Source organism: Mercenaria mercenaria, chromosome 7, assembly GCF_021730395.1.
Source record: "Mercenaria mercenaria strain notata chromosome 7, MADL_Memer_1, whole genome shotgun sequence".
Lineage (NCBI taxonomy): Eukaryota > Metazoa > Mollusca > Bivalvia > Venerida > Veneridae > Mercenaria > Mercenaria mercenaria.
Window position 1 is genome coordinate 4,615,886 of NC_069367.1, and position 60,948 is coordinate 4,676,833.

General features: G+C 35.9%; 3 protein-coding genes across 3 annotated transcripts; 2 read left to right on the forward strand and 1 right to left on the reverse strand.

Annotated features, from left to right (window-relative positions):
* Positions 1–5,720: 5,720 nt before the first annotated feature.
* LOC123555106 (SPRY domain-containing protein 7-like) lies at positions 5,721–16,037 on the reverse strand. The gene is made up of 5 exons (XM_045345690.2): positions 15,828–16,037; positions 13,367–13,483; positions 12,291–12,451; positions 11,289–11,391; positions 5,721–6,417 (listed from the first exon to the last, which is right to left on the reverse strand). Exons 1-5 carry the CDS (start codon positions 15,931–15,933, stop codon positions 6,320–6,322), a joined length of 585 nt encoding a protein of 194 aa, XP_045201625.2. The 5' UTR covers positions 15,934–16,037; the 3' UTR covers positions 5,721–6,319.
* A 59-nt stretch (positions 16,038–16,096) lies between these two features.
* LOC123555105 (serine/threonine-protein kinase Nek1-like) lies at positions 16,097–28,873 on the forward strand. Its single transcript, XM_045345689.2, has 7 exons — positions 16,097–16,139; positions 21,945–22,056; positions 23,082–23,229; positions 24,915–25,040; positions 26,022–26,175; positions 26,749–26,886; positions 28,204–28,873. Exons 2-7 carry the CDS (start codon positions 21,946–21,948, stop codon positions 28,871–28,873), a joined length of 1,347 nt encoding a protein of 448 aa, XP_045201624.2. The 5' UTR covers positions 16,097–16,139; position 21,945.
* A 1,746-nt stretch (positions 28,874–30,619) lies between these two features.
* Positions 30,620–44,830, forward strand: LOC128558402 (uncharacterized). Its single transcript, XM_053547401.1, has 3 exons — positions 30,620–30,780; positions 40,650–40,770; positions 44,466–44,830. Exons 1-3 carry the CDS (start codon positions 30,778–30,780, stop codon positions 44,774–44,776), a joined length of 435 nt encoding a protein of 144 aa, XP_053403376.1. The 5' UTR covers positions 30,620–30,777; the 3' UTR covers positions 44,777–44,830.
* Positions 44,831–60,948: the final 16,118 nt, after the last annotated feature.

The window sequence follows — 60,948 nt, forward strand, 5'->3', positions numbered from 1 at the left end:
GTCCAAATTTGAAGGCTGTAGCTTGAGGAATGTGAAAGTAGGTCAGTAGGTCAAAATCAAGGTCAAATTCCAATTCAGAACACAAAACTATGCATGTGGTCCAAATTTGAAGCCTGTACCTTCAAAAATGTGAAAGTAGGTCACTAGGTCAAAGTCAAGGTCAAAGTTTTTTTCAGTGCACAAAACTATGCAAGTGGTCCAAATTTGAAGGCTGTAGCTACAGAAATGTGAAAGTAGGTCACTAGGTCAAAATCAAGGTCAACTCATGTCAAGGTTCATCTTGCCACTCAAAACCATACATGTGGTCCAAATTTGAATGTTGTAGGTTATTGACAAGAAGATTTTAAAATCTTTTCCCTATATAAGTCTATATGAACCATGTGACCCCCCAGGGCGGGGCCATATTTGACCCTAGGGGGATAATTTGAACAAACTTGGTAGAGAACCACTAGATGATGCTACATTACAAATGCCAAAGCCCTAGGCTTTGTGGTTTGGACAAGAAGATTTTCAACGTTTTTCCCTATGTAAGTCTATGTAAACCATGTGACCCCCGGGGCGGAGCCATATTTGACCCTAGGGGGATAATTTGAACAATCTTAGTAGAAGACCACTAGATGATGTCATATACAAAATATCAAAGCCCTAGGCCCTGTGGTTTTGAACAAGAGGTTTTTCAAAGTTTTTCCCTATATAAGTCTATATAAACCATGTGACCCCCGGGGCGGGGCCATATTAGACCCCAAGGAAATATTTTGAATCATCTTGGTTGAGGACCACTAGATGATGCTTCATACCAAATATCAAAGCCCTAGGCTCTGTGGTTTTGGACAAGAAGATTTTCAAAGTTTTTCCCTATATAAATCTATGTAAATTATAGAAATAAACAAAGGGCCATAACTTACTAAAAAATTGTTGAACCAGTCTGATTTTCAGGGGGACACAACTAGGGTACCAATACATCATTCTGACAAAGTTTGGTCAAAATCCCCCAGGTAGTTTCTGAGGAGATGCGATAACGAGTAATTGTTAATGGACGGAAGGACGGACGGACTGACGGACGGACGGACGGAAGGACGACGGACCACGGACGCAGAGTGATTTGAATAGCCCACCATCTGATGATGGTGGGCTAACAAATGCCTGAATATGAACTGTGTCATACAAAAAAATGTATCCTACCATAGCTTGTTTCTACAGTAAATGACAACAACAATAGTTTTGCGACTTAAACGTTTTTAAACTTTTTTAATACTTCCTTTAGTTACTTAAAGATTATGAACTTTTTATTTGATCTGATTTGGGTTTTATGGCACACCAACACAGGTACAGGTTATACGATGCCACACAGGACTGAAAAGTTTGGTTTTTCGTCTCAGTTACATCAAAATAAATATATGAGGTATGGAATCAAAACTTTTATACCTACTGGAATAACAGTAATACAGCAAAACCAAGACCCTATCAAATTCCCCCTTACAATCATGCTAGGGTAAGGCAGAGGTTCTAATTCTTTTCATACATAAGTTGTCGTGCCAGAACCACAAGGGATGAAGATTATGAACTGGAAAATTCAAATATGTGCAGAAAAAAGCTATTAAAAGTATGATAAAACACTTCTTTCCTTGACTATGTCTAATAATTGAGCCGTGCCATGAGAAAACCAACATATTGGGTTTGCGACCAGCATGGATCCAGACCAGCCTGCACATCTGCGCAGTCTGGTCAGGATCCATGCTGTTTGCTTTCAAAGTCTATTGCATTTAAAGAAACCTTTAGCGAACAGCATGGATCCTGACCAGACTGCGCGGATGCGCAGACTGGCCTGGATCCATGCTGGTCGTAAACCCACTATGTTGCTTTTCTCATGGCACGGCTCATATATTTTCTTTTATGTATTGCACTGGATAACATTGACACAACAGTTTACTGAAAGTGAATATGAAACTTCAATAAAACTCATAAAGAAGAGCCCATATATAAACAACCTTAAAATAATCTTATTATGACCCATTTAGCCAAGACTGATGCACTAACTAACAGGTTTTCAGTCTCAAAAGTTTACAGTTTATTAAGGTAGCAGTCTATATATCAGACCTTACATGTTTATGGTACTGTAATGTAAAACATACATTTCAATTAACCCTTACCCTGCTATATTTCTATAATGGACTGGTCCATCTTCCAATATGGGCAGTACCATTTATCATTTTAAGGGGTGTTTACTAAATATTTACTGACTGAATAGCGAACAGTGCAGACCATGATCAGACTGCACGGATGTGCAGGCTGATCTTGGTCTGCACTGGTCGCAAAGGCAGAATCACTTGCCGCCAGCAAGCTAAGGGTTAATGGAGTGCAATTTTGCTGTAAATGTGTATACTCGATGATGTCTGTAACAGTAAAAAAAATTTCTAACTTTCCTACTCAAGCTTAAATAATTAGCATTATATAAATACAGTGAAATATTGCTTACTTGAGCACAATGCCTCAAACAATCGAGCTCACTCGAGCAATTCATGTGAATCTTGACCACAGAGTTATTATATAACTTGATCTAATGATCTAGTTTCAGACACAAGCTGATCTAGTTTACTACTTAATACACAAACATCGACAAAGTTTCATGAAGATCTGGTAGAAAATGTTGTGTCTGGGGTGTACACAAGGTTCTTGTATAATTTGACACAGCGACTTAGTTTTTGACCCCAGATAATTGGAAGTCAAAAGAGAACTATACTATATTAAAATAAATATTCCAATCATGTTTTAGACTGAAGATGACCAAGTTAAAGCATATCCTAGATTTTAAACAAACAAAACATTCTGACCATGTTTCATGCTGACCAGATATAAATTTCGTAGTTTCTGACCACAGATAGCCAGTGGTTTTAGTTTATACAGACAGTCTGGCCACGAGTTACGATAAGGTAAAAAATGGGTCGAAACTCTTTACAATGTTCTTTCATACTAGCTGACCTTGTGACTTAGTTTTTGACCACAAATAACCCAGTTTAAGATGTGACTTAGATTTAACTGAGACAAACATGTGTACCAAGTTTTATAAAAATCATGATAACAATATGACCTCTAGAATACAAATAAGGTTTTTCTATGATATGACCAAATGCTTTAAGACTTGTTTTTAACTTGGATAACCTAGTTTGGAACTTGACCTACATTTCCAAAAAATCAAACTCTCTGGTAATATTTTAGGAATAGCAGGCAGAAAAAGTAATGTCTTAGACTGTTAACAAGATTTCCTACAATTTGACCCGGTTATGTTGTTTATAGCTTCAGATGACTCTATTTTAAACTTGACCTAGATTTTATAAAGACAAACATTCTGACAAAGTATCATGAAGTTGGAGTAGAAAATGTTGTCCCTAGAAAGATAACACAAGCTTTTACTATTATTTGACCTATTGACCTAGTTTCTGACCCAAGGTTACCTAGTATTGAACCGGTGACTCCAGACTTTACAAACATTCTGACCATGTTATATTAAGACTGAGAGAAAATTATGACTTCTACAGTATCAACTGTCAAATTGTTGACAACCATCACGACAGACGATGACAGAGACAGGGCAATGACAAAAGCTTACCCTGAGCTCTTTGAGCTCAAGTGTGCTAAAATACAATGACATTCTTTTCATAAAATGACCATATTTAAAGATCTGTACAGTAATATTTAAAACATTCATCACAACATCAGTTTTACATACATTGAATAGCATGTACAAAAAAAATCACATATAAATATGTGTACAAATAAAATTCAAATCAAAATCAGGCAAAGCTAGCATTCTTTCAGCAACCAGTAAGTTTCTCATTCAACAGTTAAACAAACAAGCACGCACTTCCAGAAATCTTTTGTTTCTATTACTGAATTAAAATCACCTTCAGTGTATGTGTCTCAAATCATTTCTTCTTGAGTAATACAAAGATGTACTGTGAAATCATTAATATTCGTGGAGGACTAATTTTCGTGGATTTCGTGGTTGAGTCAATCCACGAAATTTAATCCCAACGAACTAGTAAAATTCCCATTCATTTTATGTTTAAAAGTTAAAATCCTCGAATTCACATCTCCATGAAATTGCCGTTTTGACCAGAACCACGAAATTTTATGCCCACGAAATTAAATGATTTTACAGTATGTAACCAATTACTAATTAGAACAGAACTTAATCTTACAAAAACATTTGTGAAAAAATTGATTTCAAAATTCAGTTTTAGTTTTACACATCAAACTCAAAAAAAACAAAAAAAGAGTAATTTTTAACAAGTTTAATGTTTTGTACTGGAGGTAATTAATCAGTATTCATCTAAAAGACAAAAGTAATTAAGCAATATTAACAAAAGCCCTCTTGAAAGCTTGGCAGTTCTTTATTCTGATTTATTTAATTTGTCATCAATAAAAAATCGCACATTCCAGCTGGTATGAATAAATGATTTCTCCCTGCTTTGTAAAACTCTAATGAACTCAAATTGAAATAAACCATAATATTCCCTAATTAACGCACCTGGGGTATTGCAATTTGAAAAAGGGGCGTTTATTCCATCCCTATTTTTCTTTTAAATTTTCATTGTAAATATAAATCATAAAGTCAACTTATTATAATGAAAGAGTTTCAATAACTATATATACTATATATACCACAGTGCTGGTATTTACTAATGACCCAAATTAAATCTAACCTTTACCCCGTTAAATTTCTAATATAGACTGGACCATCATTCAATTTGGGCAATACCATTCATTATTCGGAGGAGTGTTCACTGAAACTTTACTGACTGAATAGCGAACAATGCAGATCAAGATCAGCCTGCACAGGCTGATCTTAGTCTGCACTGTTCGCAAAGGCAGAATCACTTGCCACCAAAAAGCTAAAGCTTAATTATTACTTCCTTATTTTTCAGGGAAGGGGATAAATTTGAGAAAATATGTTATTTGAAATTGGCGTTAATTAGAGAAAATATGATATCTGAAAGTTATGGTCAATCTATTTTAAAATTTTATGTGTTTACAACATTTTTTATATTGGTAGTAAAGTATTTTCTAAACACACCAAAAAATCACCAGATTAAGTTTCAGAACATTTTTTAACATTAAATTTCGAAGGCTGAATGGAAAACAGTCACTAACAAGTTACCATGGTTACCACAGGTATGCGTTAAACCTTCAAATCACCAGATTATGGTTAAGAACCATTTTTCACATTAAATTATGAAGGTTGAAAGGAAAACAGTCATAAGTTAATGATGTTAAAGAACAAGTTACCACAGGTATGCGTTAAACCTTCAAATCATAAAGATGATCGAAGCATAAAATATATATTCTCCAATTTAAGCATTAACTTATGAAATTATATGCACACATTACCAGTATGTAACTAAATGAAATTTTTAAAAAATGTAAGTAAAAATCTGGAAAAAAATACACACATGTATAATATATGTTGAGCATTTCTTGCAGCAAACAAAGAAACACTGTTCATAAATGAACATTGTCTACAAGGCTTCAGGGCTCCAAAAAAACAATCACAATTTCCTGTACCCTGTTTCTTTAAAGTAAGTAACACATCCATTTCCTTTATTACAGTTTCATCCTTTTAAATACTAAAAACAATATGAGCCACACCATGAGAAAATCAACATAGTGGCTTTGCAACCAGCATGGCCCCAGACCAGCCTGCGCATCCGCGCAGTCTGACCAGACCTTTTCAGTTCACTCCCCAACCCTCCACAACACCTAATTTTCAACTCACCCCAACCTCTCCCCACCAACACTTTGGTTTTTTAAGCATATCCTAATTTTCAGTACATGTTGATTTGTTTTTAAAGCATCCTAATTTTCAGTTCAACCCACCCATCACCTTACCAACACCTATTTTTTAATTTTCTTAAAGTTTTTTTTTTTTTTTTACAATTTGTGTTTATATTCTTTTCATTTTGAATGTGTTGGAAAACACTGATGATACTATTTTCAAACACTAATCGTGAGTGTATATGCTCACAAAATATTTAAATCAGAAAATTTGTCGTGGGACGGACAAAATTGGTGTACATGTATGCTGACTGGATCTCAACCTTCCTAAAAATTACCCATTATCATATGTTAGAAAATGTCACTGAATTTTGGACACTTTTGAGTTGCAGTTCATTTCAATATGACTGTTTTACTGTCTATTGCTCTAAATCTTCCATTCACCTCCTTTCGAATGCGCTGATAATTACTGGCAATTCAATATAAGTCCATTATTTAAGTTAATAGTACGTTACAGATTAAAATTGTCTATTTATATATATATGCACTATAATAATGACTGTTCTATCATAATGCTGTCATACCCATCTGGAGGGTCGTTGTAGAAATTTGTAAACTGAACATCTAACGTTGCCCCTTCGTCAACTGAAAGTAGATCAAATGCACAGGTATGAAATAAGGCTCTGAGCCATGAAATGTTGAAGGGATATTTCCTGGTCCAATTATGCCAAACTATTTAAATATTGATCCATGCAGAAAGAAGTTATAGTCTGGACATGGGACACAACTTAAAACATTTGAACCTTTAGAGTTACCATGATCTTTGAGTTATGGGTCTAATTGTCTTATTATGGTGTGTGAATGTGCACCCATCAATGCATAAAATGCTACAGACAGGCCAAAGATGGGAAATCTTTGACCTCAATATTTGACATTAACCTCTGAGCTACAGAACTGGACCTTGCAAGGACACATTGTCCTGTTATGGTGAAAGTTTCTGCCTAGTCACCAAAATATCCATTCATGTAAAGCCCATAAAAAACCTTGCCTCAAAGCTTTGATTTCTACTTATTTGACCTTGACCATTAAGCTCGGACTCTGAGGCTTGCACAGGACATATTCATCTTGTTATGAGGAATGTTTTCCATCAACCCATAAAATGTTTAAGACTGCACAAAGAAACATGACCTAAAATCTTCTTACCTATCATCCCTAAAACTGGTTTTCATCAATAAATAAATGAATACTGGAAACTGCCAAACTTACCACAGAACACAGGGTAAACTGTTCCCTTTATACCAAGTACAGGAGTATTCACACTTACCATAGAACACAGGGTAAAATGTTCCCTTTATACCTAATACAGGAGTGTTCACACTTACCATAGAACACAGGGTAAAATGTTCCCTTTATACCAAGTACAGGAGTATTCACACCTACCATAGAACACAGGGTAAAATGTTCCCTTTATACCAAGTACAGGAGTATTCACACTTACCATAGAACACAGGGTAAAATGTTCCCTTTATACCAAGTACAGGAGTATTCACACTTACCATAGAACACAGGGTAAAATGTTCCCTTTATACCTAATACAGGAGTGTTCACACTTACCATAGAACACAGGGTAAACTGTTCCCTTTATACCAAGTACAGGAGTATTCACACTTACCATAGAACACAGGGTAAAATGTTCCCTTTATACCTAATACAGGAGTATTCACACTTACCATAGAACACAGGTAAACTGTTCCCTTTATACCAAGTACAGGAGTATTCACTCTACCATAGAAACACAGGGTAAAATGTTCCCTTTATACCAATACAGGAGTGTTCACACTTACCATAGAACACAGGGTAAACTGTTCCCTTTATACCAAGTACAGGAGTATTCACACTTACCATAGAACACAGGGTAAAATGTTCCCTTTATACCTAATACAGGAGTATTCACACTTACCATAGAACACAGGGTAAACTGTTCCCTTTATACCTAATACAGGAGTATTCACACTTACCATAGAACACAGGGTAAACTGTTCCCTTTATACCTAATACAGGAGTATTCATACTTACCATAGAACACAGGGTAAAATGTTCCCTTTATACCAAGTACAGGAGTGTTCACACTTACCATAGAACACAGGGTAAACTGTTCCCTTTATACCTTATACAGGAGTCTTCATACTTACCATAGAACACAGGGTAAACTGTTCCCTTTATACCTAATACAGGAGTATTCATACTTACCACAGAACACAGGGTAAACTGTTCCCTTTATACCTAATACAGGAGTATTCACACTTACCATAGAACACAGGGTAAACTGTTCCCTTTATACCAAGTACAGGAGTATTCACACTTACCACAGAACACAGGGTAAACTGATCCCTTTATACCTAGTACAGGAGTATTCATACTTACCATAGAACACAGGGTAAACTGTTCCCTTTATACCAAGTACAGGGGTATTCACACTTACCATGGAACATAGGGTAAACTGTTCCCTTTATACCTAATACAGGAGTATTCACACTTACAATAGAACACAGGGTAAACTGTTCCCTTTATACCTAATACAGGACTATTCAGACTTACCATAGAACACAGGGTAAACTGTTCCCTTTATACCTAATACAGGACTATTCAGACTTACCATAGAACACAGGGTAAATTGTTCCCTTTATACCTAATACAGGACTATTCAGACTTACCATAGAACACAGGGTAAATTGTTCCCTTTATACCTAATACAGGACTATTCATACAGGGTAAACTGTTCCCTTTATACCTAATACAGGAGTATTCATACTTACCATAGAACATAGGGTAAACTGTTCCCTTTATACCTAATACAGGACTATTCAGACTTACCATAGAACACAGGGTAAATTGTTCCCTTTATACCTAATACAGGACTATTCATACAGGGTAAACTGTTCCCTTTATACCTAATACAGGAGTATTCACACTTACCATAGAACACAGGGTAAACTGTTCCCTTTATACCTAATACAGGAGTATCCATACTTACCATAGAACACAGGGTAAACTGTTCCCTTTATACCTAATACAGGAGTATTCACAATTACCATAGAACACAGGGTAAATTGTTCCCTTTATACCTAATACAGGACTATTCATACAGGGTAAACTGTTCCCTTTATACCTAATACCGGAGTATCCATACTTACCATAGAACATAGGGTAAACTGTTCCCTTTATACCTAAAACAGGACTATTCATACTTACCATAGAACACAGGGTAAAATGTTCCCTTTATACCTAATACAGGAGTATTCATACTTACCATAGAATGCAGGGTAAACTGTTCCCTTTATACCAAGTACAGGAGTATTCATACTTACCATAGAATGCAGGGTAAACTGTTCCATTTATACCAAGTACAGGAGTATTCATACTTACCATAGAACACAGGGTAAACTGTTCCCTTTATACCAAGTACAGGAGTATTCATACTTACCATAGAACACAGGGTAAACTGTTCCATTTATACCAAGTACAGGAGTATTCATACTTACCATAGAACACAGGGTAAACTGTTCCCTTTATACCAAGTACAGGAGTATTCATACTTACCATAGAACACAGGGTAAACTGTTCCCTTTATACCAAGTACAGGAGTATTCATACTTACCATAGAACACAGGGTAAACTGTTCCCTTTATACCTAATACAGGAGTATTCATACTTACCATCGAATGCAGGGTAAACTGTTCCCTTTATACCTAGTACAGGAGTATTCATACTTACCATGGAACACAGGGTAAACTGTTCCCTTTATACCAAGTACAGGACTATTCAGACTTACCATGGAACACAGGGTAAACTGTTCCCTTTATACCTAATACAGGACTATTCAGACTTACCATGGAACACAGGGTAAACTGTTCCCTTTATACCTAATACAGGAGTATTCATACTTACCATAGAACATAGGGTAAACTGTTCCCTTTATACTTAATACAGGACTATTCAGACTTACCATCGAACACAGGGTAAATTGTTCCCTTTATACCTAATACAGGACTATTCATACTTACCATGGAACACAGGGTAAACTGTTCCCTTTATACCTAATACAGGACTATTCATACTTACCATGGAACACAGGGTAAACTGTTCCCTTTATACCTAATACAGGACTATTCATACTTAACATGGAACACAGGGTAAACTGTTCCCTTTACACCTAATACAGGAGTATTCATACTTAACATGGAACACAGGGTAAACTGTTCCCTTTATACCTAATACAGGACTATTCATACTTAACATGGAACACAGGGTAAACTGTTCCCTTTATACCTAATACAGGACTATTCATACTTACCATGGAACACAGGGTAAACTGTTCCCTTTATACCAAGTACAGGACTATTCATACTTAACATGGAACACAGGGTAAACTGTTCCCTTTATACCAAGTACAGGACTATTCATACTTAACATGGAACACAGGGTAAACTGTTCCCTTTATACCTAATACAGGACTATTCATACTTAACATGGAACACAGGGTAAACTGTTCCCTTTATACCAAGTACAGGACTATTCATACTTACCATGGAACACAGGGTAAACTGTTCCCTTTATACCTAATACAGGACTATTCATACTTAACATGGAACACAGGGTAAACTGTTCCCTTTTATACCAAGTACAGGACTATTCATACTTACCATGGAACACAGGGTAAACTGTTCCCTTTTATACCTAATACAGGACTATTCATACTTAACATGGAACACAGGGTAAACTGTTCCCTTTATCCCTAATACAGGACTATTCATACTTACCATGGAACACAGGGTAAACTGTTCCCTTTATACCTAATACAGGACTATTCATACTTAACATGGAACACAGGGTAAACTGTTCCCTTTATACCTAATACAGGACTATTCATACTTACCATGGAACACAGGGTAAACTGTTCCCTTTATACCTAATACAGGACTATTCATACTTACCATGGAACACAGGGTAAACTGTTCCATTTATACCAAGTACAGGACTATTCATACTTACCATGGAACACAGGGTAAACTGTTCCCTTTATACCTAATACAGGACTATTCAGACTTACCATGGAACACAGGGTAAACTGTTCCCTTTATACCAAGTACAGGACTATTCAGACTTACCATAGAACACAGGGTAAATTGTTCCCTTTATACCTAATACAGGAGTATTCATACTTACCATAGAACACAGGGTAAACTGTTCCCTTTAAACCTAATACAGGAGTATTCATACTTACCATAGAACACAGGGTAAATTGTTCCCTTTAAACCTAATACAGGAGTATTCACACTTACCATAGAACACAGGGTAAACTGTTCCCTTTATACTTAATACAGGAGTATTCACACTTACCATAGAACACAGGGTAAACTGTTCCCTTTATACTTAATACAGGAGTATTCACACTTACCATAGAACACAGGGTAAACTGTTCCCTTTATACTTAATACAGGAGTACTCACACTTACCATAGAACACAGGGTAAACTGTTCCCTTTATACCAAGTACAGGAGTATTCATAGGCTTATCATTGAGTCGGAAGTTAAGTTCTACATGGTCGTATGTCAACCCCTGCAAAGAAATGATTAAATTTACAACAAAAAGAGAAATATCATTACATTTATTAGCACTTCTTTTGCTCTAGCATTTAAATCTATCAACTGTTTAAAAGTATTCTATCTTTGCAGCTAGAAATTTTAATAAGCATTTTATAAGAACATGTGTCTCATCTTTTTAATACTGTGTGTTATGATGTTGCCATCTGGCATATTTTTAATTAAAGCATAGCCTCACAGCAAAAATGCAAATGATTCATAAGAAATAGAAACCAAAACTTCAGAAAATAACCGTACAAAGCCATTTCATCTATGATAGATAACTGTAATCAGAATATGTATTTATTTTTTCTAAATCCTTCAACTACTGACTTTCTTATTTGTCTTGGGGTAGCATCATTTTTCAGCTGTAAATTTCAGTTATGGAAAGAATGGTAGTAGATATAACCGGTGTTCCTGGATTCTGTACCAGTACTCACCTATTCCCTGCAAGTAACTGCCAACTTCTCCAAATGAGGCATGCCATGAGAAAACCAACATAGTGACTTTGCGACCAGCATGGATCCAGACCAGCCTGCGCGGATGGATTCATGCTGGTCACAAATGCACTACACTGGTTTTCTCATGGCGCGGCTCAAATGAATCTGAGGTTAAGGATGAAAGCTTTAAGACACAATGTCTGTTATCAAATCTTCAGAGAGAAATGTAGGTCTTGCCAAGGAATCAAACCCATGAAACGGGGTCTGCAGAACTGTGCTCTCCCTAATGAGCTAAGTACACTGGTTTCATAATGACCCTCTGACTAAAGCCCTCATGCTATTAAGTCACCAGGTTTGTCATTATCACCAGAAGGCACACTCAAGACATGTATTAACCTCTAATTACATGCATAACTACTTTTGTGATAAAACTTACCACGACATCGCCCTCTTGTAGAGTCTCCGGGAGTTTTCCTTTCTCCTCATTATTGTGAAACAACCTCCCATCATGCCTCAGTACCCATGATTCCTCTGTGTCACCTAGAGGAACTCTGTTGATGCTACATTTTCTAGTTGCTAAACCAACACCCCATACACCTGCACAGAGAAAACGATATAAATATTCAATATTCTCCTCAGAATTTTAATTTTTGCTTTTAAAGATACTGACAATTATAGACTTTATCATTATGTTTAAATAAATATGATAATTTTCCTTCCAAAGAAACAGATGTAGTGTAAAATTGCAAACTGCAAAATGTAAACCTTTATTTATGACTGTACACCCATTGGATTGTTTGTCAGTTTTACAATCTACGCACGGGAAAATATTCTCATTCAATATGTTCTCAAGATCATTGTCATCATCATCAGCATCATCATCAATATCAACATCACCACAATCATCATCACTAATATCATACATGTAATCAACATCACCATACTAAGAATCATCATAACATTAATCATCGTCACCATCATCATACTTGTAATCATCATCATCCTTATCACCATAACCATAATCATCACCATCCAACCATAATCATCATCATCAACATTATAACCATAATCATCATATTAATTATCTTTACCATTACCATAACAATTGCCATAGAAGCCAGGGACTTTTTCAGATTTTGGAGACACTACTAGTGCCAGTAAAATTGGGGAAAATATGTCCTTAATAAAAGACTTTTGTTAACAAATGGCAGACTGTTTTTTATCACTTTTAGGGCAAGGGGGGTGGGGGTGCCTTTTGGAGTGGTAAATAGGCTCCATACCAAAATGGAAGTTTGTTAAAAATGTCACACTGTTGTTGCAGAACACATGTATATGTCACCAGAAATCTCTGCAAACAAAGCTGCTGAAATGTACGTAGTGCCCCCAAAGGCACAGGGTTGTTTCATGCTACATTTTCCTGACCTGTTCAGGCTGTTGCATCAGCATTTTTCTGCCCTTGTTAAATCATCATCATATTTATGATATAATCAAAACTGCATAGATTTATGTTACCTGAAGATTGAACTTTAATCTCAAAGTATGCCTTATCTTGATTTATTGGAGCATTTGAAAAAGCAGCACCAGTACCACATATTCTACGACCATTTTTCACTATTACAACCTCTGAACCTGAAACGGTATAGATGTCAATATCAAATATTGCTAGGACTGTATCAACAGAAAAAAAACAAACAATCATAATATGTAAGTGTTTCAAAGACTTTCCATAGCTTCTCTATATATAAGTTTGTCCACAATCTCTCCATCAGTGTTCCCACTGACATTTAAAGTTGGGGGTGAAAACTGAGTTTTTCTTACACTTTTGTACCCCCTCACTAAGAGATATATAACAGCTGTCTCCAAAACTGGGGGTGCAAAGTACCATTCTGGGGGTGAGAAACACACATTTTGGGGATCTTCCTGGAATCCCTGGATAAAGATTGGTTTCCGTCATTGTTAGTGGCGAATATATGCCAATATGTAATGCCGGGATCTAGCGCAATTGGTTCCCATCATCGTACATAGTGAGCGTTAAATGCTGGGACACTAAGGGTGTAACGATATATCGAAATTCATTGTATCACGATACATTAGTCTGGCGATATGCGTATTGTATCATTGGCTTGTTTCTCAATACAGAAACGATACAATGAAAAGCAGAAACAATGAATGATATCTTTCATACAATCAGTGTTAAATATGGTAACTAAACAAATGTATCATTTATTACTGTTTCTTAAACTTTAAAGGAAAATTTCAAGTAGTTGCCAAGTGTATGAACATTGAATTTTTTTTCATTTTGTCACATGAATGATTACTTATGGTATTCAATGTGTATGGTGACATGTACCATATCACTGCATTTGTATCAGGATACGTATTGTATCGTAAGACTAGCGTATCGTTACACATTGTCTGTAACGTAATAAAACAGCTATATTTAGTGTAATCACCATCTTGACTAGTTGCTTACATCATTGCTGTATGTCAACTATAAAGGATGCAATGATTTTTAAGATAAGTGGAACTAATCTTACTAAAACATAAAAAATTGGAGATTTTTTTCGCCACTAGACTAGGGAAAAGTGATCTTTTAGGGAAAAATTTTGAAGTGTCTAGCCGTCCAGTAACCGGACGCCTAGCCTGCGTTCTAGCCGTCCGGTTACCGGACGACTAGCAAATCCTCGGAAGATTTTCTAGCCATCCGGTAATAGATTTCCGAATGAATAAATGATGATTTTATATAGTTTTAATGTTATTTACTTAAGATATCGATAGTTATCTGCAAACAAAATTTTGAGTGAATACATATTGAAGATTTACAATAAATCACTGCATTAATTAGCCGATAAAACGGAACTTTGCCGAAATCAATAATGGCGAGATCGCCGTGACGTCACTCATTAAAAACTGTTCATCTGATGGCTTTTATTTTCAGAATATTTAAATTTTAACAACTTTTCACTGGATTTTGAAAATTAAAACAGTTTTGAAAATTTAATAGATTCTACTAAAAATTTTCATATTCAGTATTCAAATATTTTTTTAATGAACAACTGTTTCAAATGACATTTAATTTCAATAGCAGCAGTGTGATGTTCAAAACCTTTAGTAAAACAGTAGTTAAGCGTTTATAATTAATTCATTTTATTTTGAAATAATGTCAAAATTAATGCTATTAAAAATTAATTAATGAATTGCTTGTTTTATAAGCTTTCCATTCTTCAAAACAAATATGTTTTTTGTTTTAAGAATTAAAGTTTAGGCTTTTAGAAAAACATCACTTTTACAAAATAACATGGACGTTAGGCGATCAATGTTTTATCATTTCTAAAAATAGAATATCAACGGATTTGTATACAAACACGATCTCATTCGTTATATTGACTAAAAAATCAGACAAGTATTGATATCTTAATTAAGTAAATAACATTTAAAACTGCATAAAATCATTACTTATTCATTAAGAAATCAATTACCGGACTGCTAGAAAATCCAGAGGATTTGCTAGTTGTCTGGTAACCGGACGGCTAGAACGCAGGCTAGGCATCCGGTTACTGGACGGCTTGACACTTCTGATAAATTTTCCGAGTGGAAGACACCCACTATCAGCGTCACTTTAAAGTAAAAAAAAAACAAACCTGATTACACAAAACTTCTGAAAATTGGAGGTTCGTAGACTGTACCCCTAATACTAGGCCCTATACAATCCCCTAATACGCCTGTCTAGAGGCATGGATCCATACCTCTAGAATCAGTGTCTAGCTACGGATCCCCCTAGAAACTGAACCTAAATGATAAAGTGGCAGTTTTGGATGGTAAAACTTAAAACACTTTTTTGACAACTAAGAATAAATACATTTTCATTTTGTATGACCAGTGAACAGCATCCACTAGATAAGCGAATGTTGGTTGTGTCATAAATACTTCACAGCAAAACCAACGAAAATCAGCAAATTTGCCATTTCCCTACCCATGTTTGTTGTGTCCAGTTGTACTGATGGAATCTCTTGTAATCGAATGTGACCGGGATTTGTGTCACCGAAACATCTCCGCAAACAGCAAAATACATCTGCCATTGTAAAATGCCGATTAACAAGAATTTATACAAGAAATATTTTGTCAGATTTTTCGATATCCATAAGTCGCTGTTTAACAGACGCTCATTAATCTTACCTAAATATTTCAATGAGCGTCTCAGTAACAATGATGTTGAAAATTTTATCCGGAAGTTGTCAGAAATGAGTACTCTCCAGTGATGAGATTTGGCGCGTGAATTTGACAGGTTCCCATACTTCAATATTTTATTTCAGGGCAAGGGGACTTACTGAGTACTTTGGCAAAGGGGAATCAAATGCGTCATGCGAAGTTAGCTTTACGGGAAAAATTCATGATTTGAAATTATATCTCGTGAGCCTTCTAAGGGGTCTGCCTAAGGGAAAATCTGTTCATCCCCCTCCCCTACGTCGTAAATTCAAAACGGTTCCCCTTAAGTAAATTATCCGTAAGTTCAAAGTGATTTGAATGTGTAAGCAGAGGTAGTCCAAATAATTGTATGCGAGAGTTGAATATCGTTATATTTTTTTGACTTGTCAATATCTGCTCCTCTAGGTAGACAACGTAAAATAAATGTAAAATCGGTCTACCTAAGGTCTCATAATTATTTAGACTACAAGCAGAGGATGCCGTTAGTCAAAATAATTCGACATTCAGATTGTTTTATATTTGTGAGGGGCAATCGAAACGTCAAAAACTGAATGACCAAAATAATGGAAGTTAAATCACAGTACACAGTCCTGTAAAGTTATTGTTTTTATATGGCGTGTAAACACACAGTAAACGTTGATCGTGTACAGTACATACAAAGGTTTAAATCACCAGAAGATTCGTAATTTTGGATATTATTCGATAATTTTAACATAGATTAATGAGGAATTGAATCCCCTTTAGATACATGTAAGTTATATTTTAATTTATGGCCAATTCGTGAAATAATCGACATATAAACCTATAGCATGTAAAGTGCCGGCAGCGTAGTCCAAATAATTGTACTCGAGAGTTGAATATCGTTATATTATTTTGACTTGTCGATATCCGCCTCCGAGTACAAACCAGAAAAGGTAAAGAATGTGGTAGCACTGTCCTCTTCTTTCTGTAAGTAACACCCAATGGAATCCGTTGGGCGGGAATTATGTTATAATAATGCAACGGATAAAAAAAAAAAATACATACATAGAAAGCCTGTAATTTTTCCTTTTCAATGATGTATATATTACCGAGATTTTTTGAGAAAAATTCAAACTATGGCAGTTAAAAAATTGCCAAGGTTTAACACGAGTGTACTACATATTGGAAAATGGCCGATCACCGGTAAACACATTACTACACGAAGCGTTTTCATTGGTCACGCCTCCGACCGCCATTACATGAAGACGATTGAAACGTTAGAGGTTTAAATTTTTTACAACAGAAATTCTTGATAAATATGTCCTGTTCTTATGTTTTTTATTTACTATTTATGATTTAAAACAACAGGTAAACAGTTAGGGCTAAAGAAAAATCGTGACTACTGATAAATCGTAATTTCAATTGACCACAGTTTCCACCACAGTTTTGATTGTTTCTGGTTGAGACCTCTAGGTAGACAACGTAAAATATCAAAATGTAAAATCGGTCTGCCCGAGGTCTCATTATTTAGACTACCGGCAGCGATGAAAATTTCATTGGAAGTTGCTTAAACTATTTTGGTCATTCGAGTGTTTGACGTGAGTGGGGATATTGCCCATATGAAAAAAATATCTCGATATTTGCTAGGATCGCGTCAAATTAGTTTGACTAAGGATGCTGTAATTATAAGTGGCTATAGTTTGGTTTATTGGGTAGACCAGCTTACTGTCGCTGAGTGGCTGCTTTTTAATTTCTGACATTTAATTGTAGACACCATGACCGTCACAATTAATACAAAACAAACGCTTTGGATTAGTTCGACTAGCTTATCAGGATGCCTAATTTTATGAACTGCAGGCTTTCAAGTAGTCCTACTTTTTCCTACTTTTCCTACTTTTTAGGTCTGTTCCTACTTTTTTCCTACTTTTTTGAAAAAACTCCTACTATTCCTACTTTTTTATCTAAAGAAGGAAAAATATGTTAACAAATGTTGTTAGTCTATTTGTATAATGAATTTTGTTACATAATGTAAGGACTGATGGTGTACTGGTGAGGCTCTAGAGATATTTTTGATATGCTGCTGATGACCTCTTCATTATATGAGTTGAATATTGACCTTGATATTGGAGCACAAGAAAATAGAAAGACCTGATATATTGTGCTGCTATGTAATTGTGAGTAAATGTACAAGATTCAGGCCCAGATCCAGAGCTGGAAAGAGGGTGCCCATACCCCCTACCTCCCCAGTTTGCCGAGAAGTGACCTATACTCATCAAAGTATCACCCAACTATTTTGGCTAAGGATTAATATTTTCTCAAAATCTAGACTCTAATGTGCACCAGAGGCCTCCATTTCATACCTAGATTTCAATATTTTCCAGGGGGAGAACACACTGGCCCCCGAAAAATAGGAAAGTTCCCCTCCCAGTACCTCAAAATTAAGACCAAAAAATGCACCAGAACCATCCATTTCATACTTGTATTTCAAAATTTTCCAGGGGAAGAGCACCCTTATCCCCCCCCCCTCCCCCCTTAAAATGACTGGCATACCTCCTTTCATACCTCAGAATTTAGACCAAACAAATGCACCAGAGCCCACCATTTTGTACCTGTATTTCAGGGGGTGGGTGGGGGGAGCCCTCTGACCCTCCTAAAATGACTGGGATACCTCCTCCCATACCTCAGATTTAGACCCAAAAATGCACCCAGAGACCACCATTTCATACCTGTGTTTCAAAATTTTCCAGGGTGACAGCCCCATTACCCCCCTAATATGACTGGGATACCTCTTCCCATACCTAAACATTTAGACCAAAAAATGCACCAGAGCCCACCATTTCATACCTGTATTTAAAATTTTCCAGGAAGAGTGCCCCCTGACCCCCTAAAATGACTGGGATACCATTCCCTTACCTCAAAATTCAGACCAAAAAATGCACCAGAGGCCACCATTTCATACCTATATTTCAATATTTTCCAGGGGAGAACACATTGGCCCCCTCCCCCCTCGAAAAATAGGAAAGTACGACTCCCAGTACCTCAAAATTAAGACCAAAATATGCACCAGAACCCACCATTTCATACTTGTATTTCAAAATTTTCCAGGGGAAGAGCACCCTGACCCCCCTCCCCGCTTTAAAATGACTGGCATACCTCCTTCCATACCTCAAAGTTTAGACCAAAAGAATGCACCAGAGCCCACCATTTTGTACCTGTATTTCAAAATTTTCAAGGGGGGGGGGTGCCTCTGACCCTCCTAAAATGACTGGGATACCTCCTTCCATACATCAAATTTAGACCCAAAAATGCACCCAGAGCCAACCATTTCATACCTGTGTTTCAAAATTTTCCAGGGTGACAGCCCCCTGACCCAACTAAAATGACTGGGATACCTCTTCCCTTACCTAAAAGGAGGGGAGTACCCCTCCAGTACTTCTGAAATTAGACATTATATCAAAAACAATTAAGGGGAGACCCCATTCATCCCTCCCCCAACTTGGACAGAGGCCTTCCCTCCCATACCTACCCCCTCCTGGTGCTATGCACATCGCTGGTGAGGTGTGCCGGTGATGCTTTTATTCTAAATCTGGCAAGTTTGTTCACATGAGTTCCTACTATTTATCATCAGATTCCTACTTTTTTCCTACATTTCTCCTACTTTTTTATATCGGAGGCGCCTACTTTTCTCCTACTTTTTCATCAAAGGTCACTTGAAAGCCTGGAACTGATATTTTACAATTTTGTAGTAGTCCAAATAATTAGACCAGAAAAAATTTTCATTTGACGTTCAACATTTAGTATTCTGACATTTTACATTTTTAGCTCACCTGTCACAAAGTGACAAGGTGAGCTTTTGTGATCGTGCGGCGTCCATCGTCCGTGCGTGCGTCCGTAAACTTTTGCTTGTGACCACTCTAGAGGTCACATTTTTCATGGTATCTTTATGAAAGTTGGTCAGAATGTTCACCTTGATGATATCTAGGTGACTGGTCAGGTTAGAAACTGGGTCACGTGCTGCCATAAACTAGGTCAGTAGGTCTAAAAATGGAAAAACCTTGTGACCTCTCTGGAGGCCATATATTTCACAAGATCTTCATGAAAATTGGTCAGAATGTTCACCTTGATGATATCTAGGTCAAATTCGAAACTGGGTCACGTGCCATCAAAAACTAGGTCAGTAGTTCTAAAAATAGAAAAACCTTGTGACCTCTCTAGAGGCCATACTTTTCATGGGATCTGTATGAAAATTGGTCTGAATGTTCATCTTGATGTTGTCTAGGTCAAGTTTGAAACTGGGTCAACTGCGGTCAAAAACTAGGTCAGTAGGTCTAAAAATAGAAAAATCTTTTGACCTCTCTAGAGGCCATATTTTTCAATGGATCTTCATGAAAATTGATCTGAATGTTCACTTTGATAATATCTAGGTCAGTTTCGAAACTGGATCACGTGCAGTCAAAAATTAGGCCAGTAGGTATAAAAATAGAAAAACCTTGTGACCTCTCTAGAGGCCATATTTTTCATGAGATCTTCATGAAAATTAGTGAGAATGTTCACCTTGATGATATCTAGATAAAGTTCAAAACAGGGTCACATACCTTCGAAAACTAGGTCAATAGGTCAAATAATAGAAAAACCTTGTGACCTCTGTAGAGACCATATTTTTCAATGGATCTTCATGAAAATTGGTCAGAATTTTTATCTTGATAATATCTAGGTCAAGTTCAAAACTGGGTCACATGAGCTCAAAAACTAGGTCACTATGTCAAATAATAGAAAAAACGACGTCATACTCAAAACTGGGTCATGTGGGAAGAGGTGAGCGATTGAGGACCATCATGGTCCTCTTGTTATATTATACTATCATAGCCTTTAAAGACATAACATAGCATGGAAAATAAAAATTTAAATGAACTTAATAAAGTGATATGAGTTATGTCAGCTAGGTCTTATATTCAGGACTATTTATATGTACGTATTGTAGTTTTCATCCCTCTAAGCTGACTTATCTGCATTTTACTTCTAGGAAAACTAAGACGTTAAAAAATAAAAATAAAACAGTTATTATACATGTATATAATGCTGGCCAGACTTGCTGCAATAAATTAAACATTAATATTTCATGTAGAAATGTAAAATTACATGTAGTTGAATAAAACTCATTTTGAATAAGAGACTTAATCTTCGGAAATATGGTGTGATCTCAGTGATCTCAGTTATTACCAAATAGATATGATTCAGACTTAAAGTAGTTGTTCCACATCATCACCCCACATATGACACAAATTCCATAACCCTGACACCAATTTTTCATGAATTATACGCCCTTTTTAGAATTTTAGGTTATTTCATAAGCATTTTCACTCTATCTCTGTTATTACAGAAGGGATTTTATTTAAATTAACACTTGTTCAAGATCATCATCCAAATCATATGACACTAGAGTACTAACTCTTGCACCAATATTTCATGAATTATTCCCCTTTTTACATAAAATTTCAGGTAAAGTTTTGATGCACTTTAAAATTTACTCTTCATGTATATCTGTTATTACCAAACATATAAATTTTGATTCAAAGTTGAAATATTTGTAGCACATCATCACCCACGTATAACACGAGGACCATAACTCTGGCAATAATTTTTCATGAATTAAGCCCTCTTTTTACCTAGATTCTAAGAACTTCAGGTTAATGTTGTGCTTTCACTTTGTTATTTCTTAATGAATTTGATTCAAACTTAAAATAGTTCTTCCACACAATGTCCATAATACTGGCACAAATATTTAGTGACTTGGAAATTAATACGAAAGATTTTCAAAAGTGCTTTGCTTTTTGAATGTCAAAAGATTAAACTTTGAACCTCAGCAGTGCTTTCTTGTTTCATGTTACATAAATGTTCCTAGATTTATTTTTTATATTTTCAGTATGGGTGACAGGTATAAGCCTCTCTGCGAGCTTGGAGCAGGTGCATTTGGTAAAGCCTTGGTTGTTCGAGACACTAAGACACAGATAAAACATGTGTCTAAAGTTATCCAGGTAATTCATTTGAGCCGCACCATGAGAAAACCATCCTAGTGCGTTTGCGACCAGCATGGATCCTGACCAGTCTGCGCATCTGGTCAGGATCCATGCTGTTCGCTTTCAAAGCCTGTTGAGAAACCATTAGCGAACAGATGCACAGGCTGGTCTGGATCCATGCTGGTCGCAAATGCACAACGTTTGTTTTCTCATGGTGTGGCTCATTTATACCCTTCCATAGCCTGCAGTTGAAATTCGATTATCAGAACAGAATGGTACCAACTTTAAAGGGACTTACACATTATTAGTTTCTCCCAAACATCCATAAAAAGTGAGTACCCTGAAAGTGACTAGTGCAGGTAAAAACCTGTTTACATTAGATATTTGCCAGATATTCTTATCAATCACCAAAAGTTTTGTGCAGACTGAAGGCAGTAAACTGTTGCAACCCTTTTAAATAAGTAGTACTACAGAAAATTTACATTCTTCTCGCATTTTGACCAGTATCTAACTTTTATTTTCACCAACTTTGTCATTTTTCAGTGTCACTTGTGGGCTGAAATTGGTGGAAATGAACATGTTGAACAATTTTCACCCAAACTTTGGGCAAGCAGCTTTAATACTGAAAAAAAAAAGAGAATTGTATTTATCAAGTTAAACCAGTTTCTGTTATACAAAAGGTTCAGTATTTAGTACACATTTAAAGACTTTTTTTGTGTAGAAATTACTATTTCTTTGGCACATGTTTTATGGGTTTCAACTTTTAAAGTTAATGAATGGAACTTTTACATGATTGTATATTGTCGTTTTTCATTTGATTTTGTGGATTAAAGTAATGACTAAATCCACGAAAATTATTCTCCCCACAAATATTTATGATTTTACTACCATTTTAAATTTTAGTTATACTGAATACACCAGATTTTTATGTAATAATTGAATTGGCTAGATTGAACAAACTAAACAGCTTGATTGGAAAACAGTAAGTTTTGTCAATGAAAAATAATTTCCAGGATTTTTGATAAATTTACATTATCTTACAGATCAAAGGTCTGTCAAGTCGAGCATTAGATCGCTGTGTGACAGAAGTTGCGGTACTCAGTGCATGTTCTCATCCCAATATTGTGCGTTATATAGAAGCGTTTGTCAGCAGCGGAGCTCTGCACATTGTCATGGAATATGCGTCCGGAGGTTTGATTCTTATTAATGTAAATTGAATTCTGTAAATTTATATTACATGTAAGGTAGGGAAAGCACTAAATATGCATGTAGGAAAATGGAACCAATTGCCAACATAAAAAATTCAAAATTCAATTATTTGTATACTGTGTAAGTCAGGAGATCAGACATACTGATTTTTAGCTTGACTTTTCGAAGAAAAAGTAGAGCTATTGCACTCGCCCGGTGACAGCGTCGGCGTCACCGTTGGTTAAAGTTTTTGATAAAGTCAAATATCTCTGTTACTATCAAAGCTATTGACTTGGAACTTAAAATAGTTATTTACCATCAAAGTCTACACCAGGAGAAACAATCCCCATAACTCTGATTTTTGAATTTTGACTGAATTATGCCCCTTTTTAACTTAGAATTTTAGTTAAAACTTTTGATAGAGTAAAATATCTCTGTTACTATTTAAGCTTTTGACTTGAAACTCAAAATAGTTATTTACTATCAAAGTCTACACCAGGAGATACAATTCCCATAACTGTGGTTTGAATTTTGACAGAACTATGCCCCTTTTTAATTTAGAATTTTTTGTTAAAATTTTTGATAAAGTCAAATATCTCTGTTACTATTAAAGTTTTTGACTTGAAACTCAAAATAGTTTATTTAGTATCAAAGTCTACACCAGGAGACCCAATTCCCATAACTCTGGTTTGAATTTCGACAGGGTTATGTCCCTTTTTAACTTGGAATTTGTTTTACTGGCAAAGCTGTAATTCAGAGTCTTACTGACAGCTCTTGTTATTACTTTTTGATTTGTATAACATCTGTCTCGTACATAAAACAAACCTTTGACATGCACATTCTTCCTCAATGATATGTCCTATCACATGCAAGACCTAGGTCTCTGTCTCAAAAGTCCTGGTTGCCCTTTTGTCAAAGGTTCTGTCAGGCCTTATCTTGCAGGCTGTAACTTTTACATGCATGTAGTCTTTATGCTGAAATGAGCCGCGCCATGAGAAAACCAACATAGTGGCTTTGCGACCAGCATGGATCCAGACCAGCCTGTGCATCTGCGCTCAAATATTTGCCCCAATGAAACAGCTGTTAAAAGGTCAATGTCACACCTTCGATATCAAAATTCTAGTCAAAAGAAAAAATTATTTTTAAGTCTGGAAATTTAATCATTGTGTAGAAATCAGTTTGTATTATGGGTATGCACTATTTCTCAGCAGCTGTGATCATGGTCTGTGGTTTTCTAATTAGTATTTAAATATTTTGAATTCAGGTTTCTGTGATTAATTTTTACTCTGAGTTTCAGGTTTGAAGTTACCCTTTTGCCTGCTGGCAGCAAATGATTCTGCCTTTGCGAACAGTGCAGACCATGATCAGCCTGCACATCCCTATTCAGTCAGTAAATTTTCAGTGAACACCCCATTGAATAATTAATGATACTGGACAGACCAATCCATTTTAGAAATTTAGGGAGGTAAGGGTTAAAGGTTCTATACAAAATGCAGTCTAGTCTTGTCGAGCTATAGGATATGACTGCTATACACAAAATAGAATGGTTTTAGTCTGTGCAATCATACTAGGTGATAACAGTTTAAACTTGTTCTTTGAACATGTGCTGATGGTAGAATAAAGTGATAAAGAACATTTTTATATCCTAAATTTGTTCTTTAAATTAATATTTCATTTGCATTTTTCAGGAGATCTTCAGCAGAAAATTGAGAAACAAAATGGTGTGTTGTTTACAAGTGACATGGTTTTAGAGTGGTTTCTTCAAGTTGTTTTGGCTTTAGAGTACATACATAGCAAGAATATTCTTCACAGAGGTAAAACACTGGTACTTGTTTTGTTTGACAAAATGTAGAGTGAAAGTGTGCTTTTACTTTATTGACCTTATAAACTCTGAAGCATTATTACTTCATCAATGAAGCTAGCAGGTATTCTTTCCCCAGTGAAAAAAGGGTCTTGCAATTGTGTAACAATGAATTACTTTTTGTACAGGTGTAATACGAACGTTATACTGTGATGCTGTAATTTGGGAAGTTTTTGCATGGTCATTTTAACAACCACTGAGTTTTATTTTGGCTTTTGTAGTATTCGCTACTTAATAAAGTTAACTGTACTAAGTTTTTATATAGCATCTTGCACGTTCAGTTTTTTGCCTTTTGGTAGGTTTGGTGAATTAGGCCAGTCATTAACCATCCAAAAGAATGGTTAACTTTTAATTCTAACACGATCCGATTCATTTTCCTATTAAACAAAGAATGCAGAAAACAGTGAATTATTATACAACAAATCACTGTTCTGACGTCACAGTTATTACGTCATGGTGTCAAACAGCATAGCGGCGCGCTGGAAAAGAAACCGATTGAAAACGGGCAAATATTTAATGCATGTCATCAAGGATGTACTTAAAAATCCTTTGTAACGTGTTAGAATCGAAATAATATATCTCATTTAATGATTTTCTCTTGAATAAATCATTGTTTGTCGTTCAGATGCGTATTATTATATCACTTGGGCTGCGCCCTCGCGTTAATATTTCTTCGCATTTGAACTCCAAACAATGATTTATTCAACGACAAATCACTGGATGAGATATATTATTTCTTAAATAATCTTACATATTGAACTTTGCAAATAATCTTATCTAACACATTGATAATAGCTTGTCAAGAAAGGCATCTAATGGGCTATGTGGCAATTTTGCCAATTTTAGACATTGTCATATTTTGAAGGAGGCCAGCTTTTTAAAAAATAATGAAAAATACAAAACACTAGTAAATGAATTTATTATCATATTTTAGACTTGAAACCACAGAACATATTCCTGACAGACAATGGTATAGTGAAGCTCGGAGATTTTGGTATAGCACGAGTGTTGAACAGTTGCGATGATCTAGCTTCCACAAGAATAGGAACACCTTTCTACATCAGTCCAGAAATATGTGAGGGAAAACAGTATCCTTATGATTTGTATAGTTTTCAGCAATTTGGTAAGCAGTGTTTCAAGAGTCTTCAGACTTTGCTTGGGCACTAATACATTTTCTTCCCAGTGATATATAAAGGTTATTAGATTTTTACAATAAATACCCCCAAGTTCTGCAGGGGAAATATTGCGCGACTTTTACATTTTCAAGTGCATATTTTTCATTCAAAGCTAAATTATCTTTTTATTACATATGTATCTATATAAATACAGTTGTAACTTGATAAGAGCCGTGCCAGGAGAAAATCAACATAATGGCTTTGCGACCAGCATGGATCCAGACCAGCTCATCCGCGCAGTCTGGTCAGGATACATGCTGTTCGCTAACAGGTTCTCTAATTGCAATAGGCTTTGGTTGTGTCGATCTATGAAATTTTATCCTAACTAACAAACAATATCCACATTCATGTAACATCAACATTGAAATGCATAAATTCATATCCCGATGAAAAAGCCATATTTGCCAGAACCACGAAATTTCTTGCCTATGAAATGACAGTATTTTGTAATGATTAGTCAAGAAAGATTTCCTTAACTGTAAATAGGTACAACAGTAGCAGTGATATGTGGGCAGCAGGCTGTCTTCTGTACCAGATGTGTACACTACGTGTTCCGTTCCATGCCAGTAACTTTGATGACTTGACCAAGAAAATCATCAAGGCTGAATATGAGCCTATTCCAAGGTAAATCTGTGTTATAATGGCTAACTCAACTGGTTTGAGGATTAATTATACCCCCATCACAGAATTTGGAGGTATGAAGGAGTGAGCTTGTCGGTTTGTCTGTCGGTCCGTTGCTTTTCATGGTTTCCAGACAATAACTTATAAAAGTCTTGACAGATTTAAATAAATTTTGGCACGCAGTTGTAAGTACAGGTGAACCTCCCTTAACATCCACTTGTATTAATCAGTCACTTGCCTTAAGGAGCAAGTCAGCTAATTTCCCACATTGACATTTTGTTCTTATTTCACCTTGTCTTAAGAAGCTATCTGCCTTAAGGTAGTTCTTCACATTCGAATCATTCTTTTTTTTTCTACAAGGTAGAATTTTATTAAACCCTGATTTTTCAAAATTTCAAATCGTACTTAAAACTTAAAAAGTTCAGCAAGTCAAAAAGACATGGACATTGCTTGATGTTTTTGCTAGACTGATTTGAAAAAAATATTAGTGGACATCGTGCAGTTTTTCATAATGGGGGTCTATGGGAAAGTCACAATTATTATAACATTTTCCTGAATAGAATTTTTTCTTCAATGTAGATTTAATGACACAATTTTGTAAATATACATAATTATGGTCTATAATGTGGTGAAATAAAATGTATAGGTCTGTCTGTGCTTATTTTTAAGATATTTGACAATGATTAAAGTGAACTGTGCATTTTACGCTAATTTTAAGGCCTTATTTTGAATTATTTAACGTGTCAGATGTTTAAGTATCACATTTTAACTTTAGAAAGATAATAACAGTATCATTGTAATAAATTTACTCACTGGTTGCCATTAATTCATAACATGATTTTCATTTCCATATGCCAAATCCAGGCTTTATTCTACGTTTTCAAGATAAATGACATTACACCATCACTAACGGTTTATCAAACGTGTAGTAGTTACTTTAAGCAGCCACCAGCTTTTAGCAGTCAGACTGTTTTGTTCCCTTCACTTGCTGTTTAATACAAGTTTATGCATTATATGCAAATACAAGCTTTCAGGCATCTATACATATGCTTATTCTTGATAATATGTAAGTAAATCATATTAAGAAACCTGAATAAATTTGACTTTGAATTTGTTTCTTAATTTCAGCCATTTTAGGGAAATTCTTTTTTCTTTTAATTTTAGCAGTTTTAGGTAATTCTTGAATGTCTAGTTTTTAATTCCAGACATTTTAGTGAAATTCTTGTCTAATTTTAATTTCAGCCATTTTAGTGAAGTGCTTGACTGTCTAATTTTAATTTTAGCCATTTTAGTGAAGTTCTTTTCTATTTTGAATTTCAGCCATTTTAGTGAAGTTATCAAGCTAATTGTTTCAAAGCTGTTAGTTGCAACCCCAGACAACAGACTTTCTGCTTCAAAACTGCTGACTTTAGAACCCTTACATGGAATGGTGTTGTATTTGAAAAACAGAAACAACCGGAAAGGTCAGGCTTCAAGGTCAAGGTCCAATAGTTTAGTTACTGCAAGGTCAAGGACACAGTTTCATCAAAAACCAAGATCAGCAAGTGTAAACAGATTGCACAAGGGTAATAATGAAAATTCAGAGACACACTGTCAGGTCAAAGGTCAAAATCAAACAGTAAAGAGGCCAGATACTGACAAAGTGGAAACAAGATGCAAAAATGATAGGAAAAATACGACAGAAACAGCCGAGAAAAAAAGCTGTTGTAAACATACGGTTAGAAGTGAACAGACAGATAGAGAGGATAGTCAAAAACATGTCAAGATAAGTGATGTGAAGGACACAGATGGCATGCAAAGAAATACTGAAGTACAAGGCTGTGGAGTTGAGTCACTTGAAAACAAAAGTCACGTTGGTTGTGTTAATGAAACGGTTGGAAGAAATGTTTTGAATGACGAGTCTAAACTGAAGATAGACAAAAAGGTGCAAACATCTTTTTTGTTTTTGATATCTCTTGCAGATGCAGAAATGATTCTCCATGTAAGCTAATATACCATACCTAATAAGCATTGATATTGTATGTACACAGTGTGACCTAACATTGTTTAGGATGAGGTACATGTAGATATATGCTGACACCTTGAGTGGAATTTTCCAAGATTTTCATTTCCTTCTGTACAATAGTTATGGTTATTTATAAAAATATCTTGCAAAAATCTTACGTCAAGTTTTTTACCACTAGTCACTTTAGTGTACTCACTTTTAATGGATTTTTGAGAGAAATTATTTTTTGCCTAAAATGTGTGGTTTAGTCCTTTTGAAGCTATCTGTGTTATGCAATTCCTGTAGCTACAGAAATAAAGGAGCATAGATGTCATTGTGAATAAACTATTTAGTAAGTATTAAACAAAACATCAGGCATCAGATAAGATTATTAGAGTTTTAAGATACAGTAAGATAGCTGTTTTGTTAGAAAGTAAGTAAATAAAAGTGAGTTATTGTGACATGTCCATAAGTTATTTCAAACAACTGTACATGGAAAACCGTTTCTGATCAATACTGTATAGCAAGTTATTTCTGCGGCCAAAATATTCTGCGTTTTGTTTCCAAAAATTTTCATGAATAAATTTTTGCTTGTTTTATTTCTGCTTTTTCACATATTAAAAGGAAGATAAAAATTCTGCGTTTCCTCACGCATAATGCGTTGTCTGAGAATGACTAGAGTGTGAAAAACAATAAACTAATAAAATTAGTTCAGCAGAGTATATGCCATTGCTAGCACGCTCAGATGATGTGTTTGAGGCATATTTGTCCCTAGGTTTAAGGGTCCCTGCAGTTCCAGAAGTTCCCGGGGTGGACAGTGAAGTGATTACATTCCGTAATTTATCATTTACTTCCTGAAGCACACTATCGCCAGTCAAATCCTTTACCAGACCATCATTTTCAGCATTCATCGTAAGATACTCATTCTACCATTTTCAAGTCCAACAAAACTTGTACAAAATACAACTGCAAACTACGGTATATCCGGTATAAAGGTTATATAAAGGTTACTAAAGTATAGGAAGTAATATCTTCACAAGGCACTATTAAAAACAATTTATATGAAATTCACTAAATTTATTTCATACACTTTTTCTGTTGGATTGACAGCACTATATGACTGAGCATCACACTCAATAATATCATTGTCAGTAATTGATAGATGGCGACGGTTATTTTCAATAATTATATATTGTGAATGTCTGATTATATCTGGTAACAAAGCATTGAACAAAAGTTGAGAAAAATGCACATTGTTTTGTGGTTAAATTTTTTGCTTGGTAAATATTTTGCTGGAAATATTTTTGCGATAATACTGAGAGACTGCAGAAACGCAGAAATATTCCACCCGTAGAAATAACCCGCTATACGGTAACTTGAGAACCTTTTGACCTAGAATGTTGAAACTTAATAGGATGATTGGACATGCAGAGTATATGACCCCTATTTATTTTGGGGTCACTTGATCAAAGGTCAAGGTCACAGTAGCCTGAACAGTAACTTGAGAACCACTAGGCCAAGAATGTTGAAACTTAGCAGGATGACTGGACATGCCAAGTAGATGATCCCTATTGCAGCCAACCGTCAGTGTCTCTTTGACTTTCACTTCTGAATCCTTTTGACTTCTTTCCTATAAGACTTGGCATTGGGGGAGACATGCACTTTTTTAAAAAGCATATTCTAGTTATTTATACACTTTAGTAAAGAGGTATGCATGGCCAGTCGGTTGACTTTAAATATTTCTGTAACATTTTATCCCTTTTCCTTAGAACAAAGCAATCAGTGCGAGAACTTTCACCATCAAGGATTCAGTAGCTAGGAGATTATCGGAAGCATCACCAAAACTTGCACAGACTGTAAGAAAACAGAGGTTCTCTCTGACCATCAGTGAATCATTTGCGTTAAATAAAATGGTAAGCTAAACATACTGACTATTTAAAGTATCGCTTTTTAGCTCACCTGTCACAAAGTGACAAGGTGAGCTTTTGTGATCGCGCGGTGTCCGTCGTCCGTCCGTGCGTGCGTCCGTCCGTCCGTAAACTTTTGCTTGTGACCACTCTAGAGGTCACATTTTTCATGGGATCTTTATGAAAGTTGGTCAGAATGTTCATCTTGATGATATCTAGGTCAAGTTCGAAACTGGGTCACGTGCCTTCAAAAACTAGGTCAGTAGGTCTAAAAATAGAAAAACCTTGTGACCTCTCTAGAGGCCATATATTTCACAAGATCTTCATGAAAATTGGTCAGAATGTTCATCTTGATGATATCTAGGTCAAGTTCGAAACTGGTCACGTGCCATCAAAAACTAGGTCAGTAGGTCTAAAAATAGAAAAACCTTGTGACCTCTCTAGAGGCCATATATTTCGAAAGATCTTCATGAAAATTGGTCAGAACGTTCACCTTGATGATATCTAGGTCAAGTTTGAAACTGGGTCACGTGCCATCTAAAACTAGTTCAGTAGGTCAAATAATAGAAAAACCTTGTGACCTCTCTAAAGGCCATATTTTTCATGGGATCTGTATGAAAGTTGGTCTGAATGTTCATCTTGATGATATCTAGGTCAAGTTCGAAACTGGATCACGTGCGGTCAAAAACTAGGTCAGTAGTTCTAAAAATAGAAAAACCTTGTGACCTCTCTAGAGGCCATATATTTCATGAGATCTTCATGAAAATTGGTCAGAATGTTCACCTTGATGATATCTAGGTCAAGTTTGAAAGTGGGTCACGTGCCTTCAAAAACTAGGCCAGTAGGTCAAATAATAGAAAAACCTTTTGACCTCTCTAGAGGCCATAATTTTCATGGGATCTGTATGAAAGTTGGTCTGAATGTTCATCTTGGTGATCTCTAGGTCAAGTTCGAAAGTGGGTCACGTGCCGCCAAAAACTAGGTCAGTAGGTCAAATAATAGAAAAACCTTGTGACCTCTCTAAAGGCCATATTTTTCATGGGATCTTATGAAAATTGGTCTGAATGTTTATCTTGATGATATCTAGGTCAAGTTCGAAACAGGGTTATGTGCGGTCAAAAACTAGGTCAGTAGGTCTAAAAATAGAAAAACCTTGTGACCTCTCTAGAGGCCATACTTGTGAATGGATCTCCATAAAAATTGGTCAGAATGTTCACCTTGATGATATCTAGGTCAAGTTTGAAAGTGGGTCACGTGCCTTACAAAACTAGGTCAGTAGGTCAAATAATAAAAAAACCTTGTGACCTCTCTAGAGGCCATACTTTTCATGGGATCTGTTTGAAAGTTGGTCTGAATGTTCATCTTGATGATTCCTAGGTCAAATTTGAAACTGGGTCAACTGCGGTCAAAAACTAGGTCAGTAGGTCTAAAATTATTAAAATCTTTTGACCTCTCTAGAGGCCATATTTTTTAATGGATCTTCATGAAAATTGATCTGAATTTTCACCTTGATGATATCTAGATAAAGTTCAAAACAGGGTCACGTACCTTCGAAAACTAGGTCAATAGGTCAAATAATAGAAAAACCTTGTGACCTCTCTAGAGACCATATTTTTCAATGGATCTTCATGAAAATTGGTCAGAATTTTTATCTTGATAATATCTAGGTCAAGTTCAAAACTGGGTCACATGAGCTCAAAAACTAGGTCACTATGTCAAATAATAGAAAAAACGACATCCTACTCAAAACTGGGTCATGTGGGAAGAGGTGAGCGATTCAGGACCATCATGGTCCTCTTGTTTTTCAAGCCCGCTTGCGGAACCAAAGAGCTAGTTGTCCAAATGGCTGTTCGGCGTGTGTGCGTCCTGATTTGTTTGTCCGGACCATAACTTTGACATGCATGGAGCAATCTCGTTTATATTTAGCATGAATGTTAACCTCAGTGAGACGGAGTGTCATGCACTAACCGCAGGTTCCTATCTCAAAAGTCAAGGTCACACTTGGAGGTCAAAGGTTGAATTCAATAATGACTTTGTCTGGAGCATTTCTTCTTCCTGCATGGAGGGATTTTGATGTAACTTGGCACAAATGTTCACAACTATGTGACGGATTGTCATGCGCAAGAACCAGGACCCTAGGTCTAAGGTCAAGGTCACACTTCGAGGTCAAAGGTCAGATACAAGAATGACTTTGTCCGGAGCATTTCTTTTTCATGCATGGAGGGATTTTGATGTAACTTGGCACAGTTGTTCACCATCATGAGACAAGAGTGCCATGTGCAAGAACCTAGAATTACTTCCCTTTGTTGTTACTATAAATAGTTTATATTGTAGTTTTTGGCTCGACTTTTCTAAGAAAAAGTAGAAATATTGCACTCGCCCCGGCGTTGGCGTCGCCGTTGGTTAAAGTTTTTTATAAAGTCAAATTTTGACTTTAAACTTAAAATAAGTGTTTACTATCAAAGTCTACACCAGGAGAAACAATCCCCATAACTCTGATTTGAATTTTGATGGAGTTATGCCCCTTTTTAACTAAAAATTTTTGGTTAAAGTTTTTGATAAAGTCGAATATCTCTGTTACTATCGAAGCTATTGACTTGAAACTTAAACTAGTTGTCAACTATCAAAGTCTTCACCAGGAGAGACACTCCCCATAACTCTGATTTGAATTTTGATGGAGTTATGCCCCTTTTTGTCAAGCCCGCTTGCGGAAGCAAAGACATAGTTGTCCAAATGGCTGTTCGGTGTAATGTGCGTGCGTCCGTCCGTCCAGATTTGTTTGTCCGGAACATAATTTTGACATGCATGGAGCAATCTTGTTTATATTTGGCATGAATGTTAACCTCAGTGAGACGGAGTGTCGTGCGCAAACCCCAGGTTCCTATCTCAAAGGTCAAGGTCACACTTACAGGTCAATGGTCAAATTCAAAAATGACTTTGTCCGGAGCATTTCTTCTTCATGCATGGAGGGATTTTGATGTAACTTGGCACAATTGTTCACCATCATGAGACGGAGTGTCATGCGCAAGAAGCAGGTCCCTAGGTCTAAGGTCAAGGTCACACTTAAGAGGTCAAAGGATACACAAATGACAACTTTGTCTGGAGCATTTCTTCTTCATGCATGGAGGGATTTTGATGTAACTAGACACAAATGTTCACCACCATGAGACGGAGTGTCATGCGCAAGAACCAGGTCCCTAGGTCTAAGGTCAAGGTCACACTTAGAGGTAAAAAGTCAGATACAAGAATGACTTTGTCTGGAGCATTTCTTTTTGATGCATATAGGGATTTAGATGTAACTTGGCACAATTGTTCATCATCATGAGACGGAGTATCCTGCGCAAGATCCTACAATTACTTCCCTTTATTGTTACTATAAATAGCCTATATTCGTAACTTTATTATTACTGGTCGTAGGGAAAAATCAAGACCACTCTTCTGTAGTACAACATGCATGTTGCATCCAATTTTCAGGTGTATTTTGACCTATCTCTATGGTGAGGATTTTTGTGTGGACTTAGATTTTTTTTTTTAAGATTTACATCCCTTTGTTGTTACTTTAAATAACTTATATTGTAACTTTTTACAATCTCTTTTTTATTTGGCATATATGTTTGCCTCAATGAGACCAGGAGTGCCATGTGCAACTCCCAGTCCTTTTGACAGCTGGCGGGCTCGACATGTTGCCCGTAGGCATCTACATGTAGTTTTACTTAGAATTTTTGGTTAAAGTTTTTGATAAAGTCAAATATCTCTGTTACTTTCAAAGCTTTTGACTTGAAACTTAAAACAGTTGTTTACTATCAAAGTCTGCACCAGGAAAAATAATCCACATAACTCTGATTTGAATTTTGATGGAGTTATGCCCCTTATTGACGTACAATTTTTGAGTCGGCTAAACGCTGTCAAGCGTTTGACGAGTCCTTGCTATCGCACGATTTCTCATTCTTAAATGGCCTCACAACACAGCGAAATGATGTAGTTCCATTGGATTGTCTCTAATTTCAAAGAGTTCATTGATCGAATGAAGTTCATTTATGTAAATCCTATTTGCTATGACCAATATACGATGTAATCTGTCATATTTATGACTTGTAATTGTGCAATACTCGAATAAAGCCACGTATTTTCTTCCGCGGTAACTCATTAAGCATAAACACGCATAACGATTCTGCGGGATTTGGTAATACATTTGCGCATATGATTATGGTGACGAATTTTATGCCCTTTTGTCACAAAATAGCAAATATGATGTTCACAAATTCAAATAAAAACTGCATATTAACTTATTAGCCAAATTATCCATTTGTTACCCTGTCCGTTTCAAAAAATAATCTTTAAAATCATTGCGCAAATAACAAATTTATTGTGCTGTACATTTTATGAATTGCGCAGACTTAACAAGCTTGCGTAACATCCAGCGAAAGACAAAATATAGTTCCAGAACATACTGCTAGTATTTTATTGAGTGGGTACCTCTGAAAGCATTGGAATGTCTCTTATCAAAGAGTTTACCACATCGATGAAATTAAATTATGACAGCTTCATTTTAATGACCCGAATAAGATATGTGCAGTACGTTAATTCTTCCGCGAGACTTCGCGGATGAATCCTAACTACATTCTGGACACTTCTCGCGAACACGCGTGACCTGTTTATAACAATGCTTCTACGACTTTGCGTGTGGTGAATTTTGCAGTCAGTAAACGGATAAATTATCGAAGAAGAAGCTCTTACTGGTTTGTTTAGTTACTACTGAATTAAAAATGATATTAATTCTTATTTTTCGAGAAATAAACAAATCGGCGAAACATTAAATTGTATTTTCTTGTAGTTTTTGAAATCGAAAGTAGATCGTCTATGTTTGGCTGCTTTGACGAAACGAAACAACTTTTTTATGAAAAGATTTATAAATAAGAGGTAATTTAACCGTAAACTTCAATGTCAGATACTGCCAATTGCTGCTAAATGTCTTCGTATCATCACAATTTGTAAAATATATTGTTGAAACTGGAGAAAAGTGTAATCGAATCCGGATATAATATTTTGGGTAAATATCGAGCTGTGTTATGAAATTTTAACATTCAAGTAACATACATGATAGATATTATTGTAACAGAAAGATTCTAGAATTTATTTTTATTACACCTACATATAATCTATGTCAGACTCGTATTCTAGTCCTGAGGCATGATCTGAAAGTAAAAAGATGATGTGACAGTCATACTTTGGATATTGTAATACTAAGAAGAATCTAGATCGTAACCTTTCTGGAATTTTGACTGGTTGGATAATTTGCTACGATTCAGGTTCGCAAAAAAATGAAACCGTCACCCATTCTGCTTTCATGATGACACATGGCTTGATTTTTGCAGTCAGTAAGCGGATAAATTATCCCGAGAAAGAGCTCTTACTGATTTGTTTAATTACTACTGATTTTTAAAATGATTTTATTTCTTATTTTTCGAGAAATAAACAAATCGGCGAAACATTAAATTGTATTTTCTTGTAGTTTTTGAAATCGAAAGTAGATCGTCTATGTTAGAGTGCTTTGACGAAACGAAACAATTTTTTTTATGAAATGATTTAAATAATTTCACCGTAAACTTCAATGTCAGATACTGCCAATTGCTGCTAAACTGTCTTCATATCATCACAATTTGTAAAACATATTGTTGAAACTGGAGATTTTGGCGGTATAAAAGAAAGTGTAATCATATCCGGATATAATATTTTGGGTAAATATCGAGCTGTGTTATGAAATTTAAACATTAAAGTAACAGACATGATAGATATTATTGTAACAGAAATGATTCTAGAATTTATTTTTATAATACATACATAGAATCAATATCAGACTTATATTCTAGTGCTGAGGCATGACCTGAAAGTAAAAATATGAAGTGACAGTCATTCATACTTTGAATATTGTAATACTAAAAAGAATCTAGGTAATATTTAGATATTGCCACTTGACAGTTTGATACATTTGCCCTTTTACCACCTGCCACAATGCCCATTTCAAAATCTGACTGCAGTTCAAAGCGGGAAGGAACACCCCTCCCCACACCCACCCTGCTACCGACCACGTAAAAATGGCTCAAACATTTTTTCAGCCCAGTCTGGGCCTGTCTGTCTACATGAATCAAAACGGATAATTGAAAGTACATAGACTTGGGGACTACTGACATGGTTTTGAAGGGGTTAACAGGTCTGAAATAGAATAAATGATGGTTTTAACTAAAAAAGAACTGCATTTATTAATATTGGTTATCTTTTCCGAAATTGGTAGCTAGTCCGAGTAACTTCTCTTAGTTTCGAATGCGCAATTTTCCTGTCAGTGTAAACATTCATGACACTATATATTGACACTCAGCAACATTTACATAATATTAAACGCAAAAGTAAGTATACTTTAAATTCACATCCCTTATAATATGATTGAACAATACCTAGCGTGTGACACGGTTATTGCCAGGCCTCTTATCTGTAAAATATCTGAACAGTTCTTTCGTCCATCCGTTACAAATTGTATGTGGCAATCCGCGCTATAAAATTTCAATATATAAATTTTCATCATGTGCGAATATATACCAGCCAATAATTGCCTGTTTTGGTAATGCCGGAGGCAAATGTTTACTGGAAAAATATTTATAGTCATGGGCAGTATCTTAGTGTCACCTGTCAAATTGTAGTTTGTACTTCCAACATTTTTATTTTTGCGAACCACTCTTCAATTTTAGAGAAATATATTGGGTTTAAATACTTGTATAATGTCAATCAAAGTTTTACTAGGCATCGATTGAATGTCCATTTCATTTATTGTAACAAAATCTCTGTTCAGTTGGGGAAAAAATCTAAAACCAAACTGAAACTGGTAGACTATACTACCAGTACATCAATCATTAGCCGACTCTCAGGCCCTTCAGGCCTTTGATTGGTTAATGATTTTAATAAAGTCAAATATCTCAGTTACTACTTGAAACTTTTGACTTGAAACTTAAAATAGTTATTAAATATCAAAGTCTGCACCAGGAGAAACAATCCCCATAACTCTGATTTGAATTTTGATGGAGTTATGCCCCTTTTAAACTTAGAATTTTTTAGTTAAAAGTTTTATGTTTTTTTTACTGGCAAAGCTCTAATTCAGAGTCAAGCACTGCAAAAAGTGGAGCGCGCTGTCTTACGGACAGCACTTGTTTTATTACTGGTCGTAGGGAAAAATCAAGATCACTTCTCTGTAGTACAATATGCATGTTTCATCCAATTTTTAGGTTTTGAATGAGCACAGTGCATCATTAACAATGACTGTAGCTTTCACATAGAGACAAGAAGAGTTTTTGTGATCGCCCTACTCTACCACAAGGAAGAGGAAAAGTTGCTGTATATGACCTAACTTCAGTTGATTTGACACTTAAATCCAATTTTAAGGATGTTAGTTACCTATATGCATTCACATTAATCATAATGTCAGGTGAATGTCAGTTTTTAGAACACTGTAAGAGCATTTTGATAAAAGTCAATAGTTCTCTGTGATAATTTTGGACTTGTTCTGCATTTACTCTGAAAAATTATTTAAATCCTAATTCTGCCTTTTCTTAAAAAACATACAAAACTAGATATTGGTGTGAAATTTTTGATGGTCATTATACTCTGATTTACACTGTAATTCCAAGTTCAGTGTATGTTGCCAATCTGTTACTTGTTACATACAAGATTCTTGACATTTTCCCCCTTTTAATCAGTGTTGATTTAGCATGAGATTTATGTATCTGTTCTGTATTCCATATTCATTTAGATGCCTTTCTTATATGCACCACTTAATGATATTTAATTAATAGTAGTGTTTTTAGCTCACCTGTCACAAAGTGACAAGGTGAGCTTTTGTGATCGCGCGGTGTCCGTCGTCCGTCCGTGCGTGCGTCCGTAAACTTTTGCTTGTGACCACTCTAGAGGTCACATTTTTCATGGGATCTTTATGAAAGTTGGTCAGAATGTTCATCTTGATGATATCTAGGTCAAGTTCGAAACTGGGTCACGTGCCATCAAAAACTAGGTCAGTAGGTCTAAAAATAGAAAAACCTTGTGACCTCTCTAGAGGCCATATATTTCACAAGATCTTCATGAAAATGGTCAGAACATTCACCTTGATGATATCTAGTCAGTTCGAAACTGGGTCCACGTGCCGTCAAAAACTAGGTCAGTAGGTCAAATAATAGAAAAACATTGTGACCTCTCTAAAGGCCATATTTTTCATGGGATATGTATGAAAGTTGGTCTGAATGTTTATCTTGATGATATCTAGGTCAAGTTCGAAACTGGGTCACGTGGCGGTCAAAAACTAGGTCAGTAGTCTAAAATAGAAAAACTTTGTGACCTCTCTAGAGGCCATATATTTCATGAGATCTTCATGAAAATTGGTCAGAATGTTCACCTTGATGATATCTAGGTCAAGTTCGAAAGTGGGTCACGTGCCTTCAAAAACTAGGTCAGTAGGTCAAATAATAGAAAAACCTTGTGACCTCTCTAGAGGCCATATTTTTCATGGGATCTGTATGAAAGTTGGTCTGAATGTTCGTCTTGATGATATATAGGTCAAGTTCGAAAGTGGGTCACGTGCCCTCAACAAAACTAGGTCAGTAGGTCAAATAATGGAAAAACCTTGTGACCTCTCTAAAGGCCATATTTTTTCATGGGATCTGTATGAAAATTGGTCTGAATGTTCATCTTGATGATATCTAGGTCTGTTCGAAACAGGGTCTATGTGCGTCAAAAACTAGGTCAGTAGGTCTAAAAATAGAAAAACCTTGTGACCTCTCTAGAGGCCATACTTGTGAATGGATCTCCATAAAAATTGGTCAGAATGTTCACCTTGATGATATCTAGGTCAAGTTTGAAACTGGGTCACGTGCCGTAAAAAACTAGGTCAGTAGGTCAAATAATCAAAAAACCTTGTGACCTCTCCAGAGGCCATACTTTTCATGGGATCTGTATGAAAGTTGGTCTGAATGTTCATCTTGATGATATATAGGTCAACTTTGAAACTGGGTCAACTGCGGTCAAAAACTAGGTCAGTAGGTCTAAAATTATTAAAATCTTTTGACCTCTCTAGAGGCCATATTTTTCAATGGATCTTCATGAAAATTGATCTGAATGTTCACCTTGATGATATCTAGGTTAGTTTCGAAACTGGGTCACGTGCGGTCAAAAACTAGGCCAGTAGGTATAAAAATAGAAAAACCTTGTGACCTCTGTAGAGGCCACATTTTTCATGAGATCTTCATGAAAATTAGAGAGAATGTTCACCTTGATGATATCTAGGTAAAGGTCAAAACAGGGTCACGTACCTTCGAAAACTAGGTCAATAGGTCAAATAATAGAAAAACCTTGTGACCTCTCTAGAGACCATATTTTTCAATGGATCTTCATGAAAATTGGTCAGAATTTTTATCTTGATAATATCTAGGTCAAGTTCAAAACTGGGTCACATGAGCTGAAAAACTAGGTCACTATGTCAAATAATAGAAAAAACGACGTCATACTCAAAACTGGGTCATGTGGGAAGAGGTGAGCGATTCAGGACCATCATGGTCCTCTTGTTGTTTTTGATAGGTTTATTGCTCTGCTTTAGTCTAATTACTGAACTTAAGTTTATTTCATTTCTATACTTCAGTTTTATTGCTTTTCTTTTATTTCTAAACATTAGTTTTATACTCGTTTTTGTTTTATCCCATCCTTTAACATTTTATACTCTGTAATTATTTACTGGAATAGAATTTAAGGTGACATTAGATGCAAGAAGTGCTGAATAACATGAACTTGTGAAATGATTGAGAAAGGAGAAAATTAAAGTTGTTCATATTGTTGGATTTCAGAAAAGTGGAAATGACGGTAACCATGACAACCAAGAAGATTTTGTAGATGATGTTTTTCAATCACCAGAGGTATTTCACAGACAGAGAATTGATTCACAGACATACTTGGTGAGACAGCGAGGTATACTATGTAATGTTTTCACTGGACATAAAATTTTAATATTTGCAGTTGTACCTGAAATTTATATTACTGTTTCAGCCATAGACATTTTTGAGAGGGGTCTCCATGGCTGAGTGGTTAAGGTCACCAACTTCAAATCACTTGCCCCTTATTGATGTGGTTTCGAGCCTCACTTGGGATGTTGAATTCTCCATGTGAGGAAGAAATCCAGCTTACTTACTGAGGGTTGGTGGTTCTTCTGCCCAGGTGCCCAATATGGCAAGGGTCTTCTGCACCATCAAAGCTGGAAAGTCGCCATTTGACCTATAATTGTGCCAGTGCGACGTTAAATCCAACAAAATAAAAGTATAAAAATTTTGAGAGAACTTAAGTGGCACACATGTTCTTGCATGTTTCCATTAACTTACTGGTCAGATTGTCAACAAATTTTGCTTTAAGTAAAGTCTAAAATAAGATCCTTTAGAAGCATAGAAGACAACTTAGCAAAGTGACTTGGTTTAACCGAGTCTGTTCATGAGAGGTAATGAAATGTTAATGCTATTTGGTTTTTAGCTCACATGTCACAAAGTGACAAGGTGAGCTTTTGTTATCAAGCAGCGTCTATCGTCCGTCAGTGTGTCCATCCGTCCATAAACTTTTGCTTGTAACCACTCTAGAGGTCACATTTTTCATGGGATCTTTATGAAAGTTGGTCAGAATGTTCATCTTGATGATATCTAGGTCAAGTTTGAAACTGGGTCAGGTGCGGTCCAAAACTAGGTCAGTAGGTCTAAAAATAGAAAAACTTTGTGACCTCTCTAGAGGCCATACTTTTCAATGGATCTTCATGAAAGTTAGAATGTTCACCTTGATGATATCTAGGTCAAGTTCGAAACTGGGTCACGTGCCATCAAAACTAGGTCAGTAGGTCAAATAATAAAAAAACCTAGTGACCTCTCTAGAGGCCATATTTTTTATGGGATCTGTATGAAAGTTGGTCTGAATTTTCATCTTGATGATATCTAGGTCAGGTTCATAACTGGGTCACGTGCGTTTCAAAACTAGGTCAGTAGGTCTAAAAATAGAAAAACCTTGTGACCTCTCTAAAGGCCCTACTTTTGAATGGTCCTTCATGAAAGTTAGAATGTTCATCTTGATGATATCTAGGTCAATTTCGAAACTGGGTCACATGCCTTCAAAAACTAGGTCAGTAGGTCAAATAATAAAATAACCTTGTGACCTCTCTAGAGGCCATATTTTTCATGGGATCTTTATGAAAGTTGGTCAGAATGTTCATCTTGATGATATCTAGGTCAAGTTTGAAACTGGGTGACGTGCGGTCCAGAACTAGGTCAGTAGGTCTAAAAATAGAAAAACCTTGTGACCTCTCTAGAGGCCATACTTCTCAATGGATCTTCATGAAAGTTAGTTAGAATGTTCACCTTGATGATAACTGGGTCAAGTGCCATCAAAAACTAGGTCAGTAGGTCAAATAATAAAAAAACCTTGTGACCTCTCTCGAGGCCATATTTTTCATGGGATTTGTATGAAAGTTGGTCTGAATGTTCATCTTGATGATATCTAGGTCATGTTCGAAACTTGGTCACGGGCGATTCAAAACTAGGTCAGTAGGTCTAAAAATAGAAAAACATTGTGACCTCTCTAAAGGCCATACTTTTCAGTGGATCTTCTCTGAAAATTAGTCAGTATGTTCACCTTGATGATATCTAGGTCAAGTTCGAAACTGGGTCAACTGCAGTCAAAAACTAGGTCAGTAGGTCAAATAATAAAAAAACCTTGTGACCTCTCTAGAGGCCATATTTTTCATGGGATCTCTATGAAAGTTGGTCTGAATGTTCATCTTGATGATATCTAGGTCAGGTTTGAAACTGGGTCACGTGCGGTTCAAAACTTTGTCAGTAGGTCTAAAAATAGAAAAACCTTGTGACCTCTCTAGAGGCCATACTTTTCAATGGATCTTCATGAAAATTAGTCAAAATGTTCACCTTGATGATATCTAGGTCAAGTTTGAAACTGGGTCACGTGCTTCAAAAACTAGGTCAATAGGTCAAATAATTAAAAAAACCTTGTGACCTCTGTAGAGGCCATAAATTTCATGAGATCTGTATGAAAGTTGATCTGAATGTTCATCTTGATGATATCCAGGACAAGTTCGAAACTGGGTCAACTGCGGTCAAAAACTAGGTCAGTAGGTCTAGAAATAGAAAAACCTTTTGACCTCTCTAGAGACCATATTTTTTAAATGGATTTTCATGAAAATTGGTCAGAATGTTCACCTTGATGATATCTAGGACAGGTTCGAAACTGGGTCACGTGCAGTCAAAAACTAGGACAGTAGGTATAAAAATAGAAAAACTTTGTGACCTCTCTATAGGCCATATTTTTCACAAGATCTTCATGAAAATTGGTGAGAATGTTCACCTTGATGATGTCTAGATAAAGTTCATAACTGGGTCACGTGCCTTCAAAAACTAGGTCATTAGGTCAAATAATAGAAAAACCTTGTGACCTCTCTAGAGGCCATATTTTTCAATGGATCTTCATGAAAATTGGTCAGAATTTTTATCTTGATGATATCTAGGTCAAGTTCAAAACTGGGTCACATGAGCTCAAAAACTAGGTCACTATGTCATATAATAGAAAAAACGATGTCATACTCGGTTCAAAACTGGGTCATGTGGGGACAGGTGAGCGATTCAGGACCATCATGGTCCTCTTGTTAGATTATTTTTATACGCCTGTCTCCGAAAGAGCAGGGCATATTATGTGAACACCCTTGGTGAGCAGGCGGGCGGTCGGCGTCCAAAAGCATGTTCGCTCTCTAAGTCAAACAGTTTTCATCCGATCTTCACCAAACTTGGTGGCAATGTTTGTGGATATAATATCTCGACCAAGTTCGATAACCAGCAAAATTGTCCAAGGCACTCTTGAGTTATGGCCCAATCTGCAATTTTAGACTTGTCCGCCCTGTGAGTCTTAACAGTTTTCATCTGATCTTCACTAAACTTTGTGACAATGTTTATGGGCATAATATCTCTGCCAAGTTCGATAATCAGCAAAATCCCTCCAGGAAATCTTGAGTTCTGGCCCTTGAATTGTTCGAAAATCTGCAAATTTAGCCTTGTCCACCCGCTAAGTTAAACAGTTTTCATCCGATTTTCACTAAACTTAGTGACAATGTTTGTGGTCATAATATCTCGGCCAAGTTTGATAACCAGCAAAATTACCCGAGGCACTCTTGGATTATGGCCCTTGAATTACTTGAAAAATTGGGAATTTAGCCTTGTCCGCTCTTTAAGTCCAACATTTTTCTTCTGATCTTCCACAAATTTGCAGATAATGTTTGTCGGCATAATATCTCAGCCAAATTTGATAACCAGCCAAACTGCCACAGGCACTCTTGGATTATGGCCCTTGAATTACTCAAAATCTGTGAATTTAGCCTTGTCCGCTCTCTTAAGTCGAACAGTTTTCATCCAATCTTCACCAAACTTGCTGACAATGTTTGTGGGCAAAATATCTAGGCCAGGTTCGATAATCAGCCAACTCGCCCCAGGCACTCTTTGATTATAGCCCTTGAATAAGGCCAAATTAGATGACGGGCGTATTTTGTGACAGTCTGCCACTTGTTTTATTATATTATTTCATTATTGTGCTATTTCATTGTAATGTTAGCATGTTCTATTGTTTTGTAGTGGATAATGATGCAAACAATAACAGTGTCAAGTCGAGCTGCAGCAATGTGGAGAAAGACCAGACAAAAAATTATGTGAACACTACAATGGTACAAGCATTATCTGTATCAAAGTTTAACATTGAACTGACAAAAAACATACTTTATGATGAGATCAGACTGAAAATTGGAAATAAACAATGTGATCATTTGATAAGTCAGGTTAGACAACTTATTGTGGAAGATGGACAAAGTTATCAGTGTTTGAGACATAAATTGATTAAAGAAGAACTTGAGTTGCTCCCCCTGATTTGTATGTATTTAACTGTATAATGAAGTGCATACACATTTTTTTTGTGCTGAAATATTTTTGCTATGACAAACCGTGTCCGAAAATGAACAAATCTTTTGCATAAGCTTCTGATTGTTGTTGTTATAAGTCATATTTTTTATCTGATTTTCCAGAAAAATTTGATATATATGAGCTTGACTGTTGTTTTGTACAAGAAAGTATACATTTTAGTTGTGATCATCCTCCATCAGTCACAGTCTGTCTGTCAGTTGTCCATCTGTCCATCAACAGTATACAAGTACTGCCCTTTTCTAGTAGGAATATGGATACGGTTGCTTAGATAGCACTAGAAGATTGAATTGCTAAAATATTTTCACTTTTTAGAGTACGTATATTAAAATCTTATGTCACTAACTTGCAAAAAATATTCAGGTGAGCGATAATAGTGGCCTTGTGGCTGCTTGTTTAATTTGGCTTACCGGAACCAAAGTTGTAGGTGCTTATGCGGATAATTTATTGTCAAACCCACTTGCGGTGAGCTGGCTATAGTCGTCACTTTTGGCGGGTCGGTTTATGTACGTGCGTCCGTGCATCCGATTTTGTCTGGACCATAACTTTGACATGCATGAACCAATCTTATTTATATTTGGCATGAATGTTAACCTTAACCATGAATGGATTTTGTGATAACTTGGCACAAATGTTCCCCATACTCGGACAAGGTGTCATGCTCGAGACCCAGACCCCTTACTATCTGTAACTTTCTTTATGCATGGGTGTATATTTAAATATTGTGGCATAAATATTACATTACAAGGTAGTGTTTCATGTGCAAAGGTCAAGGTCATAGGCACCCAAGTTAACACTTTTTTTTTTTGTTGGTACATGAAATTACTTCCCTTTTATATGATGTATTACGAGGAGTGTTCGATATGAATTGCTTATTGTCCTCTAGCTCGATATCCACGTGGGGCACGATAAAAACCAATACCTACCTGTATAGGGTTATTCAATACCTACACAACGGTGTATAAATGTACATGTTAGACTAAGTGTAAGACATAAAATTTGCCAGTTGAATACACGCAATCATTGACCACTGTAGTAAAAATGGTTGGTAGAAGGGTCGACAAGAAAGATGAAATATGGGCTTACATCAAAGCTCGCTCAAAACTTGGTTGTTCTTTGAAGCAGCTGATGACTGAACTTTCTACTACTTATGGACCTTCTTGTGTGTCTTATGACACAGTTCGGCGGTGGAAAAAGAAATTTGAGTCGGGTGTAGAGTCCATCAAAAATGCACCGAAATCAGGTAGGCCAAAATCTGCATCTCGTAAAGAAATCGTTTCCAAAATAAAGGAAATCATTGAAGGAGATGCCAGATTTACAGTTTGTGATATTGCACGAAAGGTAGGCATATCACTGTCAACGGTTCACCTTATTTTGAAGAAGCATTTGAAAGTCAGAAAGATTTCTGCTAGATGGGTGACACATCTGTTGACTGATGAGCAAAAGAGGCAACGGGTTAAAGTGGCCAAAAAGCTGCTTTAAATGTTTCCAAAATATGACAAAAAGCAGTTTGCCAATGTCGTCACAGGTGATGAAACCTGGGTCCATTATTTTGAGCCCGTCAGAAAGGTTAGCAATAAGATCTGGGCCACTAAACACAGCAAACGCCCAATAATTGTCAAACCTTCTTTGAGTGCAAAGAAGGTTTTGTATGCAATCTTCTTTTCTGGTGAAGGAGTCGCAATAAAAGTGCCGGTGAAAAAGGGCAAAAGCATCACCGGAAAGTACTACAAAGACGTAGTACTGAAGAAACTAAAAAAGTATTATCAGAAACGACGACCTGCCACTGGTTTTAAACAAGTCCGTCTTCTACATGACAATGCCCCCGCTCATACCTCCGCAATAGTTACGGCGTTTTTGAAGAAAGAAAAAGTAACTGTTTTGCCTCACCCCCCGTATTCCCCAGACCTTGCCCCATGTGATTTCTTTTTGTTTCCGAAATTGAAATCATTCCTTGCTGGGCGGAAATACCAGTCCCGACAGGCACTTGGATCTGCCATTCATCAGTACCTTATTACTGTGCCCAAATCAGCGTACCGTGACGCCTTCAAGAAGTGGATACATCGGCTGAAACTTTGCATTTCTAGCCACGGGGAGTACTTCGAGGGCATGAAATGAGCCCTTTTGGGCTAACTTGAAATTTGAAGTCTCTAGATAGAAATAAGCAATTCATTTCGAACATCCCTCGTACAATACATGTGTATTTATATCAGTTTTCCAATTAATTTGAAAATGAAATTATGTTTAAAGAAATATGATTGGTATTGACAGATCTATTAACAATTGTAGACTTCCAGAGTTTATGGTATATATAGGTAATTACAGAATTATTATGATTTCAACACATTAGGTTGATATGTAGTACAGCTCTGCATTGACCCACACTGGTATTAACTTTCTTTGGCGTGTAATTCAAGAACACATTTCATTAGTACCCTAATATCATGCATTTCATTTGTTTATTATTTGCCTCCCTTTGAGCTGATAAAATATTTCAATATACATGTATTTTTGTCTATTTATTCTTAACCAGTTTGAAAATAATGTCACATTAAGTCTTTAGAATACAGATTTTAACATTTAAAAGCATTCACCATTTATAGATATCCAAACATTTTCAAACTACATGAATTACATGATGATATATTTATGATTTATATACATTGCTAGTATGTTTCCCCCCCCCCCCCCACACACACACACCGCTTTCTTAGAGAAAGATGTTGCATTGTCATGCACTATGTCATGTGATGAATGTCCGTAGGCGGGGGATGGTTGGTAATTCTGTTACAAATTCTTGTTGTTGCTGTCAGAATTGCCCTACCCTTGGCCTGTATCTTTCCATGAGCCACATTTTTGCAATGTCATTAAGCTATAAGAAACTCAATTGGTTCAAAGGATGAATATTTTTACACTGTCTATTTTGAGGCACATTTTAATAGGTTTAGTGAACAAATTTTTATTCTAATTATTATCAGTTATAGACAAAATTGTGTTAACTTTAGGATAAATTCTTGACCTGAAAATTGTTGAAAATTATAATTAACAGATGATGACTGATAAACATTTAAGATACAGACTTAAATACAGGATTTGTCACATGTGTTCTGGAAACAAATATTCACCTAAACTCCAATATTTCACAAGATCATTTCATCTAATCTTTTATTCATTTAAAAAATATCTTATTTGATTTGTTTTTAGCTCACCTGAGCAATGCTCAGGTGAGTTTTTCTGATCACTCGATGTCCGTCGTCTGTCTGTCTGTCTGTCTGTCGTCTGTCAACATTTAGCTTGTGTATGCGATAGAGGCTGTATTTTTCAACTGATCTTCATGAAATTTGGTCAGAATGATAACCTTGATGAAATCTAGGCCGAGTGCGAAAATGGGTCATCTGGGGTCAAAAACTAGGTCAAATCAAAGAAAAACCTTGTGTATGCGATAGAGGCTGTATTTTTCAATTGGTCTTCATGAATTTTGGTCAGAATGATTATCTTGATGAAATCTAGGCCGAGTTCGAAAATGGGTCATCTGGGTTCAAAAACTAGGTCACTAGGTCAAATCAAAGAAAAAATTTGTGTATGCGATAGAGGCTGTATTTTTCAATTAATCTTCATGAATTTTGGTCAGAATGATTATCTTGATGAAATCTAGGCCGAGTTCGAAAATGGGTCATCTGGGGTCAAAAACTAGGTCACAGGGTCAAATCAAAGAAAAACCTTGTGTATGCGGTAGAGGCTGTATTTTTCAATTAATCTTCATGAATTTTGGTCAGAATGAATACCTTGATGAAATCTAGGCCGAGTTTGAAAATGGGTCATCTGGGGTCAAAAACCAGGTCACTAGGTCAAATCAAAGAAAAACCTTGTGTATGCGATAGAGGCTGTATTTTTCAGTTAATCTTCATGAATTTTGGTCAGAATGATTGCCTTGATCAAATATAGGCCAAGTTCGAATGTGGGTCATCTCGGGTCAAAAAGTAGGTCACTAGGTCAAATCAAAGCAAAAGCTTGTATATGCGATAGAGGCTGTATTTTCCAATTGATCTTCCTGAATTTAAGTCAAAATGATAACCTTAAATGAAATCTAGGCCGAGTTTGAAAATGGGTCATCTGGGGTCAAAAATAAGGTCACTAGGTCAAATCAAAGAAAAACATTGTGTATGCAATAGAGGCTATATTTTCCAATTGATCTTCCTGAAATTAAGTCAGAATGATTGCCTTGATGAAATCTAGGTCAAATTTTAATATGGGTCATCTAGGTTCAAAAAGTAGGTCACTAGGATCAAAGAAAAAACGTGTGTATGCGATAGAGGCTGTATTTTTCAATTGATCTTCATGAAATTTGGTCAGAATGATTGCCTTGATAAAATCTACGTTAAGTTTGATTATGGGTCATCTTGGATCAAAAAGTAGGTCACTAGGTCAAATCAAAGAAAACCCTTCTGTATGCAATGGGGCTGTATTTTTCAATTGATCTTCATGAAATTTGGTCAGAATGATTGCCTTGATGAAATCTAGGTCAAGTTCGAATATGGGTCATCTGGGTCAAAAAGTAGGTCACTAGGTCAGATCAAAGAAAAACCTTGTGTATGCGATAGAGGCTAAATTTTTTCAACTGATCTTCATGAAATTTTGTCAGAATGGTTGCCTTGATGAAATCTAGGTCAAGTTCACAGTCTGGGGTCAAAAACTAGGTCACTAGGTCAAATCAAAGAAAAACCTTGTGTATTCGATAGAGGCTGTATTTTTCAATTGATCTTCATGAAATTTGGTTAGAATAATAGCCTTGATGAAATCTAGGTCAAGTTCAAATATGGGTCATCTGGGGTCAAAAACTAGGTCACTAGATCAAATCAAAGAAAATACTTATTTATACTCAAGATTTTTGCTCCAATTTTAATGATAGTTGGTCAGAATTTTTTTTTCCATGAAATCACTAGGTCAAACATGTTTACACTGTTATGGTGTGTTTCTCTGGTGAGCGACCTAGGGCTATCTTGGCCCTCTTGTTTATATTTCCTACAACTGCTATTAAATCAACCTTCAGATATGTGTAGTTATCAAATATCACTTAAAAGCTTGCTAATATTTTTCATTGTTTTCAAAAGGACTTATTTCCGGCATGACTCACTAGACATTGTGATAAATAATTCTGTTTGTTTGATTTATACGACTTTTACGCAGTTTTCAACAACATTAAGAATATGTGTTGTCAGTCAGTTAAGAAATCCAGTGACAGCTGACAGTTTCGGCACATTTTTAAGAGAACATTGCATCGCTAGGGGATTAAACTCGTGACAGATTCATTAGTAGCATTCTTATCCAACAGAGGTTTGTCATAATTAATCCAGAGACCAGGGAATCATATGGTTAACCTCTGGCATGCAAGAATGCATTAGTAGTGGTAATTTTCATCTGAATATGCAGGTCTAGTCACGAGTAGTCCAAAAAGAAGTTGTAATCTTTCTTCCTTTTCTCGTGCCCTTTCTTGATAGCATTGTGTTTCCTTTTACTCTATTACATTTTTAGCTCACCTGAACATTGTTTGGTCATCCAGTGTCGGGTGTCAACATTTTTATTAGCTCATCTGACCCTAGGGCTCAAGTTGAGCTTTTGTGACTGCTTGATATGCGTTGTCTGTCCGTCTTATTAAAAATCTTCTTCAAAACCACTAGGCAGATTTACACCAAAGGAATGATCCTTGGGTGGCCCCCATTCAGAATTCTAGGTGACCCTCTACCAGTCCTATTTCGGTAAAAAACATGGCCACAAGGGGGCTGGCCTTCCCTCAATGGCAATATTGTAAATTTCAAAAATCTTCTTCAAAATCACTGGGCAGATTTACACCAAACTATACAGAAGTGGTCCTTGGGTGCCCCCCTTTCAAAATTGCCCCCAAAAATAAAATCCATTTTGAACTGGCAACCAAAAGGAAAATCTTTAAAAAATTTCTTCTCAGAAACTGTTAATCCAGTTATTTCAAAAATATTGTGTTGATCTACCAAAATTGCTCAAGCCATTCTATTTTGTTAAGCATGGCAGCCAGGGGCTGGGGCTTATTTTCCCCTGTATGACTATATTGTAAGTTTCAAAGTTCTACTTCTCTGAAACCTGAAGACCTAGAGCTTAGACATTTGGTATGTTGCATTGTCTAGTGGTCCTTTAGTAATCTCAATTATGTCCTAGGGTCCATTTAAAGCCCCATCCAGGGTTCACTTAGTTTTTAGCTCGACTTTTCGAAGAAAATGTAGAGCTATTGCACTCGCCCCGGCGTTGGCGTTGGTTAAAGTTTTTGATAAAGTCAAATATCTCTGTTACTATCATAGCTATTGACTTGAAACTTAAAATAGTTATTTACTATCAAAGTCTACACCAGGAGAAACAATCCCCATAACTCTGCTTTGAATTTTGACAGAATTATGCCCCTTTTTAACTTAGATTTTTTTTTAAATTGATAAAGTCAAATATCTCTGTTACTATTAAAGCTTTTTACTTGAAACTCAAAATAGTTGTTTACAATCAAAGTCTACACCAAGAGACACAATTCCCATAACTCTGATTTGAATTTTGACAGAATTATGCCCCTTTTTAACTTAGTATTTTTGGTTAGAGATTTTGATAAAGTCAAATATCTCCTGTTACTATCAAAGCTTTTGACTTGAAACTTAAAATACTTATTAACCATCACAGTCTACACCAGGAGAAACATTATCCCCTGATTTGAATTTTGACAGAATTATGCCCCTTTTTAACTTAGAATTTTTTGTTAAAAGTCAAATATTTCTGTTACTATTAAAGCTTTTGACTTGAAACTCTAAATAGTTATTTACTATCAAAGTGTACACCAGGAGACACAATTCCCATAACTCTGATTATAATTTTGACAGAGTTATGGCCCTTTTTAACTTGGAATTTTTTTACTGGCGAAGCACTAATTCAGAGTCAAGCACTGAGAAAAGTCGAGCGCGCTGTCTTACGGACAGCTCTTGTTATATGAGTTATATAGGAAAAATACTTCAAAAATTATCTGATCATATGTCCTAGACTGTTTAATTATAATTACTAGTACATGATGACCCCAAGTAATTAGGGGTCACTATATTATTTGACTGTGACCTTGACCTAGACCTACTGAACTACTTTCTTGTTTTTTAAGATACAGCCTTGAAATTTGGATGACATATACAGTTTTGCACACGGATCTTAAAACTGACTTTCAGTGATCATAAATATGACCTACTGACCTACTTTCTTAATGTTTTAGAATCAGTTTGACATTTGAAACATGTAGCTCATTACTCAGGTGAGCGATCCAGGGTCATCACGACCCTCTTGTTTAAGCATCTCCTCTGAAACATCAGAATTATACTAAACTTAGCCAGTAGCATCCTGGCATGGACCTCTATCAGGTTTGTTCAATGGTGTATCTTGGCCCCTTTGAAGGGCCACCAGAGCTAAAGATAGAAAAAAATTTTTTAAACAACTCATCTTCATCAAACTTGGTGTGTGGCATTATTATTTTGTTTGCTCCCATTTTTTTCCAGTTGGGGCACTTGGTCACTTTTTGTGGCCGCTACAGCTAAAAATAGAAATACTCTGAAACAACTTTTTCTAATGAATCACAAGATGGAAATTTATTATCCCCCGCCGATGAAATAGGGAGGGGGTTATTGAAATGGCGTTGTCAGTCCGTCCGTGCGTCCGTCCGCAGCCATTTCTCAGTAACTAGTTGGTAGAATTTCATGAAACTTGAAATAAACATGAACCAACATACTGCGATGATGCCCGTCAAGTTTTTATCTGGGTTCACCCCTTATTTCCAGAGTTATGGCCCCTGAAATAGTCAAAAATGCACAAATCCGTCAGTCCCATTTCTCAGTAACTAGCAGGTAGAATTTCATGAAACTTGAAATAAATATGAACCAACATATTGCAATGATGCCCATCAAGTTTTTTTTTTGATTGGTCAATTTCCTTTAAAGGTGGATAATCAGATTTTGGCCATGTAACGGATTTGTTCGAAACTTTAGCATCTGATCATTTGCACTCATTTATGTTCACTTAATACAAATTAGATTTTCACTGGAGGTATTTTTAAAAATTTATTTTCCTATCCTGGTTGCCCAACCAAGATAGAGTTATTTTATCATAAGTATAAATTTGATAAACATACTTTGCCTAAGGAAATGTATAAATATTAGACATATTGTAATATATTTGTAAAATATTTGCATTAAAAATTATGTATTTAGATGGAATTCATTAGAAACGCAAGTTTGAAAAATTATTATTACCTCCCTTTGCCTATCTTGGTTGCGCAACCAAGATAGATTGGAAATAAATGAATTCAGAAGCTACACACAACTTTAAAACTTGCATTTTGGTTCAGATTGTTCAATAGTTGATATGTCTATCAAATGCAAATGTAAAACTAGACATTGCATCGAAATAAAAAGAAATACCCAGCTTTTTATATACTTTCATATTAAAGGGGAGTAATTACAAAATTTTATAAAAATAATAAAATATACATTTCAAATAGGAATCTAACTCTATGTAATCGGTCTTTTTGTTCCTTAAATAATTCTCTACCAGAATATACAAAAGTAAAAAATGTCATTAAATGTTGTTTAAATGTGATTGACCACCTTTAAGAGTTATTGCCCTTGATTTAATAAAAAATCCATGTCTGCGGATTTCTCAATAACAAGCTGGTAGAATTTCATGAAACCTAAAATAAATATGAACCAACATACTTCAGTGATGCTCTTCATTTTTATGCCCCCGAAGGGAGGCATATAGTTTTTGAACCCTCTGTCGGTCTGTCAGTCTGTCCGCAATTTTCGTGTCCGGTCCATATCTTTGTCATCGATGGATGGATTTTCAAATAACTTGGCATGAATGTGTACCACAGTAAGACGACGTGTCGCGCGCAAGACCCAGGTCCGTAGCTCAAAGGTCAAGGTAACACTTAGACGTTAAAGGTCATTTTTCATGATAGTGCATTCATGTCCGGTCCATATCTTTGTCATCCATGGATGGATTTTCAAATAACTTGGCATGAATGTGTACCACAGTAAGACGACGTGTCATGCGCAAGACCCAGGTCCGTAGCTCAAAGGTCAAGGTCACACTTAGACGTTAAAGGTCATTATTCATGATAGTGCATTCGTGTCCGGTCCATATCTTTGTCATCCATGGATGGATTTTCAAATAACTTGGCATGAATGTGTACCACAGTAAGACGACGTGTCATGCGCAAGACCCAGGTCCGTAGCTCAAAGGTCAAGGTCACACTTAGACGTTAAAGGTCATATTTCATGATAGTGCATTGATGGGTGTGTCCGGTCCATATCTTTGTCATTCATGCATGGATTTTAAAATTATTGGGCATGAATGTGTACCACAGTAAGACGACGTGTCGCGCGCAAACGCAAGTCCGTAGGTCAAAGGTCCTAAACTCTAACATCGGCCATAACTATTCATTCAAAGTGCCATCGGGGGCATGTGTCATCCTATGGAGACAGCTGTTGTTTTTTTTTTTAATTGGTCAATTTTCCTTAGAGTTATTGCCCTTTAATTGTTTAAAAATCCACAGATTTGTACATAACAAACCAACCAATTGGTAGAATTTCATTAAACTTCTTTCATTCTTTTCCATGATCATTTGTTATAAACATGTGAAGTTGTGTATCCACACCTGGTCACCACCTTGCCTTAGTCACATCCCCCCCCCCCCCCCCCCCAAAAAAAAAAAATAAATATATATTTTTTTTTTTTCCAAACCTTCCATGAATATTTATCAACATGCAAAGTTGTACCGTTCCCCCATCTCACTCCTCCACCCAGTCATGTCCACCACCCCGATCATGCATCCCCACCCCCTCACTCATTTTTATTTTATTTTATTTTTTTTTTTTTTTTCATTTTTAATTTTCCATCAATATTTATAATCAACATGTGAAGTTTTGTACCCTCACCCGGTCACCCCACCAAAAAAAGCATTCATTTTCTGTTAAATTGATTTTGACTAATGAAATTATTTGCTTCTTACTAACATCCTTATATATATTTTTTGCCATTCCTCACCATAAACCCTTTCAGCGGGGGATACCAGTTCATCGAATTTGCTTGTTAAACTTGTTCTATAGCATTATTATAAGGTCCTGTCCAAAGTTTGTTCAAATGGGGTGCTTTCCCTTTTTGGGGCCGCTAGTGCTGAAAATAGAAATGCCTTGAAATGACAGCTTCTTATGAACTATGTGAAGGATCTTCATCAAACTTGATTTTTAGCATCATTTTAAGGTCTTTTACTAAATTTGTTCAGTTTTGGGCACTTGGGCTTCTTTCAGGCGCTGCTAGAGCTTAAATTAAGAATACCTGTAAACAACTTCTTCTCATGAACAGCTGGATAGGTCACCATCAAACTTGGTCTGTAGCATCATTATAAGGTCCACTCTCAAATTTATTCATATATGAGCAGTCAGTCCATTTAAGGGCCGGTTGCTTAGGTGAAAAATAAGAACGCCTTATCATGAACCGCTCAGTGGATCTATGTTGAACTTGTTCTATAGCGTCATTATAAGGTCCCCTCCTAATTTTGTTCAAATGGGGTATGCTGGCCAATTTTAGGGGCCGCTAGATCTAAAATATTACTTCTCATGAACACTTAATGGATCTTCATCAAACTTGATTTGTAGCAGCATTATAAGGTCTTTTACCAACTGTGTTCTATTGAGGGCACTTTGTCCCTTTTAGGGGTGCTTGACTTAAAAATAGGACTACGGCCAAATTCGTTTAAATTTGGGCACTTTGCCCCTAATAGGGGTGACTAAAGCTCAAAAGAAATCCCATTAAAAGAACCACTGGTTGGATCTTCATCAAACTTGGTCTGTAGCATAATTGTAGGTCTCCTCCCAATTTTATTCAAAAGGGGACGCCTGGGGCCTTTTAGGGGCCGCTATACCTAAAAAATAGAAATACCTTTAAATGACTTCTCATGAGCCGCTAGAATGAATCTTCAGAATTTGTTTGAAGGACCATTGTAAGGTCCCCTCCCAGATTTGTTCAGTGTTGGTGTTTGGCCCTTTTAGCTAGAGTAAGATATAGAAAAAAGCCTTTAAATGAATTCTCATGAACCGCTGGCTGTATCGTCATCAGACTTTGCATGTAGCATCCTTGTAAAGGTCCTCTCTCAAAGTTGTTCAAATTGGAAACGTGACCTCTTTTAAGGGGCAGCTAGAGCTTAAAGGCCTAGATTTTGGCAGTGGGCCAAGGGATTTCTGTCTTCACCAGCACAGTTGGGGGCTATTGACCAACACAGTATGGTTCCAATTAACAAGGGCCAATGTTTATTGGAGAGTCAGTCTACCATACAAGTGTATCAATTAGTGAGAAGGGGAAACAATGTAATTTATCTTAAATTGATATATAATTGATAACTTTTAAAGTTATACTAGTTTTTTTTTGGCATTTCTGTGTAAAGAAAAATATTTGTTGATCAAACACAATAATAAGATAATCAGAAACTTATTTTCACAATAATGAAATAATGATAAACTTACTTAAAGAAATATGCAAGTTTTTATTTTTTCAAAGTCTGTCTGGAGAATTGTGATATTTCTGAAAATTGTGACTTTCACTCATCTAAAGCTTGCAGAATACTGTAAATAACATTTGTTTAAAAATTGAAAACAGTATGTGCATTTCAAAGTTACAAAGCAAAACATGAAAAAAAGTCACTTGGCAACATACTGAAAATGAAAATTCAGTATAGATGGAACACAATAATTTTAAGTTCAAATAATGTTGATTACATGAATACAAGAAACCCAGTTTCCAATTAGAAAAATATTGTTTGTCAGCACAAAGAACTGAATTTTTCGCGTGTTTTATTATCATTATTATTTTCAATATTATTACTGTATCTTTAATCATCCTTTATGTAATATAATAATAATAATAATTATTATTATTATCATTATCATTATTATAAGATTAAAATAACTTATTATCATCTATATAATATCAAAATAATAATTAATATTATTATCATTCCATATTCACTTAAAAAAAATTAATTTCTTTCAACTCCACTGCACACATCTTCATGGTCTAGTTGGGGTCCCTGCAGTGGGCCAAGGGATTTTTGTCTTCACCAGCACAGTTGGGGGCTAATGACCATCACAGTATGGCTCCAATAAACAAGGGTCATTGTTTATTGGAGAGTCAGTCTACCTTACAAGTGTATCTATTAGTGAGAAGGGGAAACGATGTAATTTATTTTAAATTAATGAATAATTGTTAACTTTTAAAGTGATACTAGTTTTTTTTTCGCATTTCTATACTATGTAAAGAAAAATATTTGTGGATCAAACACAATAATAAAATAATCAGAAACTTATATTCACAATAATGAAATAATGATAAACTTACTTAAAGAAACATGCAAGTTTTTAATTTTTCAAATTCTGTCTGGAGAATTGTGATATTTCTGAAAAATGTGTCTTTCACTCATCTAAAGCTTGCAGAATACTGTAAATAACATTTGTCTAAATTGAAAACAGAATGTGAATTTCAAAGTTACAAAGCAAAGCATGAAAAAAGTCCCTTTTGGCAACATACTGAAAATGAAAATTGAGTATAGATGGAACACAATAATTTTATATTCAAATAATGTTGATTACATGAATACATGAAAATCAGTTTCCAAATGGAAAAATATTGTTTGTCAGCACAAAGAACTCAGGAAGTTTTCACTATACTTGTGTTTTATTACCATTATTATTTTCAATATTATTACTGTATCTTTTATCATCCTATATGTAATATAATAATAATGATAATAATATACTAATGATAATATAATAATAATAATAATATTGATAATAATAATAATAATAATAATAATAATTATGATTATGATTATTTCTATTATTATTATTATCATTATTATAACATTAAAGTAATAGTTATTATCATCTACATAATACCAAAATAATAGTTATTATTATTATCATTCCACATTTACTGAAGAAAAATTAATTTCTTTCAACTCCACTGCACACATCTTCATGGTCTAGTTGGGGTCCCTGCTGCGCTAATTGCCCTCTAATCAGTTGCTATTACATAATCGCTGATAAGCAGCAGATAAGATGGGAGTTATATATTGGATTTGGGGGGGGGGAGGGGACACTTATATAGTAGTGAATCTAGGCCTTTAAAATAAAAGAACCTTACTCTTCTTGCGAACAGCTTGATGGATCTTCATCAAACTTGGTCTGTAGAATCATTATAATGGTTTTGTTTGGGACACCAGAGCTAAAATTAGAACAAATATTTTAAACAATTCTGTATCATGAAGTTTGTGCTAATGGTTATGCATGTTTTGGATGTCAAAGCAAAATATAGGAACAAAAACTAATTAACCTTTTCTACGAACTACCTGAGAAGGATTTTCACCAAACTTGGTCAGAAGCAAGTTCAAATTGTTAAGGTCCCTCTTCACGTGGCCGACTTAAAACCAGTTGGGCCTCTTGTTAAATGTATCTTTATCAAAGTCTGCAAAGCCATGTAAGAATGTTTGGTCCCGAAAGTGACATTGAAAAAAGCGTTAAGTAATTGTACCCCCCCCGACAACAAAGTTGTAAGGGGGGGTATACTGGTTTCAGGTTGTCTGTCTGTCTGTCTGTCTGTCCGTCTGTCTGTCTGTCCGTCTGTCCGTAGACGCAATCTTGTGCACACCATCTCTCCTTATCCCCTTGACAGAATTTAATGAAACTTCACACAAGTGATCAGTACCAACAGTAGTTGTGCATGGGGCATGTTAGGTTCTTTTAGAAAAAAAAATTGCAGAGTTATGGGACTTTGTTTTTTTGTTGCTTTACTATATACATAGACACAATCTTGTGCGCACCATCTCTCCTCATCCCCTTGACACAATTTAATGAAACATCACACAAGTGATCCGTACCAACAGTAGTTGTGCATGGGGCATGTTAGGTTCTTTTAGAAAAAAAATTTGCAGAGTTATGGGACTTTGTTTTTTTGTTACTATACTATATACATAGACACGACACAATCTTGTGCGCACCATCTCTCCTCATCCCCTTGACACAATTTAATGAAACATCACACAAGTGATCAGTACCAACAGTAGTTGTGCATGGGGCATGTTAGGTTCTTTTAGAAAAAAAATTTGCAGAGTTATGGGACTTTGTTTTTTTGTTACTATACTATATACATAGACACAATCTTGTGCGCACCATCTCTCCTCATCCCCTTGACACAATTTAATGAAACTTCACACAAGTGATCAGTAACAACAGTAGTTGTGCATGGGGCATGTTAGGTTCTTTTAGAAAAAAAATTTTCAGAGTTATGGGACTTTGTTTTTTTTGTTACTATACTATATACATAGACACAATCTTGTGCGCACCATCTCTCCTCATCCCCTTGACACAATTTAATGAAACTTCACGCAAGTGATCAGTAACAACAGTAGTTGTGTATGGGGCATGTTAGGTTCTTTCAGCGACAAAAATTGCAGAATTATGGGACTTTGTTTCTTGTTAACATACTATGTACATGCAGTCTGCATATGCAATCTTGTGCGTGCCTAATCTACCAAACCCTTACACACAATTTAATGAAACTTCACACAAGTGATCAGTACCAACCCTAGTTGTGCATGGTGCATGTTACATTCTTTTAGATAAATATTCTGCATAGTTATGGGACTTTGTTTTTTGTTACTATACTGTATACATACAGTCTATATACATACAGTCCACATAATTATGCAATCTTGTGTGCGTCAAATTGCAATGTACTGTGTCAGTGCATGCGGGGGGTACATTCATCACCTTTAGTGATAGCTCTAGTTATCTTAGGGGTTGTAGTTAATGAATCATAACTTTCTTACATAAAAGCTAGCACCCGCGTTCTAAAGTAGAGGTATACAGGGCATTTCGAGGGCTCAGCGTGAAACTAGTCTATCTGCTTCTCTTTCTGTATACACTTAGACTAGTTTCGCTCTGAGCCCTCAATTTGTTTTTCACAGTCTGTATATATTGGAGATACATATCATCAATATCTACTTTTCAGACATCAATTAAACAGGAACGATAAAATAATTTTTGATGTGAAGATATGATGTTCTAGAAAATGTCGAAAATACATTATCGAGCAATATGTGGATTCTATACGAAATTAAGAATGACCTGATTTAGTGGCTACAAGGTCAGCTAGACTCCAGTGTGGTTTGGGACAACTTGTGTCAATCTCCAAACAGAGTTGTCGTTCGTGATCTTCACTATAATATAACCGGAAGTGCAAGAAAAGTTTGAAAAGTAATTCACCAGTTAGAATTATCAGATCAAAATTTTATTTCCCTAAATCTATACACAAAATACTAAAACTACACTGAAAAGCTATGGAATTTGGAACAGTTGTATATTTAAACTTTGTATCAAAGAAGTATAAAATACAAATTTATTTTTATAGCTCTCTGTTTGTATCAAGTTAATCTCATTCCACATAGTTTTTATAAATATACGTTAAATATGCCGGTACGTTAAAGCTAAATATTAGGTCATTCTGCTATTGTATTTCCGATTTCATTCAAAACGATGTTGTGCACTACAGACCTGGATCGGTCTTCTGCGCATGTCAGAAAGTGAATATCAATCAGAGCGCATGTCAAAAATACACAACTTATTGCATGTGCGCAATCATTTATTGTATTATATATACTGACAAAGTTACGGTTAGGATTGTGTGTGTTCGGGTTTAACGTCTTTTTCAACAATTTTTCAGTCGTATAAACGACGGTGTCTACTTGTATCAGTGAGCACAATGCCCAACTTTATAGTGCTGCCTCACTGGAATATCACGCCGTAGACACATGGCATGATACCCCACCCAGTCACATTATACTGACACCGGGCTGACCAGTCCTAGCACTATCCCCTTAATGCTGAGCGCCAAGCGAAGAAGCTGCTAGTACCATTTTTTACGTCTTTGGTATTACGCGGCCGGGGATCGAACCCACGACCTCCCGCACTCGAAGCGGACGCTCTACCACTAGGCTACCGAGGCGGTACGGTTAGGATTACAATGGTTACAAAATATACATACGATA

Bases quoted from the DNA above. Each gene is read 5' to 3' on its own strand.
- LOC123555106 (XM_045345690.2), bottom strand. From the start codon at position 15,933: ATGGCAGATGTATTTTGCTGTTTGCGGAGATGTTTCGGTGACACAAAT. The intron at 11,392-12,290 runs GTAAGTTTTATC...ATTTCTTTGCAG, and splicing joins TACAAGAGGGCGATGTCGTG to GGGTTGACATACGACCATGT. The intron at 6,418-11,288 runs GTAAGTGTGAGT...ATCTACTTTCAG, and splicing joins AGTTTACCCTGTGTTCTATG to TTGACGAAGGGGCAACGTTA.
- LOC123555105 (XM_045345689.2), top strand. From the start codon at position 21,946: ATGGGTGACAGGTATAAGCCTCTCTGCGAGCTTGGAGCAGGTGCATTT. The intron at 23,230-24,914 runs GTTTGATTCTTA...TGCATTTTTCAG, and splicing joins CATGGAATATGCGTCCGGAG to GAGATCTTCAGCAGAAAATT. The intron at 26,176-26,748 runs GTATCCTTATGA...AACTGTAAATAG, and splicing joins GAAATATGTGAGGGAAAACA to GTACAACAGTAGCAGTGATA.
- LOC128558402 (XM_053547401.1), top strand. The intron at 40,771-44,465 runs GTATACTATGTA...ATTGTTTTGTAG, and splicing joins ATACTTGGTGAGACAGCGAG to TGGATAATGATGCAAACAAT.